Below are 72,089 nucleotides of genomic sequence, written 5' to 3'. Positions count from 1 at the left end.
TTTCAAGTAAATTTTCACTTGAAATAAGTAGAAAAATCTGCCAGTGGGACAAGATTTATCTTCTCATTACAAGCAAAACAATCTTGTTCCATTGGCAGATTTTTTTACTTTTTTTATCTACTTGAAACAGGTGAAAATTGTTGTTTTTGAGTCTTGTCTTAAATGTAATGAGATTTTTTTTAAAAAGAGACTAAAAATTAGACATTTTAACTAGAAATAAGACAAATATTCTTGTTAAGATTTTGAGTTTTTGCAGTGTATAATAACTAGTGAAATCGATCACGTTGTTCTTATTTGCATTTGTAGTTATTCCATAAATGTATTTAAAAAAAAACAAACATTTACATTTAACCCTTGAAGCCAAGGTGTGGCGGCTGCCATACCTTGCCATACCCAATTGACGGCCCTGGAGACTGTAGCCCAGGACAGAGCCGGCTTTCCTCACCACCTTGTCCAGTCTCTTCCTCTCTGCTGCTGTGATGCTGCTGCTCCAGCAGACCGCACCATAGAAGATGGCCGACGCCACAACAACCAATCAAGGTTTTATTGATTGAGATAAATGTGTACTTCTACCTTTTAAAATGTAAAACAGTTCCTACAGGCTGGAGGGAGCCTCCTTTGTTTCATATTGAAGGAGAAGACCTGCCCCTCACTGCAGCAGAACTGAAGGAGACTCTTGACGAAAGAGAAGAGGCTCCTACAGCATCTGAAATAGATGTACTGGGGCCTGTACTACGAAGCGGGATTTGGGGTTAGCGAGGTAACTTCAGGTTTAACCCTGGGTTTTCAGGACTACGACGGTGGTTCACTTCTTATCGCCATGGTAACTTATGCTGAACCGCTAACCTGCTCCGGAGCAGGTTATGTTCGAGATACAGATCGCCGGGTATAAAAGCACCGCCCACTGACCAATCAGCTCTCTTGGAAAATGGCATGCCCTTTCGAAGAGAATCCAGTGGAGCTTGGTGCGCGGATCGTGAGAGGATCCCTCCGAAGAGAACGCGTATTCAGGGACCACCAAAACCCCTTTGCTTTCCCTGATGAGTACCTGTATGAACGATCCAGAAAAAAAGAAAAAAGAGGTGGAGGAGAAAATAAAAAATAAATCAATCAATGAATAAATAAAACAAATCATCACCCAAAATCCGATGTACAGTCAATCCAAAACTAATACCAATTAAATAAATAAATCAAGAAGAAATCAAAAAGAAGATGCATTTGTAAGGGGATAGCAAAAAAGGGATTTTCAATTTCGTCCCTCGAACATTCTGAGAAGTCACTTTAAAATACTAAATACCCCCCTCCTGAAAAAATAAAAAATTAAATAAAATAAATAAATAAACCCAATTCTTTGGTACAGCATCAGCACAAGTTATCGGTCAACAACAATACTTATAGAACCAATATATACAGGACTGTCTCAGAAAATTAGAATATTGTGATTTTCTGTAATGCAAACACAAAAACAAAAAAATGTCATACATTCTTCATTCATTACAAATCAACTGAAATATTGCAAGCCTTTTATTATTTTAATATTGCTGATCGTGGTTTACAGTTTAAGATTAAGATTCCCAGAATATGTTTATATCCTTATGAACTTACGCATTTATACAGTCAGCGATCTTTTGCCAGCTGTCTTCCCTGCATTTTGCAGCTGCAACTGTGTTGCTTTTTGCCTGTATTATATGCCTATACTCATCATATTTCCGTAAAATTATTGTTTGCTCTTCGCTACTGAAATAAGCGGCTCTGACAGCGGACTTCTCCATGCTTGCGATTGGTCATGCGCTGAAAACAACGCCCCTTTTATGTGCACGCGCTCATATCCAGATTGGAGAAACCTGGGTTGATATACCGAGTTGATAACCACCGTCGTGTGACCGTTTAGCGTGATTGCAATTGTCCCGCTTAGTGAATCTGGATAAGGAAAAGATATCCTGGATATGTTGAACTTGCTTCTTAGTACAGGCCCCTGGTCTGATTCCCCCCCTCTATTTCCTTTGTTATTGCTTTGTTTTTTTGGCGAGTAACTTGTCTTTTTCTTTTTTCAACCAGTAAGTCGACCAACCATACAACCATCTGTCCCCAAACGTAAATATGTACCAGCAGACTGAGTGTCATGAATCAGACGTAGTTGAAACCAGCCAATATGAAGAATATACAGTGGTGCCTGTCACGCTGCGTGAGCCTCGACTCTTGGACTTTCTTCATCCATAGTTTGTTGTGATTCCACGTTTGATTCCACGATCAAGGTCTCAGGTTTATTTTTCGATCAGATGGCGATTGTGTGTATGTTACAGCAGCTGCAACAACTGAGCTAGGTCGGTGTTACAACAGCGAGTGTTGTGGTCGGATTCACATATCAGGTGTTCACCCTTGCCCTTCCAGAAACAGAATGCCACGATATTTGTTCCTCCAGGTTAGGGGGGGCAGAACCTAAATGAACCAGCCAATAGTATGAAAACGGTGCCTGACGCGCATCACGAGCCAGGACTCTTCAACTTTCTCTGTCCAGTTTGTTGTAATTTTAATGTTTCATTCCACGCACCAAAGTCTCCCGCTTATTTTGCGGAGTAGATGACGATTGTGTGAATGTTACAATAGCTGAAACGACTTCTTCACACTCCTCATGTGACTGTGGGCAGATAATAAAACAGTTGTCCCTGCCTTTTAAATGACAGTCTGAAAGCAGCTTCTGTCTGGAAATATCGCGGGCAGTGCGATTCCACAATAAAGTCAGATGAAACCTGGAGGAAACATGAACAACTTACAGAATCTCCTTTTCTTTCGCACGCACACGAGTGGTGAGGCGTACGGGGAGCGTGAAGTAATCCAGCCCCAGTTAAACAAGTCCTGAATATAGTCTTACTCTAACACCAGCGTTGTGCAAGTTCATACTTCTCATGAACTAGTTCAAATTTCAGTTCACATGGTTTAAAAATGAACAGTTCACGTTCATAGTTCACCATTTTCATTTTGAACTAGTTCAAATTCAGTTCATTTCAATATTTTTGGGTGAGAAGTACGAATGAAACGCCCGCCCTATCCTAAAACTGTTCACTGTATACCAGTGGTCTTCAACCCTGGTCCTAAGGACCTCCTGTCCTGCATGTTTTAGATGTTTCCCTTCAGAACCCTGATAAAAATCATCAAGTCATTAAGGGTTGGAGACCCTGCTGAATACAATCATGTATTGTCCTAGTGGCTTTTCAACTTTACTCAGGCTGTAAATCTCCAACAATGTAGTCCATTATCAGTGTGTCTACCTGTTGCAGGGAAATCAACCCCCTGAAGGAGCAGCAGTGGGACTGGGGTCGTTTGGGGCTGTTGGGTCTTCTTGGTCTTTCCTGATCACTTTTTTTGATTGTCAAAGACTCGCAGATATTTTCTCACACTGGACGGATGCTTTAACTCCACATGATGTTTCTAAATTGACGAGGCAGATGTTCGGACTTGTTTTCTCAGCGCAGGTGGACATAATTTGCACAGAAAGGTTAGATTTCTACTGTCAGACTCTTTGGGAGACGATGTGTAAAATTCCCGCAGATAATGATAAGCGGATCATCATCTAACGACTCACTGACGCTGCGTCTGCAACGTCTCTCTCTTCACTGGTCATTAGTAAAGACTGCACCGGGTTCGGACCACCGTTGCCATGGAGATGGTGCCCGTTGCTATGCTAGTGTGCACTGCATTGTGGATGATGTAGTGTAAAGTCGCCGGCTCGTCGAGTATTTTAAATGTGCCGCTCACTGGTGAAATGAGGAGGATTATTCCGTAATAATTGGACCTAAACAGTGAAGCTGAAACTCACATAATCTGAACAGTTCAAATTCCAGTTCGTGATCTGCAGAATGAACAAGTTCCCGTTCAAGTTCTTTATTTGCAAATATGTTGCGTTCAGTTCAACATTCTCACAGAAATTAACGTGTTCAATGAACGCGTTCAGTGGAACGCATTCATGCACAACACTGTCTAACACTAACCCTTACTGGAGTGGTGTCGTGCAGCGTGATGTGGAGTTGCAGTGAGGGGATTGAGCCAATGTCCTCATCATTGTACACAAAGCTGTGACACTCCTCTCTCAGCAGCTGTTTTGTAATCCTCCTTTGCTCATTGTTTAGGTGACTAAGGTCGACCGGAGGGTCCCACCAGGCTGGTTTCTGTGTTTTTGAGTTGCCTGGGGCTTATACTGTGTTAATCAGTGGCTTTACTTCCTCTCCTCCGTTCATCTGCTTAACGCTGGCCGTATAAGCAGTCTTGACTGTTTGTACGTGGCCCAGAGCGGTGCGCTGGTTCAGGGTTACACTGTTTGTTTGTATTGGCGATGGGGACTGGCACATAACCTGACCTTTTACTGGGGGCACTGACTACTAGACCTTCCTCTATCACTACATCCTCTGGCAGTGTCGGCCCTTCACAAGGGACTAGAAGCAGGTCTTGGCCATAATACTGAGCCCCAGTGTTGTCGTTAACATAAACTGTGGTGACTGTGGTGGCTAGAGTGAGTGTTCTTTTTCCTGTCTGTACAATTCCTACATCTTAGTCACTAGCAGGTGCATGGATCAGTTGAAGCACTGCTTGTGCTGTCTTAGCTGTTATCTGAAAGGCTTGACACATAGGCTACGTTCACACTGCAGTTCCCAAGTGACCCAAATCCGATTTTTTTGCTCATATGTGACTCAGATCCGATTTGTTTATGACAGTGTGAACAGCACAAGTCACATGGAATCTGATCTTTTCAAATCAGATTCAGGTCGCTTCCATATGTGGTTCTAAATCGGATACAGGTCTGATGTTTTGCAATGCGACCTCAGTGTGAACAGGCAGGTCGGAATTAATGCGACTTTGACGTCACACGCAGAGCCCCGAGCCGCGGGGGAGACACGGGAGACGGCGGGGGTCCCTCCGGGCCGCCTCCTCCTCCTCTCCTCCGCCTCTCCTCCTCCCCTCCCCACCGCTCACCTCTTTTTCGCCTACAACCTCAGATCAGACAAGACAACCGGCTGAATTTAAGCATATTACTAAATAAAGAAGCTAAGGATTCAAATCAGCGAAGCGGTCGTGGTCGCATAACCTGCCCGTTTTACAGCGAGCTGGACCGTGTGGTAGGTGATAAACCCAGCTGAACGCCGGAGAGCAGAGCTGACACTCCGGGGAGCGGAGCTAGAGCCCTGCTATAGCGGGACTGTTTTCTTCATCCCGCCCCCGCCCGCTCCCGCTGCATTTCTGACCATTACCGCCCGCACCCGCAACGTGTGTGTTCCACTCCCGCCCGCGCCCGCAGTGTTTTCATCCGCTCCCGCAAAACTCTGAGAATTCATGCCCGCATAATGGTAGAGATGCAAGAGAAACGTCCTTGACAAATCTATCTGATTTAATGTTAACATGATAATTGTGGAGCTTGATGGATAATTGGCAGTTCACAGGCACCTGTTGGATGCAAATCCATCAGTCATCATCACACGCCTCTGCGCATGCGGGTCAGTTCAGGGTCGCGATGCGTTCACACTCGAGTCGGATATAGGACACATTTTAAAAGATAATGTGAACAGCCACACAAAAAAATCGGATATGGGAAAAAATCGGAATTGAGCATTAAGGACTGCAGTGTGAACGTAGCCTTAGTCTTATTCAGACTGACGAGAGAGAATACTCTCTCAGCGTCTGCATTTGAGTGTGGAAGGACCAAGACCAACTTGGCGATTTGTGACAGCCTCACAAATCTGCCCATACCTTACTCTCAAGTATTTTTGTGTAGTATTGAGTTGATTATGCCAATGGGTATTCCCATGAGTACAGAATAATTCTTACCTTGTTCTTCAGTGTTGCCATGCTCCCCCAAAAGCCCTCACAGTCAAACATGGCTGGGTCTTCGGGCATGGCAATTTCCATGGACTGGTAGCCCAGGAACTCCTCGCAGAGCTGGTCACGCTCCTCAGGGCCACTGTATTGGAGCAGGTCAGGAAACCTAAGAAGAACACAATGTGCACTGACCTGGTAAAGTATTGTAACTGAAACGGGTTGTTTTTCAGATGTGGTCATCCAATAACAAAATGTGACCACAGGCTGGTCTTAACCCTGCTCTACTTGTAAAGCATATTGAGATACTGTAACTTGTGTTAGGATTTGGCAGTATGGATAAAATGTACTTTACATGATACCGCCACTAACCTGTCGACAAAGTAGAAGGCATCTTCCACGACACATTCTGCTCTCTGCTGGACATCCAGAAACATTGCATGTTTCAACAGAGGCTCTTTCATGGGGAGACTTAAGGCTGAAATATGGTTCTGCGTCACACACACGCAGAGCACACGGCGCAGTCGTGACGCCGTCACGAACCGTTCAGAGTTCTCCGTCTCTCCATTTGGTCGCGGTGCAGTACCCCCCGCGGCCACTAGTTAGCGATCTTTTTCTGAATGGTTTATCCGACTTTTTCCGGTCACAGTAAATCAAAGAAATAAGGACAACTATTGTGCAAAAAACAAAAACAAAAAAAATCACACATAAACGAAGAAAAAAGCCCTGGAAGTTCACTACTGCTTCAAACCGGAAACCGGAAATGCTTCGCTTTCAAACGAACCAATCACAGCCCTCTCGGTCTGCGTGTGGTCGGCGTCTCCTCGACGCGTAGTTACGATTTTCGGGAGGTGCACGTCAGTGACGGCGCATGTGACGGCGTGTCCTCTGCGTGTACAAAAACCACACGCCGTAGACACGGCGTCGTTTTGACGCAGAAGCATAATTCAGCCTTTAAAGCGACACTACGTAACTTTTCCACCTTAATATAATATTTCCAGAGTCATTGTGATGGTACATCAACTTCCAACAGGTTTAATGAACCTCTGTCATGGTCTGAGGGGTCTGTATCGCCTTCACTGGCACTATGTAACTTTGAGGAGCATGGTAGGAACCCTTCCACACTACTGGTAAAGCACTACCGCTTTTGTCCAAAGGAGACGCCAAACTCAACAAAAGCTGAAAGTTACGTTGTGCTGCTTTAACTTACTATGATCAGACACACAATATGAACACATTGTAGGCGAAACGTAATCTTTAATATAACCCTGAATGTAATACCAACATTTGTCGGGTTTTATTATAATAAAGGCAGATTTAAGTTCACTTTCAGAAACTACTGTGATATTTTTGAGAACAATGTTTGTGTCATTGCTGTCACACTAGTGAAACGTAACAGATCAAGGCTGTCACATGTGTCATTCTTCCCAAATAAAATGAAGATCACACTGCATTTTCATACAATGGCTCGTAAATGTGTCATTTACCCTACAGATTACATGTAAACATAATTTTACATCTTGTTTATCTGCTTTGTTCAGGCATTTGTTCAGGCTGAAGAGGTCCAGCAGAGTTGCAGTGACAGAAAACAACCAGCAGGTGGCGACATTATTCCACTGTGATGGAGGGAGAGACAAGTCTCCTCCATCAGCACCACAAGGTTCTGGCAGAGTGACTGTTCGTGTCTAATTTAAACTTTTGGGGGTTTTAATAGATAACTGTCTATCTTTAGTATCTCATGTTCAGAATCTGGTTAAAATATTGATACTGTTTTAGCTTTATTTCTCCCTCAATGGGGAACTTGGGGGCAATGGGGCACTTTGTGCGGCAGCAGTACAGTCAAAACACACATGCAGGGAAAAATATATAATTACGAAATATAAGTGTATATACATTGGAATAAAAAATGAAAAGTAGTGCAGTACGGGAAAGAAAAACAGTGCAATAAAAGCAGGTAGGATGTGTATGAGGTGGGCAGATATTGCACATGTTGTTATAGTCCGTTACTACGGTGATCAGGCCTGGTTGTGGAGTCTGATGGCAGCAGGGAGGAAGGACCTGCGATGCCTCTCAGGGTGACGAAGCCGGTCACTGATGGATCTCTCCAGGGCTCTGACAGTCTCATGAAGGGGGTGGGAGACATTGTTCATGATGGACGACAGCTTTGCCACCATCCTCCTCTCCCCCACCACCTCCACAGGATGGAGACTGCAGCCCAGGACAGAGCCGGCTTTCCTCACCACCTTGTCCAGTCTCTTCCTCTCTGCTGCTGTGATGCTGCTGCTCCAGCAGACCACACCATAGAAGATGGCCGACGCCACAACAACCAATCAAGGTTTTATTGATTGATTGAGATAAATGTGTACTTCTACCTTTAAAATGTAAAACAGTTCCTACAGGCTGGAGGGAGCCTCCTTTGTTTCATATTGAAGGAGAAGACCTGCCCCTCACTGCAGCAGAACTGAAGGAGACTCTTGACGAAAGAGAAGAGGCTCCTACAGCATCTGAAATAGATGTACTGGTCGGACCGCCCCCCCCCCCCCCCCCCCTTGTAACTTGTCTTTTTCTTTTTTCAACCAGTAAGTCGACCAACCATACAACCATCTGTCCCCAAACGTAAATATGTACCAGCAGACTGTGAGTGTCATGAATCAGACGTAGTTGAAACCAGCCAATATGAAGAATATTATTATTATTTCGTTTATTTCGGCATGTTTATATAGACACATTTCATCTCCAGAACATTATACATTGCATACTCAGCACATGACGAAAAGGGTACGGGAGAAGCTGACGCTTATCAAAGTCCCGCCCCGTTCTATGTAAGATTCATGATCACATCAACAACAGAATTCAGTAAGATATATAGTTTACCACATAGCAATTTTTCAAATTTCATCCTTCACAGTCCAGATAGCATGTATGTTTGTACACGTGTCCAGTCCACTCATCCTGATCACCGTTCCTGTGATTTACTACTGTGTCCACTGTTCAGTTATTTTTATGTCCAAGCCTCTTTTTGCATGCAATCCACTTTGCAATGGAGGTGCGTGTGTCAATGCAGATTTTGATTAGTCGCTGTCCTCTGGCTCTCTAGCCAAAAAATCTTGTCAATAGCATTTACTGACCAGTTCAGAAATATACAGTGGTGCCTGTCACGCTGCGTGAGCCTCGACTCTTGGACTATCATCATCCATAGTTTTTTGTAATTCCACGATCAAGGTCTCAGGTTTATTTTTTGATTAGATGGTGATTGTGTGTATGTTACAGCAGCTGCAACAACGGAGCTAGGTCGGTGTTACAACAGCGAGTGTTATGGTTGGATCCACATATCAGGTGTTCACCCTTGCCCTTCCAGAAACAGAATGCCACGATATTTGGTTCTCCAGGTTAGGGGGGGCAGAACCTAAATGAACCAGCCAATAGTATGAAAACGGTGCCTGACGCGCATCACGAGCCAGGACTCTTCAACTTTCTCTGTCCAGTTTGTTGTAATTTTAATGTTTCATTCCACGCACCAAAGTCTCCCGCTTATTTTGCGGAGTAGATGACGATTGTGTGAATGTTACAATAGCTGAAACGACTTCTTCACACTCCTCATGTGACTGTGGGCAGATAATAAAACAGTTGTCCCTGCCTTTTAAATGACAGTCTGAAAGCAGCTTCTGTCTGGAAATATCGCGGGCAGTGCGATTCCACAATAAAGTCAGATTAAACCTGGAGGAAACATGAACAACTTACAGAATCTCCTTTTCTTTCGCACGCACACGAGTGGTGAGGCGTACGGGGAGCGTGAAGTAATCCAGCCCCGGTTCAACAAGTCCTGAATATAGTCTTACTCTAACACCAGCGTTGTGCAAGTTCATACTTCTCATGAAATGACAAATTTCAGTTAACATAGTTTAAAAATGAACAGTTCACGTTCATAGTTCACCATTTTCATTTTGAACTATTTCAAATTCAGTAAATTTCGATATTTTTAGGTGAGAAGAACAAATGAAACGCCACCCTATCCTAAAACTGTTCACTGTATACCAGTGGTCTTCAACCCTGGTCCTAAGGACCCCCTGTCCTGCATGTTTTAGATGTTTCCCTTCAGAACCCTGATAAAAATGACTGTCATTAACAGACTTGTGCAGACCTGGATGACAAGCTGATGATGATCATTAATTAGAATCAGGTATGTGATGATGCAAGGAAACATCTAAAACATGCAGGACAGGGGTCCTGAGGACCAGGGTTGGAGACCCTGCTGTAAATTATCATGTATTGTCCTAGTGGCTTTTCAACTTTACTCAGGCTGTAAATCTCCAACATTGTAGTCCATTATCAGTGTGTCTACCTGTTGCAGGGAAATCACCCCCCTGAAGGAGCAGCAGTGTGACTGGGGTCGTTTGGGGCTGTTGGGTCTTCTCGGTCTTTCCTGATTACTTTTTTGATTGTCAAAGACTCGCAGATATTTTCTCACACTGGACGGATGCTTTAACTCCACATGACGTTTCTAAATTAACGAGGCAGATGTTCGGACTTGTTTTCTCAGCGCAGGTGGACATAATTTGCACAGAAAGGTTAGATTTCTACTGTCAGACTCTTTGGGAGACGATGTGTAAAATTCCTGCAGATAATGATAAGCGGATCATCATCTAACGACTCACTGACGCTGCGTCCACAACGTCACTCTCTTGACTGGTCATTAGTAAATACTGCACCGGGTTCGGACCACCGTTGCCATGGAGATGGTGCCCGTTGCTATGCTAGTGTGCACTGCATTGTGGATGATGTAGTGTAAAGTCGCCGGCTCGTTGAGTATTTTAAATGTGCCGCTCACTGGTGAAATGAGGAGGATTATTCCGTAATAATTGGACCTAAACAGTGAAGCTGAAACTCACATAATCTGAACAGTTTAAATTCCAGTTCGTGATCTGCAGAATGAACAAGTTCCCGTTCAAGTTCTTTATTTGCAAATGTGTTGCGTTCAGTTCAACATTCTCACAGAAATTAACGTGTTCAATGAACGCGTTCAGTGGAACGCATTCATGCACAACACTGTCTAACACTAACCCTTACTGGAGTGGTGTCGTGCAGCGTGATGTGGAGTTGCAGTGAGGGGATTGAGCCAATGTCCTCATCATTGTACACAAAGCTGTGACACTCCTCTCTCAGCAGCTGTTTTGTAATCCTCCTTTGCTCATCGTTTAGGTGACTAAGGTCGACCGGAGGGTCCCACCAGGCTGGTTTCTGTGTTTTTGAGTTGCCTGGGGCTTATACTGTGTTAATCAGTGGCTTTACTTCCTCTCCTCCGTTCATCTGCTTAACGCTGGCCGTATAAGCAGTCTTGACTGTTTGTACGTGGCCCAGAACGGTGCGCTGGTTCAGGGTTACACTGTTTGTTTGTATTGGCGATGGGGACTGGCACATAACCTGACCTTTTACTGGGGGCACTGACTACTAGACCTTCCTCTATCACTACATCCTCTGGCAGTGTCGGCCCTTCACAAGGGACTAGAAGCAGGTCTTGGCCATAATACTGAGCCCCAGTGTTGTCGTTAACATAAACTGTGGTGACTGTGGTGGCTAGAGTGAGTGTTCTTTTTCCTGTCTGTACAATTCCTACATCTTAGTCACTAGCAGGTGCATGGATCAGTTGAAGCACTGCTTGTGCTGTCTTAGCTGTTATCTGAAAGGCTTGACACATAGTGTGGATAGTGTTTGTCTTTGCTGTCTGGCTCCTGTTATTTCCTCTATGTATTCTAGCCAATTATGGGCTCTGCTGCTACCTGTGGGTCACTTGACACTAATATAGTGTTGTACCACAAAGGGAGTGCTAGTTCAGTTATTAAAGAGTTATTAATAATCATCTTATGATAGTTATTAATAATAATAAAGATGAATTATCAAAATGAATGATCAAAATGAATCAATCAAAACGGGGCACCAACTGACTTATCAGGAAAATAATAACTAAACCGCAAAATCAGTCTCAAAGTAGCTGTTATTCCCTACGTGTCAGCCTGTTGCCAGGGGTGACGCTACAGAATAACAGTGAAGGAAGGAATCCGAGCACAGACCTTTGCAACCAGCAGCTGTGACAAATATGTATAAAATAAACACACACACTAGTAGTGTAGTTTTTTAGTGTGGCAGGGTTCCTACCATGCTCCTCAAAGTTACATAGTGCCAGTGAAAGCGATACAGACCCCTCAGATGATGACAGAGGTGTCATTAAACCTGTTGGAAGTTGATGTACCATCACAATGACTCTGGAAATATGATATTAAGGTGGAAAAGTTACGTAGTGTCGCTTTAATTGCTTTTACTGTCTGCGTAATTACAGTGACTTCAACAAAGAAAAAAATTCAAACTTGTGATCAACAAAATATGTTGAATGATTTATAGGTCAGTAATTATCAGAAAGACATAATGTTTTTGTATCTTTATTCTCACACTCTGCAGGACTACATCAGATCTGGAAAACTTCAGAATCACATCCTCATGCAGGGAAGGTTCTCCTACACTCCAGCAGTGAATCATCAGGGAAGGTTCTCATACACTCCAGCAGTGAATCAGGGAAGGTTTTCCTACACTCCAGCAGTGAATCGCACGCGGACTCTCCCAGCACGAAACATGGATGGACACAAGATGCTACTGCTACTATAGTCATTATATTTATTCACAGTAACTTCTTACACTGTTTCATAGTTCAGTTTTTATTATCAGTTCATTATTTTTAGTTTATTTTTCTACTACTCTATTTACACTTGTTTACTTTATTCACAGTAATTTATCCTGTCATACAGTTGTTATTCATTACTGCTACTGTGATACAGATTACTTATTGTTTATAATAAGTATGTATGGGATAACTGCTGTCACTATGCAAATGACAAAGTTCAAGAATTTTTCTATTTTCTGAAAGGTGTGTAAATAAAAGTCTGTCTTGTTTTGCACAAATGTCTTTATTTTAAACACACACAAAAACAACTGTACAGGAAAAAATGGAACAAAAAAAAACAATATCAAAATATTTGCAGTAATCCTCATAAAGGTTCCATTCTACAGAAGACGGCGAGCCCTGAAACCAGTCAGTGTACTGTCCCATTGGGTCTGGAAAGGTGTCTCTTATTTTCCAAACATCATGCTGCCAGAGCACAAACTGGCGATATGCTGCGTGTTGGTTCCGTCTTTGTGGGGGTTCAAACTCTGATGAGGTAGAGGTAAAGGTGTTCTCAGGAACAGCAGATTCCTGATAAAACAAGAGACATAATTGTTATGATACAAATGTAAATGTAGAGTTCTATGTTCAATAAGAATCAAAATTAGAATGTTTTCACATATTCGTCTTGGGTTTTGGTAATTCTAAAATTACTGACAATATCAACAACAGACAGAAAAATAATAGTGATCATAAAAATGTGTAATTCGCAATGAGGAAGCTTTATAAAATAATAATACAATTGAATAGAATAACAGCACTAGAGGAAATAATGCAATGCAAAGAAAATGTATAGAACATTTCTAGTATTTTTCCTGAGAACTGTATAATTGTGCAGGGCTGATCTGCAAAATATAAGGAATGGGCATTCAGTTATTCACAGGTTATAAAGTATTTTTTCATTTTGTCAGTAAGTATGTTGGACTACTAATTTATGACGAAATCCTTCTAAAAAACGTGACAGGAAAAAGGTGCAGAGCGTATGAGTTTGTAGGGCGCATTATCTCGCTGAAAACCAAGTTGAACTTAGTGTTTTTCAACATCGTCATATTATATTGTTTAACCAAAAATAGATACATTACCTCTTCGCTATCCATCCTGCAAACGACCGCTGAAAACAAAAGTAGTTTTGAAAGTCTGTCCCGCCTTCTCTCATCAAAAGAAATGCAGCGACCAGATCCATGGCAGCGACGGGGAAGGGGGTTTTCCGGCAGTACGCGCTGGTGCTCATGGGAAATGGAGTGTTCTTTCTGGTAAAGCACTACCGATTTTTGTCCAAAGGAGGCGCCAAACTCAACAAAGCTGAAAGTTCCGTTGTGCTGCTTTAACGTTTGAATTTCAGAAATCTAACTTTATGACAAAAGGTCAATTTCCTTTTCTGCTTCAGGTACTGTGTTGCAGAGACTGTAAAAATGTATTCCATAATTTCACCTAATAGGAGCAATAGGAGTGGCTGATTTGACCATGCAAGTACGAATGACGGCTGTCTGGACAATATATATATATATATATATATATATATATATATATATATATATATATATATATATATATATATATATATATATATATACAGTTGACATAAAAAGTAAAAGTGTGTATATATATATATACTTCTAGCTCACATTCTTGTTACAGATGAGTGTGCATTAAAAAAAAAAGGCCAGGGCAAGACGAGGTTGGACTACTGCAGACGGCTGGTTTGTCCCAGAGTTGTCAAGACATTTTCCCCACTAGATGGCGCTATCCATCCAGATCTAATCAGAAGAAGTGGCCAGAAATAAGCTCAAATCACAGCATGGTATGTTAGAAGTAAAAATCTTACTTATCAACACTAAAATAACACTGCAAGACTGTCAAAACATTTTTAAACTACCAGAAAGACTTTTTTTTTTTAATCTACTGAATGTGTTTTTATTGTTCACAAGGTGATGAAAAGTCCCTGCAACAAAAATGAGTATGACATGAATATACTGATATAACTTACAATCTGGTTACCTCAAGAAGCTACCTAAGTGTAATTCCTTTGTGGCTTAACGAAAAGAACACTTATTCTGCTTTAATTTTCCATTATTATTCAAAATGTTTAATGACATACACACCATATTTCTAATGTTACAAAATTAAAAGACAGCTTACTAATTAAAGTGAATGTGTGTTGATCGACACGCATGGGGCTGACACGAGCAGCTCTGCAGCTTGGAAACAGAAGGTGCAAGTGAATAGATGCACATGAACGGACAAAAGACAGAGAGAGACAGCTGTAAATATAAAAGAAAGAAAGACCATTCCTGAATGTAGTTTTTAATAAAAAATGGTTTGAATGCAGCTTCGTTGATGCGTGAACGACTTTTACACACAAACAAGCTCAGCGCTGCATTAGCAGGAACCCACGCTGCCAGGAGCTTTATCTTATTTTAAGCGGGACAGCACTGACAAGACTCCTCTTTCCACCCTTTTCACCGCATGTTCAACACACACACACACACACACACATGCACATGCACATGCAGGCAGACCTCTCCACCTGTCCGACGCACATGTCTTGAGCTTTTCCTGGCATTGTAACCATCTCAAAGCGAGTCCACAAAAAGATGGACTCACTTTGAGGCGATTGTTCCTCCTTTCACGCTGATAAGATGTCTCAAACAGCTGAACAAGATATTTCTGCCAGTCTCTGAACGTGTAATCACAGAATGTCACACTTATTCAATGTTCATTGACAAAATGCTCGTCTCCGTCTGTGCAGATATTGCTTGTGATGGGTGACAGTCTGCACAATGTTCCGCTTTCCTCTTCATTATGCATAGTGCACGCTTCGAATGTGATACAGATCTGTGTAAATGTGTCTTTTATTTACAAAGAACTGTCTTATCTTGTCTGGGACGGTTTGATCCGAGGAAACAGTGATGCTTTCCCCCTCGTTTAACAGTTTTAACCCCTTAAAGAAGAGGAAAAAGGATAAATAAGCAACAACTGAAAGTGACATGGAGACTACAGGGCTGTTGCAAAACCATATTACAGTATTAACTGTTTCCAGCTGGTTCCGGCTGCTCCAAAGAGGATGGAAGTAGGGCTCCTGGCTCCTGCCAGCCCTTTGGAACCTCAAGGCGGTGTGTGGTTTGACCCGGTCCATCAACTACTTCCAGGTCCCAACTCGCCTCCCTTCTCCTCCCCCTTCCAGTGGACTACTCAATGCTCTATTTTAAAAGTTTAGAAATGATTAGACTATTAGCCATCATGTTATTATAAGAAAACGTTGCGTGCAAATTACAAAAATACATCATATGTTATTAATTCCAAACATCATGAAAGGTTTCGAGGACAAGTTTCTCTGTATAGCCACATTTGGATGTTTATGATTTGTTATTTCTGCCTTACAGTCTCACAGAGCTGCTAGCACAGTTGTGGGTCCTCATAAACATTGCATTTATTTATCTATTAACCAAAAATAGATAAATATTAAGAGTGCATACACTGCAAAAACTCAAAATCTTACCAGGAATATTTGTCTTATTCCTAGTTAAAATGTCTAATTTGTAGTAAAAAAAAATCTCATTACACTTAAAAAAAGAGTCATTACCAGAAAAATAACTTGTTATTTGACAATTTTCACTTGTTTCAAGTAAATTTTCACTTGAAATAAGTAGAAAAAATTTGCCAGTTCTCATTACAAGCAAAATAATCTTGTTCCACTGGCAGATTTTTCTACTTATTTTAAGTGAAAATCTACTTGAAACAGGTGAAAATTGTTGTTTTTTCCAGTGATGAGTCTTGTTTTAAGTGTAATGAGATTTTTTTTGACTAGAAATGAGACATTTTAACTAGAAATAAGACAAATATTCTTGTTAAGATTTTGAGTTTTTACAGTGTAGTGGTTTTACAAGAGAAAACTAAATTCTTTCTTTATGACCAAAAACAACAAAATGACTCTTGGAGACGCAGCAGATGGTGCTCCAAAAAAGTGAACGTTCTTTGAGTATTTAAACTCAATAATTTGAGAGACAGGACTTTTTATTTTTAACGATTTAGTAAGTAATGTTTCCCGTGTTGCACTGCCTTTCCATTTACTGCAACTGAACATTAAAAAGACCCTATAATTCAGAGCATCGCTATAATAGGCTTATTTTTTTTTTTTTGTTCTTGAAGTACGGCACCCACCCCGAAACAGGTCAAGCAGAACTCACAGAACATACTGACATGGCAGGGACAGTAAGTTGAGAGTGAGCGCCGGCCACAAAACGAGCCACCCAGCAACAGCACACGCACAAACACATCATCATCGCACTTGACCTGGATACAGACAGCACGGCTAATTCCCCCCATTCACTGGATCCATTAGGGTCATAAGTGCAGCAAAGACACACGTCATACAGCCCCCCCCAAAAAAGAGAGGCACACAATAGAAGAGTGGAGGGCGTTGGCAGGGGCAGGAGGGAACCAGGGCAGGCTGGAAGCACCCGGAGAAAAACAGGGATGGAGGGCAGGAATGATAGGGAGAAAAGAAAGATTTAACCTATTTCCCAAGGGCTTCTGTTTGTTATTACAACATGTTAAAAATGGGCTATTTTGTTTACAGATTAACAGCAACAGCAGATGTAATCTACATTCGATTTCTAAGGCTTATCTGTTCATTTGACAAGTGGAGGATACTTTTGTGCGTGGGTTTATTGGAGTCAAGGTCAGATGGGTTTAATGTTTGTGTGAGGGAGAGCAGGAAGGGACGATGAGAAAGATTCTAAGATGGGATGGAAAACTCCCTTTATGGGACGTGGTGTAGACGACTCGCTATTTTTAGAAACGGAACAAGAAACACACACAGGCAATCCTCTCTCTTTAAGTCATTCCCTGATCCCAGTTCTCCCTCTCCCTTTCCTTTTCCTCGCGTCTGATCTATTTTTCCGCGTCCATCCGTCTCGGTCAGTTCGTCATTTATTTCAGTAATGGAAAGCTGAGGCTCCTGATGTGAGCCTCCATCTGAAATGAACATCATGAATTAATGATTAGTGCTGTCCATAAGTGCTGCTGGGGCTGTGTGTGTGTGTGTGTGTGTGTGTGTGTGTGTGTGTGTGTGTGTGTGTGTGTGTGTGTGTGTGTGTGTGTGTGTGTGTGTGTGTGTGTGTGTGTGTGTGTGTGTGTGTGTGTTTTCCAGGTTTGAACAGGCTCCGCCCCCCCGCACGCAAGAGTTCAGCATTCCCTGACAAATATCGTCAGACACATTGTCTGGTCACATTATCGAGCTAAAACACAGAAGAGTCACTCGTGATGCGAATCACAAAATAACGACATTTCTTCAAACAGACCTGGACAGTTTGAGGAGAACTGTTATAATAAAGACATGTATTCACCTTATTTGAATGTTTTGGAGCCTATGAACCAGCAGACTTTCACTAATGGAGCATGATTAATCTGCTGAAAGATGTCTAATCCCAACACACACACACACACACACACACACACACACACACACACACACACACACACACACACACACACACACACACACACACACACACACACGCAGAAAAGCAGCCCCAGTGCAGTGCAGCATGCACATTTACACAAAGAGCTGTCATCTCATCTAATCTAATCTAATCTAATCCAGACCCTCTTTACTGGCTGTGAACATCCATCAAATATGTCATGAATGATAAAGGATTAATGGGAATGGGTCGAAGAGTGACGCCTTCCTGAATTAGAAACCGTTCCTCAAAAGCAGTTTCATATATATGAAACATAAGACGGTTAACCTTCATGAGTACTGTATCTGTTTTGTACTGTGTACTGTACATTCATTTGCATGTCTATTCAGTGCAAAGACCAGAGAAAACGTCAATGGTAAAAATCCTTCAGCCAAAGACTGCTCCACCCGCGCTGCAAGAAGGAACGCTACCGCAGGTCCTTCATCCCCACAGCCATCAGACTCTATAATAACCAACTGTAGCCACCCATGTGCAATAAACCTATCTCTTTATAAGTGCAATAACCAGTAAATACCTCAAATACCTCAAGTATTTTTGAAAATATTTGTAAATATTATCAATTTTTTTGGTGTTTACTATTTTTTTCTCTCTTGTACATACTCTTTTTCTACTTTTTATATTGCTCTTTTTATTATTTAACTACTTATTGGTTATTTCTATTTTACATTTTTTGTATAAAGTGTGTGTGTGTTTTGGCTGCTGCACGACTGAATTTCTCCTCTGGGAGATCAATAAAGTCTTCTATTCTATTCTATTCTATTCTATTATATTCTATAGGATGTGAAAGGTTTGAATCCTGTTATTCAACTCGGGTTATTTCCGAAAATGGGAAGAATTTGTTTCCATAAAACCGTACGGGGGGAAGTTCTTCAGGCACGCCCTCTGCTGCTCTGACCGGTCGTACCTCCGTCAAATAGTTTTCAACTTCTTAGACCCTGTGGAGCAGTCGTTTTTTTGGACACGCACGAGGATTTTTGGTCTGCTAAAAATGAAAAATGGTGAAGGGGCCGGGTTTATTTGGCCTCGCTCTCTGCTCAAAGCGCTTTGGCGCTCTGCTACATTCACCCACCCACACACCCATACAGCACTCTTTTAATCTGTACAAATACATGTTTCTGTTACGTCTACACAACTTTCTTTTCTTTCTTTTTTTTTTTTTTAAATCATACACATATTTGCATCATAGGCAATGTGGGGCTCAGTGTGAAGAACACTTTGACATGTGGACCTCAGGGGCGCGGGAACTGAACCCCCAACCCTCCGCCTGCCGGCCAGCTGCTGTACCTCCTGAACCCCAGCGCTCTCCATCATCTCACATTCCTCTACAATAGTTGTTGACGTGAGTTATTGGAACGATGAAACGGTGAAGCCGGTAACAAATGTAATGTAATCTACTATCCTCCCTCACTCTCGTGCACGTACAGCACTTACTGGAGCAGTCGGACTTTTGCATTTCTTCTGCTCTCGGGAGTTCAAAAGGAAAAATAGAAAACTCTTTAAGGTTTTTCTAGGACTGTGAAACATCCAATTTCCCGGTCGTTTCACACCTTACGTGTATGTAATTGACCCTTTCTGCTGCCAGCATGCACTCTGGCTCCAGCAGCACCTCGGAGCAGGAGCAGGAAATGATGTATTGTCCAATCTGAGAGGAGTTTTATTTCCGAGCAGACTCTGACACGAAGTGGCCTGAGTCTATCTGACCATGTTCTTTTTTTTTTAGAGGGGGGTCAAGATCCCTACCCAATGTTGGAGGAGAGCCAGAGTATCATACTGAACAGTTTCGTCTTCACCATCAGCTACGTGGTGCTTTCCAAGCACTCTTAGGCCCAGTCCCAATCCCCCCCTTGTTCTACTTTTCCGCCCTACTCCTAATTTTTGCGCGTTCCCGTGAGGTGTCCCAATTCCTCTTTTCATCTAGGGGTAGTGGACTTTTCGAGGGCTAGTGTGTATGAATCTACCCCTTCACAGCGAGGGATTTCAGATGCTGACTTCGCGACTGATGGCTTGAGAAAATTTCCCAGAATGCTTTACGTCATCATTTTCAGACTGAATCAAACAAAAAAACATGGCGGACATTTCTTATTTTTTAGTGAATAAAATCAATATTTTGAGTTAGTTTCTGCATAAAAATGCGTTTTGATTACATTTCTAGCGAGAAATATATATTTTACTTTCATAATATTCACTCAGTGAATGTACATCACTCGCTTGCCCGTTGTTGCGAAGTCTTTTCAGACCTCGCCAGAATAAAGGCTGATTTATGGTTCCGCGTTAAACCAACGCAGAGCCTACGGTGTAGGTTACGCGGCGACGTGCACCGTACGGTGAGTGTCGCCGCGTAACCTTCCCGAGCCGGCGGCTCTTCTCATCCCCGAAAACATCGAAGCAAATTTCTTAACAGGCGTTATTTGGATTTGGACGTAACTACGCAGTCGCTTACGTACCCGAACGTAAACCACGCAGTGACGTAGCAAGTGGTGTCCCCATTAGGGTTGCCACCCGTCCCGTAAAATACGGAATTGTCCTTTATTTGAGAAAAAAATGTGGCGTCCCTTATTGAACTAATACGGGACGCGATTTGTCCTGTATTTTCATTAACGCCCCATACACACGTCTGTCACACACACATCAACACTAAATTTAACAATAATGAACAAAATAAAACACAGGAAAGATTAAGCAATCCAGCAAAATCTTTGTGGCGGGACAACAGGACCTGCTGCGTCTGTGCCCAGATCTTTCTATGTGCCAGACAGCGGGGAGGACTCGGGCTTCACCTCCAGGTAGGGCTTGGGAATTGGGAATTAAAAGTTGCGTTCCGTATTGAACCAATACGGACATATATTATGCTCTTATTTATTGATGTCATACAGGTGAAGGTTGGAAAATTTGAATATATTGCAAAACGTCATTCGTAGTAAATTTAACTAGAGGTGAAACAAATATATTATTTCCCACTACATTCAAAGTGAGATATTTCAAGCCTTTATTTGTTATCATTTTGATTATTATGGCTCACAGTTTATGAAAACCCCAAATAAAAAATAAATTAGAGAATATTTTATGAAATCAATAAACAATTCCATCATTGAAATTATAACATATCTTGCTTTGCATGTAATAAAACTAGGTAATATATTAGTTTCACCTTTTAAGTTGAATTATTGAAATAAATTAACTTTTAGACCATATTCTAGTTGAATTATTGAAATAAATTAACTTTTACACCATATTCTAGTTGAATTATTGAAATAAATTAACTTTTACACCATATTCTAGTTGAATTATTGAAATAAATTAAATTTTACACCATATTCTAGTTGAATTATTGAAATAAATTAACTTTTACACCATATTCTAGTTGAATTATTGAAATAAATTAACTTTTACACCATATTCTTCACCTGTAGGCTATATTATACATCTGGGCTGATGTGGACATACATAGCATAGGAGGATATTTCAGTTGCTAGTATGGTTGGCTGTCTCTACAGTCATGCAAGTTCAATGCTATTAAAGCACTTTAAACTTTAAATCAAAGCATTTTGTTTTTTCATATAAAATAAACACATTTTTATTCAGTTTAGAAGTTTTGGGGCTTTTTTTTGGCTCCTCAGCTGCTGAAATCAGGGCGTCCCTTATTTCTATTTCTGAAAGGTGGCAACCCTAGACCCCTGGGAGCCAGGAAGTTTTGCTGTGTTGTATTACAGTAATCCCTCATTTTTCGCAGGGGTTACGTTGCAAAAATGACCCGTGATAGGTGAAATCTGTGAAGTAGTAACCTTTATTTTTTTTTTTACAATTATTATACAAGGCTTCAAATTACAGAGATCAGCATCATCCCACCACGACCCGAGTGACTGGATCTTAATGGGAGAATCGGTGCAGAACGTTTTGTCAACATTATGGGTTTTGGATAAAAAATGTGCAAACTTAAATTTGGCAAGCTGTTCTACGTACATGTACATGTACAGTACATATTAAATCTTAACATTATTGACACACAGGAAGTAAAGAAGCTGGAAGACTGTTTAGCCAATCAGAATGCAGAACTGGATGCACAATGCAAATCCGTGAAACAGCGAGACGTGAAAGGTGAAGCGCGTTATAGCGAGGGATTACTGTATACGTGTCAACTGAATTAAATTCTGTATATTTGCGGCAGTTCTCAACAAAGGAGCTGAGATGACAGCGAAGGAACCTCCACCAGAGCCCAGGGCAGGAAGGCCGGCCTTTTGTTTCTATGAAACTTGTGACCCATCTGCATGTCAGTGCACGTTTTCCCTTGTAAACCGAGTGGTGCAGTTGTGTGCACCTTATTTCAAACCCCATCGTCACAGCTGTGCAGCTGCCCTGCTTGGTAAGCCTTTCTGAGGGCCAAAGATGCCCACAGGCGAGTGATTGGCCATACATTGCTGGAAAGGTTAGGTGTCTTCCACATGTGACCAGACCTCTTCCTATTTTAGTCTGGGTCTAATTTTGCCACCTTTTGGGACCTTGAAACAAAAGCAATTGTTCATTCCAATTAATTAGTCACTTTGTGTGACTGCACTGCACCAATGCCAAATAGTGAACCTTTACAGGCAGACGAAGGGGAAAGTGACGCCCGAGGTGTGTCAGCGCATCCTCGGATGCTGGGCTTCCAGCTGTTCACCCTCCCCACAGCCATTCGTCTTCTTACATTATAATGCTTTTTGCAGCAAGGAGTTCAAGGGGTACGTGACCGTTGAGAGGTTTGGCAAAAATCATATGGCAACAGTTTATAAGGCCTAAAAACTCACATTTACAGGTCCTGCGACCATGTTTTTCTAACCTGGTAAGAGCTATGTACGCTCAATGAGCCTCTTCATTAACACTCACATCTAACATGCACATCTAAATCAAGCTAATGGCAACAATCTAGCTAAGGATTAAACTGGTGGTTCAGAGAAATTCAAGGTTCTACTACAGCCCGGCTAAGGTGTAACATGGCTTTTAAAAATGAGATATCCTTATTAGATAATGGCCACAATTCGACTTACTGTCTGTTTTTCAGTCGAAATAAAGGTGCACCTCCACATTCCTACGCTTAAAACTCCAAGTTTAATTTTTTTTACAATTGCTTGTATTCAAAGTAGAAAACTTTTTGCACACCGGATTTGCAGAAAGGTGCGTGGGAGGAGGAAAACTGCAGCCAAATATAAAAAGAAAACTCCCACACACCTTCTTCTCACCGTACAATCGTTTATTAGGCCAACGTTTCGGTCATAGACCTTTTTCAAGGCATCCTTTTTCATGGAGGCCTTGAAAAAGGTCTATGACCGAAACGTTGGCCTAATAAACGAGTGCACGGGGAAAAGGTGTGCAGGAGTTTTCTTTTTATATTTGACAATTGCTTGTATTAAAAATACTAATAAGGTTTTTATAGCTTTATGTACTAGTAATGTAAGTCACATCACTGCATTATCTCTCAACTACTGCGCTCAACTACATTATCTCTTTCATGTATTCTTAGCTTAAAACATACCAAATACTTCTGGAAAGAACTTCGTCCTTCTTCATTTACCATGTGCATCCATTTTATCCATTTCACGGCCTTGTCCCTCAGTCTGCTGAGGGAATGGTGTCTGTACACATCCAAGATGCTCCTCTCACGCTGCCCTGGCCGCTGCTGCAGCACCTGCTGCAGCACCTGCACGTCCTCTCATACGGACGCAGTCTCAGTAGGTTTCTCTCATGAAATCACAACAACTCAGCATGGTCACTGGCTTCAGGTTCAAATGCTTTTGAAACCTCTCTGTGATCTCTTTGAGAGTGTTTCCTGCCACTTTTACCTGCATCACGAGACCGTGGAGCAGGTTAGAGGTTTTGGCACAAGTGTTTTTGTTCATCCTCAGCTTTTTTTGCCAGGCGGTCCTTCTCTCTCCTCTTTACATATTGTGTTGAGTCTTTGGACATTCTCTCACAACTGGCCTTTAATCCAGTGCTTCCCAATCTTCTATTTTTATGTTAGGTTAAATCTGTTCTAAAGATGCTCGGACATTCCCTCCTCCAACTGCTTGCGAGTCAGATTTATCCATTAAAATAAGTATTTCCCCTCTTCTACCGTCTTTTGCACATTTAGTGTTTGGTTAAAGTTGCTGCCATTTACTTGTGGAGTTTCTGAACACACAGATTAAGGTCGTCCGCATCATTATGTGGGTTCTGAAGCCATCCGTGGCAGAAAACACCAGAAATAACAAGGTGGTTCTTTTTTTTCGTCTCAGAGCGAATAATTCTGGACTAACCTCGTTGAGTTTGCCGGCTTCTCACCGTCGACCCATCATGGCAGATGGCCGTCCTTCCTACGCCTGTTTCTGCTGCAGCTCTCTTCCTTTTAAAGTTTTCCCTCTCCACTGTGGCTCACTGTTGGATCCTACATGGAATATAACGGCTTGGGATTTTGATTTGTAATAATAAAATAATGAATTGTATTTGATTGAACTTGCATTGCATTTATTTACTTTCTCAGTAAAGAGCCTTGAAGGGATTTTTGTTGTGAATAAGTGTGTGACTGTGTCGTATTTATTCCACATTTGTTTCCTTATTTTATCTGTAAGAACAAAAAAAAAAAAAGAAAATGTCAATCTTAAGAGTTTGATTGCAGCTGGTTTTGTAACCGGCAGCCTCTGAATAGCCACCATCATCCAGGCCAGTCATCTAACTCTGTGTCAACTTACAAGATACAGACATATAGTTTCCAACACACATCTGCTGACTTGGCACGACTGGCAGGCCAGTTCAGCCGCAACACTGGAGTGAAAGTAATTTACTATACTGTGATCATGGCAGGAACAGACTCGTGTACTGGACTCATTTCCAATGATAGCTTGGATGGATAACTACATTGACTTTGTATGAAGAAGCTCTGCTCCGATTACAGAATTGGAAAAAGGCTACCCGAGAGCACGGCTGATTCACTTGTGGTGTGTTCTCCTGTTAGGGACAGATCATGTGCACAGATTATGTTGGCACAAATATTGCTGTAGGGTGTTTACAGCGACACTGATTGTAATGTTTTCACTTTACTTTCTTAAAGGAGCATGAGGCAGGATTGAGGCAGGATTTATGAAAAAAATTCGTATAAGTTTTAAGTTTTCTAGTAATAATGTCAGATGAAGCGTTCCAAACCAAAAAGGATGAGCCCTCTAGTTTATCTCTCCGTTGCCTTGAACAGACTGTGTGCTGCAAAATGTGCTGCCGGAATTTCCCGCGCTGTCCTGCGGATGTGACGTCACATGACGCTGCATGTGCGTTCTCCCCGTTCTCCCATGCCGGCTTCACTGTTGTCTGCAGTACCCCCGACGGCCGTCGAGGCGGTAATGAGTCTCATTTCTTATTCTTGCCTCAAGTTCCTTTAAGGTGATGCAGCGTCAACTCAGTTCGTTGACGTTCGAGCACATTCAGGACAAGAGGCCAGGGCATCACATTTCTTCAAACCACCACTGATTTAATTGATTATTACTTCACTTTTACACCTGCTCTCACTCACATTCAATTGCGATTTCACATTATTCAAACGTTCCGGTTTCACATTATTCTGGTGAGACCTGAAACAACTTTGCAACAATGAGCAAGCGAGTGATTATGTACATTCACTGAGTGAATATTATGAAAGTAAAATATATATTTCTCGCTAGAAATGTAATCAAAACACATTTTTATGCAGAAACTAACTCAAAATATTGATTTGTTTCACTAAAAAATGAGAAATGTCTGCCATGTTTTTTGGTGTCACGGCCAGAATCTTGAAAGTCACGTGACTTGGACGCAAAACGATTAGTCAGAAAAATGTAACAGTTATACAATTCAAGGGCTATTATTGTAACCCCTCTATGTTTTTGCACTTTGGACCAACGTAGGCAGGGTACGTTTTTATGTGAGACTGGGTTGCTTGAACATACACCCGAGCGTCACTTTGCGCTCAACCGCCACTTTAACGTCTTTCAAAATGTCCATCTGAACCACTCTGATGGTCTTCTGGAAACTTCAACTCCTACCCTATCCTACCCTAACCCTTAACTTTTAAAACGTTTCAGCACTGAACACAGAGCTTTGATTCTGTATGGCATCTCCATTATTTAATTATTTATTTAATGTCTTGTCCATTTTTATTCTGCTTGGACATTTCTCTCTCAAGGTGACACCTTGAACAGATGAGAACGGATGACTTGTGTGCTGCTCGACTGAATCGTTAATGTGCACTTATCTTCATTTGCACCACATATAGCTGGGAGGGAAATGTCAAAAATCATAAAGATTTTGCACTTGGTGACAAGTTTTTCATATTTGGCATGGTGTTAGGTATGGACATAAGGTTTTCAAAAACCACAGCAAACAAATTGTGACGCCCCCTAGTGGCCATTCAAAATTCAAAATGACTCCTGCAAAAAAAACCCACCAAAGGTCATATCTCAGCTTCTCTTAGTCCTAGATTGTTGTATATTGTCACTTTCTCTACTTTTTTGGTGCTAGGAATTAAATTCTGAGCTAAATTTCCTATTTCAAGGTCATGTTGAAGGTCAAATTTAATTCAAGGTAATTTTTTTGCACAAAAAACTCGATATCTCGATAATTAAGTCACATAGAAAAATGATATAGGGCTCTAGACCCCTATTTTCACCCCCAAGGAATGCAATTTTCTGTTTATTGGACAGGTCACTATCACTATAGTATCAATAATCTAATTGGGTGAGCATTATGGCCATCGTAAGATGAACTCAACTTCAGAACAAAGTCAACTTTAAAACTATGATCTAATATATTTGTAGAGGAATTCATGTAAATTTTACTTTTTAAAGGTTTCATGATACCGAAGAAATTTAAAGCTGTTTTAGTGACTTGACCAAGTAACAAACAGACATCGGTGTGCAGCTTTGTTCCACTGAATGTAAGATAGAGTAAAAATAATATGTTTATTAAGATCTCTACTGGGATTTCTATTGGAGAGAATATTTATGTATTTATTTCAAGGGAAATTATAAAACACATGATAATACATGTTCTGTGATATCTTGTACCGCTTGTTCCCTTTCAGGGAGCAGTTCATCTTAAAAGGTTTATTTCTCAGCACTGCCATGGTGACTCCGCTGGGACGGTAATCAAAAGGGACCCCATCCAAATCTCAGCGGTGGAGGTGATTTTAACGCTGCAGACAGAGACAGGTGGTCACTAATTAAACTTCAGGTCTCTTACACCGGTTCTAGGATTTCACCAGAAATGGAGTCAAGAAACCAGCATTCAATTCAATTTTATTTATATAGCGTCTATTCCAACAGAAGTTGTCTCTAGGCGCTTTCCAGGGACCCAGAACATTAACCCCCAAGGAATTATTACATACAGTAAACAATGGAACCTTAAGCCAAAGCCAGGTTGAGAGAACGATTACAGGAGGACTTTACAATGTAAAAGAAAAAGTGTGAGCCCCACATGGGGACAATTTTCTCACTTGATTTATTAAAAAGAAGATGGGCACATTGTGTGTTCTGACTATTGTGTGAATAGTCAGAATGAGTTGAAGCAGGTGGTGACAGCTGGAAACCACCGGGAGCAGGATTACGATAACAGTCCCCCATAAAGCTCAACGGCAGAACTGAACACTAAACATGTGACTAAACATCTTAAGTAACAGCTCATCAGTGCTGCAGAGCAGCTATGAGGATTTGTTTGTGCATTTCTTCATGCAAAACTTCAGCTCTTGGATGCTGAATTTCCTAACATGAAGCATTTGTGAAAGTATTTTTACATTCTGTGAATCTCAAACACACTTTGTTCTTCAGTAATTAATATTTTGTAGACTCGTGACCCACTTTTCCCAGATTCAGATTTAACTCAAGAGACAGATGCCCTGACATTTTTTCTTGGGACTTCACTCGTATCATTCAGAGGATTTAGTCAATGACGGCCTGACAGGCCGGTCCATCTTGATCCACATCAATCCCAAACAGTGACATTGCAACCACTGAGTTTCACAGATGGTAAATGGTCCTGTTGAGCTCATTTCTATTTATTCTTGTTGTAACATTTTAATCTATGCACACGTTTAAGTGAGGGCATGCAGAGCACACAAATGTTCAAGGCTTAGCTGATGAAGGACTCATGAGCGTTAGCATTGACGGATATGAGAGCAGCTTTCAGTTAGAAGTTACTTTGGGGGCCTTAGATAACTGTTGGAAGTACTTTTCTTGTTTTGATTTTGGTTGATTGTCAATGGTCTTGAATTTTCTGTACTGATACATTTGATCCGTCTGTGGACTGGTGGAGTAAAATTCTTAAGAGATTTTTTGTAAAATTGTATTATTATTTTATTATTTGTATTTTTATTATTATTATTATTATTATTATTATTATTATTATTATTATTATTATTATTATTATTATTATTATTTATTATCATTTTTTCAGCTCATAAGCATCAACATAAGAAACCACCAGTGAGCTGGTCAAGCCTTTGATGTCAGAATTAGATTATATTATTATATTTTTGTCAGCTGAGGTGGCTTGGGCATCTGTACCGGATGCCTCCTGGACGCCTCCCTAGGGAGGTGTTCCAGGCATGTCCCACCGGGAGGAGACCCCGGGGAAGACCCAGGACACGCTGGAGAGACTATGTCTCTCGGCTGGCCTGGGAACGCCTCGGACTCCCCCCGGAAGAGCTGGAGGAAGTGTCTGGGGTGAGGGAAGTCTGGGCATCCCTGCTGAGGCTGCTGCCCCCGCGACCCGGTAACGGATAAAGCGGGAGAAGATGAGTGAGTGAGTGATGAGTATTATATTTTTGATAATAATTTTAAAAAGGGTGCTAAGTCATGACTGATTTTCATCTCACTGACAGGTAAAAACTCTTTCACTCTCAAATTAACTTTTTGCGTCAGGAGGCTTATCAACTTTTGTACCATATGGGCCCGATTTACTAAAGGTTTGCGTGTGTAAAAACGTGTGCAAACTTGACAGCACCCGCAAACCAAAGTGCCAGCTGATCTACTAACAGCGTGCAAAGAGGACTGTGTCTCTCAAATGCGCAAAATAGCACACGCAATCCATTTAGTACTTTTGCCCTGATGAATAATCAATATGGGGCGTACCCGCCAGAAATCGCTAAATACTGGGAGGGGAAGATGCAAATTGGTCCATTTACCACGCGCAATGAGATTTACCAAGCCTGAAAGTTTTTGCGTGGATTGGGATTGCGTCTGTATTTAATACGTTCGAAAGGAAGGTGCCAATCTCCACATGCAAAAGGAGAAATATTTTATTTGAATGTTAAATCGAGTATTATTCAGCAAAAGGTTGCCACAGGAGGCACATTCATTTTTTTATTTGTGATAATAAATAAATCACATGTTTTCATTGAGAAAAAAGTGTTTCTCATTGTGCGCCTATACTTGTTCTGCAGTCATACCCCGGTGTTGTGCCGTATTCAGCACCCCTGCCGTGAAAAGCACCCCCTCGTCTGACAAAAATGATATTCTCATTACGTGTTCTGTCCATGTTCTGTTTAGCGTCCAGTTTTGTGTTAATGATTCATGTTTAAATGCCCTCATGGATTCGGGTAAAAAAAAAAAAATCGAGTAAATGGTTATTGATGTCATTAATTAATAGCCTGCTTACTGTGTTGTCTTCCATAATATTTGTAAATATATATAATATAAACTCCTAAGTATGTGTTTGTGTGAGTGTGTATATATAAATATATTGAAGTGTCAGTGTGTTGTTTTTTTTCTTGGTCTACTTATCATTGAATATACGAGGGGGTGCTTTTCACGGCAGGGGTGCTGAATACAACAATTTGCCTCTTCCACTAATATCTCTATAACTCCAATCGTCAAATTTCATTTTGCACTTGCAACTATATCCTGCTTTCCATCCACTCTCCATGGCGCAAAGTTTGCGCTCGCAAACCGTAAGACGCGCAACATCTCATTTAAATACTGCAGTTTGCACCTGTTATCAATTGCGCACGCAATCTTAGTTGATCACCCGCAAAACACACAACAACAGCACGCGCAAACTTTTTCAGTGCACACGCAATTTAGTACTCTTTATTTAGGATCTTAGTAAATCGGGCCCTATGTGCACTAGTGGCTCAATCTCGTCAGTAAATAGCTGTGTTTGTGTTTGTGTTCGCTCTTTCCGGGATTGGGACTTGTATTGAAAATGGACGATGTCATATTTGTTCAAAAATACAGAAATATTATGCTTTGTACGGACATCTAAGCGAGATGTTGCATCTATGCAGTGTTCCCAACCAGAAGCTGGAGGGTTTACACAGAAACACAACGCATAAGCGTTTTGACCGAAATCTCGAAATCTGCAGCTTTACGTGGTGGTGCATCATTTCAGGGTTTCTTTCAGTGTATGTGAGATGACACGCATCATATATCCCTTGCGTGCGCCCTCTGAGCAGTGGCACCACCAGGGGGTGGCCAGGGGTGGCCACTGCCCCCCCTACAAATTTTCTGGCCACCCCACTTGCCTCAATAAAAAAACACTTCGTCAGTTAGGCATTTCATCCTAAATCATTTGGGCCAAATGCAAAGCCAGCCAGTCACTCACAGTAGTACTATTAGGCCCCGTTTACATGTACCAAAAAACGGTGACGTTTTCATGCGTTTTGGTCGTTTACACGAAAACGAAGCTCAAAGTCACCAAAAACGGTCATTTCTGAAAACTCCGGCCAAAGTGGAGATTTGTAAAAACTCAGTTTTCACGTTTGCTTGTAAACGGAGGGAAACGGACATTTAGGCTTCAGAACGCCACATTATCCCACAGAAACGTCACCAGCGTCATGTGTGCGACTTGTGTTTACAATTGTTTGGCCACCGTCGATATTTTCTTGTATTTTACCTGTTTTATATTCTAAAGTTACACTTAAAAGTAACTCCACTTCTCTGTCACTCCAAACGAAAGACTCTCGTTCATCTTGGAAGTAACTGGAAGTTACTCGTGTCATTTGTTGATGTTTTTTTCCAGGATTCTGATTGGCTAGTATGACTTTATTCGTCTCGTTACACTGCCCCCTGTAGGTTTGGCTGCTCATAGCACCTTAACAGCGTATTTATGCGGGTTTGTGTAAAATGATGGTATTTTTCAAAACGTAGAGGGGGAAATATCAGTTTTTGTAAATACCCGGCTATGTGTAAATGTGGCCTTAGTCTATGCACATTAGACCATTAATATCATTTAATGAAACACAATAAACCTAAGTATATCAGTAGGCATTTCTTTCAGTATTTTTGAGCCTGTAGGCCTATACTACAACAGTATAATAAAATCCTGTAATGATGGCTTTTACACTGCAAAAACTCAAAATCTTAACAAGAATATTTGTCTTATTTCTAGTTAAAATGTCTCATTTTTAGTCAAAAAATCTCATTACACTTAAAACCAGAGTCATTACCAGAAAAATAACTTGTTATTTGGCAATTTTCACCTGTTTCAAGTAAAAGAAACGAAAAGAAAAGAAAAAGAAAAAAGATTTATCTTTTCATTACAAGCAAAAAAATCTTGTTCCACTGGCAGATTTTTCTACTTATTTTAAGTGAAAATCTACTTCTACTCTACAGCCGGATGTAGGTGTTTCTTCAGCTTTAGCGACTTCCCTAGGCTCTGACTTGTCTCTAGACTGTTTTGATCCTATAGACCTCCCTGAGCTGACTTCACTCGTTAATAGAGCTAAGTCAACCACATGTATGTTAGACCCCATCCCGACTCGACTATTCAAACATATTTTTTCTCTTATTGGTGTGACAATACTGGACCAAATTAACCTATCCCTAAGTTTAGGATTTGTACCACAGGTTTTCAAAGTCGCAGTAATTAAACCTTTACTTAAAAAACCTTCTCTTGACCCAGACACCTTAGCTAATTATAGACCAATTTCCAACCTTCCATTTGTATCTAAAATTCTGGAAAAGGCAGTTTCAAGCCAGTTATGTGACTATTTGTATAGAAATGATCTGTTTGAAGTCTTTCAGTCAGGGTTCAGAATGCATCATAGCACAGAGACAGCACTGGTTCGAGTCACGAATGACCTCCTTATGGCCTCAGATAAGGGATTAGTGTCCATACTGGTTCTACTGGACCTCAGTGCTGCTTTTGACACTATAGATCATGGCATTTTACTGTACAGGTTAGAGCATGTTGTTGGGATTAAAGGGACAGCTCTATGTTGGTTTAAATCATACCTATCTGACAGGTTCCAGTTTGTTCATGTACATGAGGTTTCTTCAGAACAGTCAAGGGTCTGTTGTGGTGTTCCGCAGGGTTCAGTGCTAGGGCCAATCTTGTTCAGTTTATACATGCAGCCATTGGGAAGTATAATCCAGAATCACGGCATACACTTTCATTGTTATGCTGATGATACGCAGCTCTACTTGTCTATGAAGCCGGATGAAACAGAACCGTTAGTTAAACTTCAGGCATGTCTTAGGGACATCAAGGACTGGATGTCCAGAAATGTCTTGCTTCTAAATTCAGATAAAACAGAGGTTATCATTCTTGGTCCAGAGCATCTTAGGAAAGGATTAGATGGTGTTGCGATGGCTTCCAGTGCAACTGTGAGAAACCTTGGTGTTATTTTCGATCAGGATTTGTCGTTTAAACCATATGTCAATCAGGTTTGTAAAATAGCCTTTTTCCATCTCCGTAATATTGCAAAGATTAGGAAAATCCTCTCGCAGAGTGATGCAGAAAAACTAGTTCATGCGTTTGTATCTTCTAGACTAGATTACTGTAATGTGTTGTTAGCAGGATGTCCAAGTAATTTGCTGAATAGGCTCCAGCTGATCCAGAATGCAGCAGCACGAGTGCTGACAGGAATCAGCAGGAGAGACCACGTCTCTCCAGTGTTAGCGTCGCTCCATTGGTTACCCGTAAAATTCAGAATCCAATTTAAAATTTTATTACTTGCGTATAAAGCCCAAAACGGCTTAGCTCCGCATTATTTGCAAGACCTGATAGTGCCTTATGTTCCTGTCAGAGCTCTCCGTTCTCAGAGTGCAGGTTTACTCGTAGTTCCTAGAGTATCTAAATGTAGATTTGGAGGGCGGGCGTTCTGCTATCAGGCACCACTACTATGGAACCAACTTCCAATCTGGGTTAAGGGGGCTGACACCACCTCCACCTTTAAAACTAAACTTAAAACATTTCTGTTTAGTAAAGCCTATAGTTAGTGTTTAGTAAACCTCTAGCTGGTGTTGGTAAATCTCTAGGTAGTGTAAACTTTAGTGTGTCAGAGTGGCTCCTGTAGTTTCTTGTGCTGGCCCCCCCTTCTCCTCCCTTTTCTCTCTTTTGTCCATGTTGCAGCATCCTTTGCCGGACACCGGAACCTGCAGGTGGTCGTGGGTGGCTTGTAGCTTGCATTACGGAGCACAAGTCTTTCCCCGACCCTGCACCCCAACCTGGGACTTGCTGATTGGGCCGGAGCTTCGGGAGCTGCGTGCTGGCCTGCGGTCCCCACCCCTGGTCATCCCGTTGCTGGCCCCCCTTCTCCTCCCTTTTCTCTCTTTTGTCCTGCAGGTGGTCGTGGGTGGCTGTAGCTTGCATTACGGAGCACAAGTCTTTTCCTGACCCTGCACCCCAACCTGGGACTTGCTGATTGGGCCGGAGCTTCGGGAGCTGCGTGCTGGCCTGCGGTCCCCACCCCTGGTCATCCCGTTGCTGCTTCCACCTGCCTGCTGTGTTGTTGCCGTCCCTGACCCACCAGTCTGGCCCTCGGCAGGAGGGTCCCCCCTGATGAGCCTGGTCCTGCTCAAGGTTTCTTCCCTCCTAAAGGGGAGTTTTTCCTTGCCACTGTTTGGCTTAAGGTTTTTCTCCCACCAGGGGAGTTTTTACCTGCCATTGTTTATGTAATAACTGCTCGGGGGTCATGTTCTGGGTATGGGTCTCTGTAAAGCGTCTAGAGACAACTCTGTTGTATTAGAGGCTATATAAATAAAATTGAATTGAATTGAATTGAATACTTGAAACAGGTGAAAATTGTCAAAAACAAGTAATTTTTCTGGTAATGACTCTTGTTTTAAGTGTAATGAGATTTTTGACTAGAAATTAGACATTTTAACTAGAAATAAGACAAATATTCTTGGTAAGATTTTTAGTTTTTGCAGTGTAGTTTTGGTGTCCACCCCAAGAATTTAAGTGGCCCCATCTGCCCCCCCAAGGAGGCGCCCCTGCCTCTGGGGCGAAATGTAACCTAACTTTTGAGGGATGGAGCTGTGGCTGTCTGTCCTTATTTGGGCAGAAACGGAGGGTCTGGCATGGGGGGGATCAAAAGTGGTCACGCATCCGCGACTGCAGACAGTTGGAGGTTGTTTCCATCACTGTGGTACCTGTTTCCCCCCCTCCTCCTCTAGTAAACTCTTCCCAAGCATCCCCAGGGACCCCCCCCTTCTCTCTTTCTCTCTCTCTCCACAGCGCGCAGGGACGCGTATATAAACGCGTATAAAGCGGATCCCAGCAGGAGCGTGCGCGCAGCGGAGCATCCTCAGATCAGTCCTGCAACTTCCCCCCTGTGCACGCAGCAAGAGCGAGAACAAGAATAACAGCGCTGCTAAAAAAGAAAAGGGAGAAGAAACCGCACCGACGGCTGCTGTGTAATTGCCGACTCCTCCAGACAGACTCAGACTGCTCGACGCTCCGGATACTGCGGATTTTATCCTTCCTTTTTTCTCTCTTCCCCCCACCAGCGCGTTGAGGGATCGCGCACTCGCCTCGTCGGGGTAAAACGGAGCCGAGTTGTTCATAGAGGAAATAAAAACCTTGCATCTGGGCCCGGTGGTCTTCTGCTGTCTGCACTGTCCCCCCCTCCTCGACTGTCACTGCAACCTCGACTTGGAAAAAGAGCAACAGCATCAGTGAGGTAAGAAAGAGAGGCGAGCACATCTGGCACATCTGGCGAGCGCGTTGTGCAGAGTCCGCGGTTCATCCTGCGAGGAGAGCGCACACCGGGTCCGACATCACTGTCGGCCACTTTTAAAGCCGGCATGGACATCCACCTCAACATGTAGTCGCATAAGTTATGTATGTGTAGTTGGGGGGGCATCGGTTGAGGCTCTGCTGAGTGCAGCTGGACGGCTGGACGGCTGGACGGCTGGACACCGCTGGCCGCCTCCAGCTCCATCACCTCTGCATGGGCCAGGCCACCCTTGACAAGGAGGTTTTAGACCTCACTAGGTCCTTTTCCCCAGTTAGATAAAAAGGACAGCTTACTAAGAAGAGGTGGCACCCAGGACAGTTACATAAAATGTGTATTTCTTCTCTGCCCTTCTTGGTTTCCCTCCTTCCTCTTTTGGTCTCATTGGATCCCGTTTTAGGAATAGATGATGCTTGCAAAATGTGTCCTCTTTGTGATACATATCATATTTGCATATTAAAAAAAAAACAAAAAAAAAAAACACAGCCCCGGACAGATGATGTACACAAATCCCTAACAAAGGACACTAAATCAAAGATATAGATATAATGTGCCACATTGTAGTGGTTTTGAATTTTGTTCTAGTTCTTGTCTTCCTCTCTATAGGCCATTTCTTGTTGCCTTTTTAAATTATTGGGTAATTCTGCATTTCTTTCATTGTTTTGTGTCTCTGTGTTTTGAGCGTGTATCATATTTTGTGTCTTTTTCTGTTTATCTCGTATTTCTTTGAAGGTGTTTCACGTCAAGCTGTTGCTCAGCATCTCTGTCTTTTCGTGGCCGTTCAGCATCTGTTGTATAGCTGTTCAGGGGATTTCTCCTTCCTTTCTCGTCGATTCTGTTGTGATCCTTTGCAGTCGTTTCCCTGCTTGTTTTTGCCTCGTTAGAGCCGTTTTGAGGGTCGTGGTTAATCTCCGAGGTCATCGTTTAACACCGCCTCAAGGTTCTTTTCGCTGTAATTATGGCCGATCTGTGTTTTCCTCCAGGTTTTTCTTTGATCAGCTCTTTTTGTCGTCCTTGTGGATGTCTGGCATTTGTGCTAATTTTACCTTCCAATGAGTGATGTTGGGAATAAGGTGTCGCGTGGCCCCCACTCTCAGCCCTTATCTGCTCTTCATGTTGCAGGGACACACATGCACTCAGAGACGTGCACAAAAACATTCATCCCATCCTCCCCAGTTCTCTATTGATCAAATTCCATTGATGCCCCCCCCCAAATGTTCAATGCCTTTCCCCCAGTCTAGCTGATATCACTAGTGACAAAGTTCATCAAAGTGATGTATTGATCCATTGGTGGAAAAGTTCAAACATTATTTGTTATAATAGCAGCTTTATTCCTCAGCATTACCTCTTTGTCAGTTTAATGAAGAGGCCTTTTTTTCTTTCTTTTCTTCCACTCTCAGCTGGTCGGAGGAGCTCTGCCCGTTCCTTTCTATTTTTAGCATCTATTTACAATGCGGTAGCTATAGAGGCAAGAAGAGTAGCTCCCTCTATTTCCATTTCTGTCTTTCTGCCCATTATTTATCCCTCACATATTCTAGCTTTCGTTCTCCCCTCATTCACTCACACTAACTTTTGCATTCATGTTGGTTTTACCAAGAAAATGGTCACAAAGAAACACAGAGAGCTGTTCAACATGTTGAGTGCTTGCAGCAGTCAGCAGCCCCCCCGGCTCGCACACATGTACGTACTGTACAGCCTGAGCAAAGGCTGGCTACATGCTGGGGGAGAATGGGGTAAAGGTTAATCTCTGGATTCTTTCGACCCAAATCACTTTGTGCCCTACATACCCTCCCTTAAAACATCCACCCCACTCCCCTTCCCACGCCCACCCCAACACATCTTCTGAAAAGCCCTGGACATGCCGGTCAGAGACACATGTCTGCCGTCCAGTGAGCGACCAACAACTTGGAACAAAGTACACACCGGCGATATCAGCGGCTCATTTGAGTAAATATACATTGCACCACACACTGTTAACCACTACAGTAGATAAAGAACATTAAACATTGATGCACTCTAGCAGTGTTTGGCTTTAGGCACAGCAACATCTATGATAATTAAATTATTCACCTCTTTGCTCCAGATAGAAATGTCTCTATAACTATTTAATGGAATGGCACTAAATTTTATATAAACGGAGTAACGGTCCCGGTTGCCAGCCGAGGCGCTTGGTGTTGTGTTCATTGACTTTCCTGTCACACTATCTTAGATGGGCGGATCAATACATTTCTTACACTGTGTAAGGCATTAGAGCAGTGTTACCTGCTTAGCACCAGTATGATTGTCATATCATAGCGCCGGCTGCAAGATGATACAAACAAATGGGTAAAATCGAAACTCATCAACATCGAGTCGTACTAGTAATCTTGACCAAAAACAGTGCATCATTTATTGGGTAACTATAACTAATATAATCGTTTGAGAACACACGTTTTTATTGTTCAGATAGGAGGTTTTGCGTTTTGGTCCATTGTGCTGTCATTCAGATGGTTCTGAGCACCTACACGGGGCAACGCTAGCATTTAGCCCCAAGCAATGCTTTGCATGGTTTAGATTAGGATTGGTTGCGTGGTGAGGCCCCGTGGTTGCAGGGCGCAACGCTACACCACCAGCATGTGCATGGACCGCAAAGTCTGACCGACATCATGTGACAAACTGCACATAAAACAAGATGATCCATCTTTTGGGTGTGGACACCATCAGACTCTTTCCTGATGCAAATGGCAGTTCACAAAAACACACTGCAAAAACTCAAAATCTTAACAAGAATATTTGTCTTATTTCTAGTTAAAATGTCTCATTTTTAGTCAAAAACTCATTACACTTAAAACAAGTCATTACCAGAAAAATAACTTGTTATTTGACAATTTTCCCCTGTTTCAACTAAATTTTCACTTAAAATAAGTAGAAAAATCTGCCAATGGAACAAGAATTTTTTGCTTGTAATGAGAAGATAAATCTTGTCCCACTGGCAGATTTTTCTCCTTTATTTCAAGTGAAAATTTACTTGAAACAGGTGAAAATGGTAAAAATGGTAATGAATCCTGTTTTAAGTATAATGAGAGTTTTTGACTAAAAATGAGACATTTTAACTAGAAATAAGACAAATATTCTTGTTAAGATTTTGAGTTGTTGCAGTGCAAAAGTAATTAAACAGTTCTCTGATCAGCATGTAATCATTTCCTTTTGCATCTGTATCCACCGTTACAGTCACAATTTTTAACAGCTAAAACTGATTGATACCTTACAAATATTACAAAGTATGCTTGCTGCAGATACCTGCAGATAAAAGTGGACACATTATAATGGATACAAATGGCTTGAGATGTGCTTTCAGAAATTGTAAGTTTAGAAACCGCCCCACGACCTGCAAGGTTTGATCAAAGCCTCCGGCGGTTAGGGGTCAGGCCGGGTTTGAAAGTTCGGTTTACAAGAAACCACAAATAAAAAGAGGCTTTGCAATCCTCTAAGCCTGAGAAAACTGTCAAATATACCGTGTGTGTTTAAACATATGTAATGTTAAGCTTCCCATATGTGTGGGGGGGGTGCCCTAATCTAGCTGGTATCGCTAACATGTTGATTTAAGACAGGAGGGATCAATGAAATGGAGCCAAACTGACAACAAATTATACACCAGCTTCTTATTCTGGTGTCATGTGCCTACACTTGTGTTGGTGCCAAGGGGCCTTATTTCCTTATCATTCCTCCAAACCTTACCATCAAATCCTTTTTTTTTTCATGAAGAAATGCATGTCTGTTCTCGCATGACGTGCTTTATCCTCATAAATTCGTACCGCTCATCTGTGTCCACTTTGTGACGACCTGAAAGTATTTCCAGGAAACATTTCCCCGGCCTCCGAAACAACCATACAATTACATTTTTGCCTTGAGACGCCCATAAACACCCCATGCAACATCTGTGGAAATGATCCGTGAATAGTCTGCGCTGGGCTCCGGCTTGCAGCTCACCACGCTGCGCGGATGTGCTTGGAACAGAGCAGAAGCACTACGTTTAAAGGCTGTCCAGGTGAATCTGTCCGGGTTACATCAGTGTGTGACTGACATCACCTCTCCTCTCTCAGCACGGACGTTAGTTCAGGCTGAATGTGGACGTCGCATCCAGGTCAAGCTGCAACAAGAGAAAAGGGAGACAGTCACTTGACATTTGTATCGTAATGTCTCACCGGGGAGAGTTTGGTGCATGGGAGATGTCTGGAGACGGACGTGGCTCAGAGTAGACAGAAAGCAGATAAGAAAGAGCTGTCGAAGGAATAAAGTGAGAATGCAGTGGAGGGGAAACGGCCCCAACTAATCTTTTTGAATCAAATCTCGCTGCAGTGCAACAGCATCATTGACACGACATTGACATGTATACAGCAGCTTCAAAGGATTAGTATAGGCTTGTTTACATGATTGGTATTCAGTCAATTAGAGAGTCATTTGAGAAGGACGGGGATGCAGGAAAAGGTAAATGATGGGAAGAAAATAAGAGTAAAAAGGGGGAGCCAAAGTTATTTTGGTCAACATGGCTCAACGCTTTGAGCAGAATTAACACTATTATTAATTTCTTGATTAAAAGTACCCTTCTCATGTTCTAATTTAAAAGTAAAATTTAAATACAAGAATAAATAAACATTTTTTTCCCAAATTGATCAGCTCTGGTGCCTCTATTTTTATTTTCTGTTTGTTATGGATGTTGATATAAGAGTGTTGTCGACCATTGATGCATGGGACGCTTTTTTGTCTCCCACAAATCCCTTTATTTCCCAGCATATTTTTTTGCTTATTCCCAACAACAACAACAACAGCACATGGATATATCAATCAACCTTCACAGTGCTTGAGAATTAAAAAGAACAAAGGCAGCAACATTTTTGAGTTTTTCAAAAAAACAGAAAACCTAACCCAGAAATGTTTGGTTCAGTTTTTTTCTTTTTTTTTGAAAGACTTGCAGTTGCAGAACTCTCGCTCAGTGAAAGGTTGAAATGAAATTCCTGGGAGTTTATTTTTTCCCAGGGAGCAATGGGTACGAACATAATGACAAAGGAGAAAGAAAAAAGGAATCGTGGGGGAAAAGATATAGATGGCAGACAAATAGAGCAGCAGGAACTGGACGGACAGGAGTGGGTAGACAGATTTGCTTAGAAATAGGTGGAGACAGAGGACAAATGCTGCTGAAATCTGATCTCAGACAGGAACTGGCCATCACTCTTTCTCTCTGTCTGCCTAATATTGGTAAGATGCAGGCACGTATCATTGTATAATATTCCACCTGGGGTTTCCCTCGCAGTCAAAACAGGACACGCCGCAAGCTCACTTATCAGGTAATTCTCTGTGTCTTCCGTGTTGGAGTCGATCTCAGCCCAGCGTTCAATATAAAACAATATATTTAAAAAAAAACTAACTATGCACATTGTGGTTGAGGATGAATGTATGAGTCCAGTGTGCTAACAGCAGGTTATCCAAATGAGACGGTGCTACTCTGCAGCCCATCTGAGGCGCTATGTTGAGAAGAATATTGATGATGTTGCAGGTGAAAAATGTTAAATACACCTGAAGGTGGGGGTTAGTATTATGTGATATTAATGTGATACTTGCTGTGTGACGTGCTTCATATTAACTGTCCGGGTTTTCATTTTATGATGTGAAACTTTTGTCAAAGGTACACCTGGCATCCACAGAAAAGATGCTGCGATGCACGGTTTTACTTCACCATTTGCTCTTCCGGGCCATTATGTATACTTTTCTGATTCACCAAGCCCAGGGGTCGCAACCCAAAATGTTGAAAGAGCCATATTGGACCAAAAACACAAAAAACAAATATGTCTGGAGCTGCAAAAAATGAAAAGTCTTGTATAAACCTTAGAATGAAGGCAACACATGCTGCATGTTTCTATAGTAGTTATAACCAGTGTTGGGGTAGTTACTCAAAAAAAGTAATCCATTACATATTACTAGTTACTTTAAAAAAAGTAATCCCTTACACTACTTAGTTACTGGTTGCTGAAAGTAACTAGTTACATTACTAGTTACATTACTTTTGGATTACTCCGCAATATCACCTGAGCTGCACCATAACTCGATTGCCAATGAACAACATATACAGGACTGTCTCAGAAAATTAGAATATTGTGATTATAAAATAAAGACAAATAAAGAACTTTATCACAATATTCTAATTTTCTGAGACAGTCCTTTAGTTGGAACTTTATTACTGCAGTGCCCAGATCAGCACCAGAAGTCCCGTAAAATCCCGTAAGATCACGTTAAAGGCTGATTTATGGTTCTGAGTTACACCAACACAGAACCTACGGCGTAGGGTACGCGGCGACGCGCACCGTACGGTGTGTGTCGCCGCGTACCCTACGCCGTAGGCTCTGCGTCGATTTAACGCGGAACCATAAATCAGCCTCAAGTCAGACAAGTGTTGCAGCGCAACGCGTGAAGACGCATGAAAGGCAAGTTTGATTTTCTTTTCTGTTCTCCCGTTCTACATGTAGCTGAAAAGCTTAAAGTAACTAATGTAACGTATTTTTTCTTGTCTTAGAGTAACTATAACGGGATTACCCAAATTACAACTGTAACGCGTTACATTACTGCGTTACTGGCGAATGTAATCTCGTTACAATAACGCGTTACACCCAACACTGGTTATAACTGGGGGAAGATTTTTTTTCATTATGCACTTCGAGAAAAAAGTCGAAATGTAGAGAAAAAAGTGAGAATGTCGAGATTAATGTTGAAGTACAATCTCGAGAAAAAAGTCGAAATGTAGAGAAAAAAGTCAGAATGTCGAGATTAATGTTGAAGTACAATCTCTAGAAAAAAGTCGAAATGCCGAAAAAAAAAGTCGAAATGTTGAGAAAACGTCAAAATTTCGAGCAAAAAGTCGAAATGTCGAGATTAAAAAGGAAAAAAAAAGAAAAAGAGAAAAAAGAAAAAAAACAAGAAAAAAAGAGGAAAAAAAGGAAAAATAAGGAAAAAAAAGAAAAAAAAAAGAAAAAGAGGAAAAAAAGAAAAAAAAGAAAAAAAAAAGGTCAAACATTTTTGAAAAAGCTCCAGGAGCCACTAGGGCGGCGTTAAAGAGCCGCATGCGGTTCTAGAGCCGCGGGTTGCCGACCCCCGACCAAGCCAATACGATGTGATTGCTACTGGAAGGTGCCGTGTGTCATGACACAGCTTGGATACAGAACAGCAGGCAGTGCTGACTGTTTCTTTTGGCTGTGTTAGACCCTGGCCTAGGGGAGCCAAGGGTACAACAAAAAGCAGGGGAGACGCAGTACTCAAAATACCATAAATTTATTAAATAAGCAAAGGTAAATAATCAAACGAACAAATGAGTGAGCGAGCAAACAAACAGATGAGGTGTGGAAGTCAGCAATCAGTAGTGTAGTGTGTGTATGCATGAGTGGAATGTATGTGGGTGCATGTTGGATGTATTAACAGAAATGATGAAAAAAGGTGCATAGTGGGAGAGGGGTAGAGGAGAACTGAATACAACAGAACTCTCCAGGGACTGGAGAGACAGGCTTTTATACTGGGTGTCGGCCACCCGGGCCCAGGTGCCGACACTTGGCTGATTAATGCTGGCCATGATTGCTCTGCTCCCCAGTCCACTGAAAAACAAGGAAAAAAGGATTAGGACTGAAAAGCAAAGAGAATCTAAATAACCAATATATAATATATAAAATGCTACACCAGACCAATCAAATAACACTACCACCATATACTATGACACAATAATATAACCCCATATCATATACCAGGGAACCGTCACACCCCCCCCCATAAAGACGGGGTCCCAACGGGATCACCGGAAACCTATTTACAAAAAAAAACAAAAAACAATCCTATCTGGTGTACTGAACCTCTACTCCAAAGGCCACCAACCACCTGTCACAGACCTCCACCCCAGCAACCGGATCCAATGAAGCATTTTTAAGGGGTGAAAGACAGAAGCAAATGGAGGACCACTGGAGATGAATAAGACTAGGACTTCAGTCATGAGGAGCCCGTGATAACGCATCGGCCACCACGTTCTCCGTCCCTTTAACATGACGAATGTCCAAGGCATAGGACTGCAGGAATAGTGACCATCGAATCAACCTCTGGTTCGGACACTGTAGAGAGTTGAGAAAAGTCAATGGATTATGATCCGTATAAATGACAACAGGGGCACTACCGCCAACATAAACGTCAAAGTGTTGTAAAGCTAAAATCAAAGCCAATGCTTCTTTCTCAATGACTGAGTAGTTTAGCTGGTAAGAGTTGAATTTCTTGGAATAAAAGCTAACAGGCTTGTCTATTCCTAGATTGTCCTCCTGCATAAGTACGGCCCCCGCCCCCACATGACTGGCATCCGTGTAGATCTTAAACGGCCTGTCCAAACGTGGAGCCGACAAAACAGGAGCGGTACACAAAAGTGATTTAGCCTGCTCAAATGCTTCCTGGCAAACTGGTGTCCAGTCAAACTGTACCTTAGACCTAAGTAGGTTAGTGAGAGGTGCCACAACCGTTGCAAAATTCCTACAAAAACTCCGATAATAACCTATCAGACCAAGGAAACGCATAAGCTCTTTCTTTGTGGTTGGAACCGGATACCGCTCAACAGCTTGAACCTTAGCCTCAACTGGACAGACTTGGCCCTGCCCAACCACCCGACCCAGGTACGTCACAGTCGCCCTCGCAAACTCACACTTTGCAAGATTGACTGTGAGCCTTGCCTCCTTCAGGCGTCTGAACAGCTCCCGAATGCGTGCCAAATGAACTTCCCAGGTATCTGAATAGATTACCACGTCATCGAGGTACACTGCACACCCTGGCATGTCCCAAATTACTTGAGTCATCAGGCGCTGAAATGTAACAGGCGCATTGCGCAGTCCGAATGGCATGACCTTGTAAGAATAAAGACCATTGGGTGTTATAAACGCAGCTATCTCCCGCGCTCGTGCTGACAGAGGCACCTGCCAGTACCCCTTCAGTAGATCAAATTTACTCACAAACTTAGCGGAGCCCACTTGATCAATGCAGTCTTCCATTCTAGGAAGTGGAAAAGAGTCAGGCTTAGTGACATTATTCACCTTACGAAAATCTGAACAAAAACGAAATGTACCATCCGACTTAGGAACCAATATACAAGGTGAAGACCAACTAGATGCACAAGGCTCCGCAATACCGTTTGTTAACATGTAATCAACCTCGGCTTCCAAATATTGACGCTTATCAGCATTTACCCTGTAAAACCTCTGTTTTATTGGTTTCGCGTCACCAACGTCAATGTCGTGTTCAATTAAATGAGTACAACTCGGTGTATCACCAAATACGCACGGAAACTCACGGATTAACCCCGCAAGCTCCTTCCGGCCGGACGCAGGCAAATGAGCCAAGAGCGTATCAAGGCACGCAAGCGCTTCTGAATTTTTCACCCGACCGTGCACCAACGCTGGATCAGGTGTACTCAGACCATCCTCCTCCATTTCCCGAATAGGAGGAACCACCGGAGCTGCCATGCAAACGGCATGAGCCAAGCCAACCTCTGGCTGCACACACAACACAGGTGTTTCAGAATTGTGAGCAAAATATGGCTTCAGCAAGTTCACATGGCAGAGCTGGGTTGCTTTCTTACGTGTAGGCGTTGAAATAATATAATTTAGCTCCGAGACCTTTTTAACCACCGTGTGTGGACCGGAAAATTTGGCCTGAAAAGGAGAAGTGACAATGGGGAGTAGGGCTAACACCTGGTCTCCCGGACTAAACTCACGGCGCTCGGTTTTAGTATCATACCACTGTTTCATCTTACCCTGAACTGCCGCTAAATTTTCTTTAGCCATCAACCCGGCTGTGTACAACCGATGACGAAACCCATTAACGTAGTCAATCAAATTTTTGGGAGGCTGTGCCTCTACCCAATCACCAGACAATGCTGCCAAAGGGCCTCTCACTGTATGAGCAAATACAAGCTCATTTGGACTAAAACCTGTGCTCTCCTGTGTTACCTCTCTAGTAGAAAGCATCAGCCACGGCAGACCCTCTTCCCAGTCTTTACCCATCTCCGTACAGTAGGCACGCAAGATCGCCTTTAACGTTTGGTGAAAACGCTCCAAGGCCCCCTGACTCTGTGCATGATATGCCGAGCTCAGATTGTGGCGCACCCGTAACTGTTTCAGGACCTGAGAAAACATATGTGAACAGAAATTAGAACCCCTGTCCGACTGAATGACCTGCGGAACACCAAAAACAGAGATAAATTGAGAAAGAGCCCGCACCACTGACCGCGTTGTTATAGTACGGAGAGGATAGGCAGCAGGGTAGCGAGTTGCCTGGCACATTACTGTTAACAAATACACTGCTCCAGACTTTGAGCGTGGTAGAGGACCAACACAGTCTATGATTAGATGTTCAAAAGGTTGGCTTATGGCCGGAATGGGATACAATGGAGCTGGTTTCAACTTCTGGTTAGGCTTGTCAGTTAACTGGCATGTATGACATGTTTTAACGTATGCTGCCACATCTCTCTTCATACGAGGCCAAAAGAACTGCCTAAGTAGTCTGTCATAAGTCTTTTTCACACCTGCATGTCCAGATTCATTATGCGCTACTTTTAACACTGCCTGTCGAAGTTTAGCTGGCAAGACAATTTGAAACACTGGTTCACCCACAAACCTTCCATCATGTGGCAGCCATTTTCTCACCAACACCGAGTTCTGATGAAAATACCCACAAGCACTGTCAACGATCTCATCCTCTGGTCGTATCAGCGGCACCAGCTCCTTCAGAGAGGGGTCCGTCTGCTGTTCTGCCACCAGATCTGAACGCGTTATGGATAGGGGAAAATCAGCAAGAGGTATAGAAAACTTCTCTGATATGTTAGGCTTAAGTGATTCTTTTGACTCAGATTTCCCCTTTAACTTGGCCATTGCCCGTGTCACTGCACACGCTGAGAAAACCTCTGGAAAGTCCCGTTCACTTTTATCCATACCACCAGTTATCAAAGGCACAGATGTCACCACTGCCGGTGGAGGAACCTCCGCCCACACCCGAGCACCAACCAAGTCGTTCCCCAGGATCACAGTCACCCCTGGGATTGGCAGCGCTGGGCGCACAGCAAGCCTTGCTTCCCCCTGGAATAATTCACATTTGAGCAACACTTTATGCAAGGGAACCCACAGAATGTTCATATCTATGCCACGGATAGGCACCTTGTCACCCGTGTCAGAATCCTGAGTTAAAGGCAGAATACCAGCCTGAATAAACGAGTCAAAAGCACCCGTGTCCCTCAGAATCGTTACTGGTACTTCTTCCCCATTTTGCAGCAAAGCCACAGAGCCTTTCATGATAAAAGGTCGGTAAGAATCCAGAGCTGCCACTGCTGTGTCCTTATTAGGGCCGCAATTAGGTGTAGCACAAGTGGACACCGGACGTGGAGCGGCTGCGCCAGCCCCTTTTTGCTGCGAATGACCAGCCAATTGAGTCCTGGGGTTTCCATTTAACTTAAAACACTCAGATTTCCAATGGCCCCGTTTATGACAGTAATTGCAAACCTTGTCTGGCTCACGCAACTTACTACCGCCATTAACATCACTTTTAGCTTGTTCAACATGAAGAGGTCTATCTGATCGGCCACGAGATTCATTATTAGCAGTGTTGCCACTGCCCGCCTTAAACTCTCCCCGGTGCGTCAAAACATAGTCATCAGCCAGTGCTGCCGCGTCTGCTGCGTTGCGTGCCTTCTGCTCGTTTAGGTACATTGCCACTCGAGGTGGAATAGAGTTTTTGAACTGTTCCAAAATCATCAGATCACACAACTCTTCAAAGGTTTCTACACCCGAGGAATTACGCCAGCGTGTAAAACTGGTAGTCAGATCACGTGCGAATTCTAAATGACTTTGCCTGTCATGTTTCTTCCAGAACCTAAAACGCTGGCGATACGCCTCGGGGACGAGCTCGAAAGACTTGAGCACTGCTGCTTTGACCCGAGAATAATCTTGGCTGTCAGCCACACTCATAGCCGAAAACACCTCTTGCGCCCTGCCAGTCAACACGCACTGCAACAACAAAGTGCGCGCAGAGTCAGGCCAATTACGAACGTCTGCCACACGTTCAAACATGGCAAAAAATGCCTCCGGATCACGCTCATTAAATTTGGGGACCAAACGTAAGTTACCGTTAATATCAAAACCCACTGCGGACTCTGCCGGTTCTTTAATGGACATTTGTGCAGCACCTGGAATTTTACCATCCCTTATCAGGTCCAGCCTGTTTTGCTCTACTTCCCATTTCATTTTTTCAATTGCATACTGCACGTCTAACCTACTTTTCTCCTGGTCAGCCTGCACTCGAGCTTGTAACAAAATTAACTCTTTTTGCTGTTCAAAAGTCAGACCTGTCTGCGGCATGATGAATGTAGGCACTGCCGATGCAACCTTTAATGGAGGAGGAGACACCTTCTCTGGCTCTGCCAAACCCTTCTCAAATAAATGGTGTCTCAAAATTGCTACTATGGATTCCTTAGTTTTCTTATCATTTGTATCAAGTTTAATCCTATAATGGTCTGCTATTTTAATTAATTGGTCTTTAGTGCATTGTATTAATAGGTCCTCAGATGGACAGGCAATAAATTCCTCTAAAGTTACCATCCTGGCTGCGTGCGCTTACAACTTCCTCAGCTGGTAATAATATAAAAAAAAAATACAAGTGCCCCTCTAGCCTATATAATCCCCAAGTTAAACTCCACCCGTCTTCATGCACGGTTTGCGGTAGGTACTTATGCACTGAATACCGAGAGGCAGGTAGGGCAACCAGAAACTGGCGACCCGCGTACACCCCTCAGCTGTGCCCCCGAGACAGACTATGTACAGACCAAAAAGGCCTACACACAACCGCTACAGCCGCTCTGTGCACCTAAACCACCCCTTGGCCTAGACCCAGCGAGCTATTTAACCCAGAAAACTAACCGCGCCTACTAGGGACACTCATATTAAACAAAAAAACAAAACCAGTTACGCAAACTGTACAATATATATCCATATATAGGCTATATTATGATAACACTTTATATTTATATATATATATATATATATATATATATATATATATATATATATATATATATATATATATATACACACAGTATATGTATTTAATTAAGCAGCACCGCAACCAGAAAACCTCTCCACTAGCACAACTTAATCAAACTTAATGCAAAGTAACCAAACTTCTCAATAAATCAAATTCAAATGATCAAACAAATGACTGCATCTCCCAAAGTCCGAGTACATGCACCAGCGTGTACGCTGAAGTAAACATCGCTTAGTTTGTACTCACCGGACTGATGAATGGACAAAAGGAACCCCCGGAATGATTCCCAAATGACGTCACCGCACGTTCATTCACAAAACCACGGTGTTGATGAGCCATTAATTAAGGCAAACGAGCCATCAATCAACCGCAGCAGAGAACAATAAGTAGAACAAAAGGCAGAAGGGCGAGTCACTTGACTCTCCAAACTTACAGCCAAACTACTTTAAATTCAAAGGACTGAGCCCCCATTTGTTAGACCCTGGCCTAGGGGAGCCAAGGGTACAACAAAAAGCAGGGGAGACGCAGTACTCAAAATACCATAAATTTATTAAATAAGCAAAGGTAAATAATCAAACGAACAAATGAGTGAGCGAGCAAACAAACAGATGAGGTGTGGAAGTCAGCAATCAGTAGTGTAGTGTGTGTATGCATGAGTGGAATGTATGTGGGTGCATGTTGGATGTATTAACAGAAATGATGAAAAAAGGTGCATAGTGGGAGAGGGGTAGAGGAGAACTGAATACAACAGAACTCTCCAGGGACTGGAGAGACAGGCTTTTATACTGGGTGTCGGCCACCCGGGCCCAGGTGCCGACACTTGGCTGATTAATGCTGGCCATGATTGCTCTGCTCCCCAGTCCACTGAAAAACAAGGAAAAAAGGATTAGGACTGAAAAGCAAAGAGAATCTAAATAACCAATATATAATATATAAAATGCTACACCAGACCAATCAAATAACACTACCACCATATACTATGACACAATAATATAACCCCATATCATATACCAGGGAACCGTCACAGCTGTTACACCCAAGTCTATATCCAATACTCCTGAAACTGCTTACATATGCAGCAGGAAAGCCACTACAATCAGTGACAAAGATTATCTTCACTCAGGCATGCACGTCCAGTGATCATGTGACAGACTTTTATGGTGGTGTGACGTGGGCAGGGACCTTTTCAAATACCGAATTGAAATGCTATGTGGACGCAGGCCCCTTTTACTTTTAAAAATTGTGTTTTTAAAGTTATCACTGCCTAAGATTACCTCCAAATTTGCCACTGTTTGTTCCAACTTGCAGCTTCAAAGCCCATACCGAGTTTAGTTGTCCGACATACGACGGCAATCTGCCGATACCGAAGACAGCGGAGTCTGCAGCATTTCCTGTTTAGTCTCCATTTTGTTGTTTACACCATTATTGTGTCTTATCCTCCTGTATCGTGACTCTGGAGAGGAGAATTAGTGACCCAGAAGAGCAATCAGGGAGCAAATCTGTGTAAGAACATCATTTCCAGATGTTAACGCCCATCCCCATCAGGCCACAACAGGGTCTGCAGTGGATGAAAATATTCCCATTTCTGGGGGTTGAATTTGCCTGACAAGCGTTGAAGTCAGGTGGAACTTAGCAGAAGTTTTATGCTGTGAAATGAAAACGTGTTTGCATGGGTGGAGCCTTATATGGGGGCGGGGCCAAAGAGACAATTTTACAACCGAGAACCTGGCAGAGACTGAATGGGAAAGTGCTTCCTTTGGGGTGGATACTAAACAATTGAAGGTCACCGGCTGGCCGAGGGAAGGACGCAGCTTCAGCGTATTGTAACTGGAATGTTTCAGAAAATCTAGCATGGGTCACATTTTTGTCTGCTCTTTCTCTGCACGCCTCAGGTGCATGCGGTACCTACAGTACCGTACAGCACACGAGCTGCACACAATCGCTATAACTGTCCACGTCTTGTTGCCATGGAAGTTGGTTTCAGCCAAATATGTGCACAGAGAAACTCAAATAAAGTTCTGAGGACACTGTTATTTATTTAAAGATGTGCTCACTCAGACATGCATCGGGCACGAAGCAACCTGCACATTTGCACCCAGATTAATTTACTGGTATTAAATTGTAACATGTTTTTATTTCTTATTGATTTTATCTAGCTTAGTCCTGTTCTTAAATGTTGTCTTTCGTCGCTTTATCTTGTCTTCCTTGTTTCCTGGTGTCTGATGTTATGTTTTATGTTTGGCTTTGATTTGCCACAGGGACGAATGGTGGAAATGAGCCTATGGCTATAACCATACATGTTTACACTCGTGTTCATTAACATGTACAGTCCCTGTCATCAAATACATTAAAATTGAAATTGAAATGGAAAGAAGTCCACAGTTGTCTCACAGAGCACTGCAGGTATCTTCACCCGAGATCAAGGTGCAACAAGTAGGGATAAGCAGGATGTGGTTGTTGAATGAGTTGAGCATTTGACTCCCACTCAGAGGATGGGGTTTGAGTCCCACTGGTGACAGGCTATTTTTAGCCCGTGCATATGCCTGAGGTTGCCTGCGCTGTGGGAGTAGCTTAGAGAGAGGCAGGGAGGGCAACAGGATGAGGGCTTTAGTGCAAAGTCTGGCTCTTTTTGTTCCCTTAGTTGCAGCTAGTTACAACTTGTTGTGTAGCATGCTATCGAATTTTTCTAAGGAGACGAAAATAGCAACGAGTGCTTCAGAGGAATGTAGATATCACCAGTTCATGAAGGTTGGATGGATCATAAAGTTTGCCGTGTGCTGAAGTATAACTGAATTCAGAACTGCTATTTCCTGCCTGAGACCCCCCCCCCCTCACACACACACACACACTCACTAAACCGGCATAAAGGACAATTGCATAATAGCAGGCATTACAAATACCGTTTCTCTTTCAAAGCACCTCTCAGCGAGCTGGACCAGCACATCTGAATCCTCGAATGACTAACACGGGGATACAAATAAGAATATACAAGGAGAAGCAACGCACGCACACATGCACGACGGGTGCAGCGTTACTGAGGGAGAACAGTGGACACAGAACGTGGGTGTGAGACAAGAGGAGAAAGGAATAGAAAGTAAAAAAAGATGAAAAGCACGAGGACCACATTGCTGGGGAGAGCAAACCACCGGCTTTCTGGCCCTCAGGAGGTTGTAATCACTTCTGAGCCACGAGATTGGTTACTTCTGAATCTGATGAAGATCATTAATTTAAAGAAGCAACTATAACTCTATACAATGCCTGAACCGCATGTCTTCATTCAAGGTGCCAACCTGCAAACCCCTGCAGGTCAGGTTTTATCTCCCCGTGCACAGGTCTGGGCCCCAGGGATGAAGTCATAATTTCACATTATCGTCCATCATAGCTTTAGTTACAATGGTTATAATAATAAAGATAAAAGTCACTGAAATATGTCTTTGAAGCTTTTAAGATACATTTTCAACTAGACTGTTTTCCCCTGGACGGCTCAATTCTGCGGATCACCAACAAGCTGCATCCGTACGGTGGCAAGAATGAAATATGTGATCTGGTTTTCATATAAGACACAAAACCAATGTACTAAAGATTAGCACAGACAGATAGCTGTGATTTCTGGTGTATTTATTTAAGATACCAATTAAGCATTAAATAAAAAGGTCCTTTGGAGTTTACACTTCCTCTGACAGAAAAGAAAGCACGCGGTCTCGATAGCTTTGCATGAGTCGTGCACACTTTTGAGAACCGGTTCCTTTCAGACTGATTTGAAGGATGTCTGGTCTGAACTGCTCCTTCAAGGTCACGCCAGTGTCGGGACAGACTTTCTTACCCTGCACCGCCCAGTTTCTGCTAAGGTGCAGCTGCAGAGAGCCCCTTTGACATCACCCGGTAGAGTATTTTAGGATACCTGGGAATGAATTGTTCCCCTCCGTTATGGCGAGTGGTCCAAGCAGCAAAGCCATGATGCCCCTCCACCTCACCCCAACACTGGGGGGTGTTTTAAAGTGGTTAAGGGGTGCACAGGTATCATTTCCCTCCAGAATGTTGAATGTTTGATGGATGTGTTCAGTGACTTGAGAACTAATAATTGCTTGTCTGTTCTTAGGAAAGGTCTCAGGAAGCTAATCACGCAATCAAAGCGTGGCGCTATGATAAAAAGACAGAAACAGACATAACGTATAAACCAGTCATTTTTTCCCCTTGTGTCCATCAAGAGCTTTGATAAATTGTGTCCAGGTCCTTATGAGCACCACCAGTCAAGTGATTAGCAGATTAAAAACAGGGTGTTATGTTTTACGTTGCTTCCTTTAATCGTGGACTGAAAGCACAAACGCTCGGATTGGCAGAAGCTGGGTGTTTATCTGTTAATTTACTTTTTGAATCATTTGATTTTTCAGTTCGATCTAACCATTTTAGCAGTTTTCAACTGTAGCTTAGACTTCCCTCGTCTCATGGCCATCATCTCAAACTACACCCTCCTTTTGGTTGTAGTTTATACTTTTAATGAAAGTACAGTCCTCCGACTCACTAATTATTGTCATAATTTTGTCTACAATGAAATTTGAGAGATGTAGACGAAGTAGAATAGAATAGAATAGAATACTTTATTGTCATTATACATGGGTACAGTGAGATTAAAAGCAGCATCACCTCTCCAGTGCAAGACAGTGCAAACAATAAGAAATATAAGAATATAAGAAATATAAATAATATAAAAATATAAAAAAAGGTTGAGGTGCATTTGAATATTGAAATCAAGACCTGAGATCTACAGATAATAACATATAGTTTCACATGTGGTGGAATATTGCACAGATAGTCTGGGAAAAAGTATTTCACGGTAAAAACAGTAATTGCACATGAAGGCATTCACATTTACATTTTTCACATTTTGTAGTAGAAAGTAGAAAGGACACAAAAAAATATAACTGCACAAGAGAGTTAAGAGAGCCTGCCAGTTGTGGAAGTGTTTTTTTTAACTCTATGATCTGAACACAAAGCTATAGATCAGATGTTGCTTCAGGGCACCGATGAGTGTTTTTGCTGCTATGTAACGCTGTACGGTATAAATATAACTCTACTCTCCTCCCTCTGTGCACAGGAAGTACCGCCCTATATCCAGCTGCAGCCATGGATGAGATGGACCTGCCCCAGATGAAGAAGGAGGTGGAGAGCCTCAAATACCAGCTGGCCTTCAAGCGAGAGAAATCTTCAAAAACAGTCACTGAGTGAGTCGTAACACCGCCGTGTTGCTGCAGTTTTTTAAAGTCATCGTGCACAAAAACAACAGCATTTGTTGCTGGAGTAATAGAGCGGGAGGTTTCTCAAATAACAAAGCTGCCGCTCACAAAGCTGCCGCTCACAGAGCTGCAGCTCATGTCCCCTTCATGTTTAGGTGTAAGGTGTTCTTTACGGCTGCCTTCATGTTCATGATCTGCAGTATATACCTGGATAGAATTTAGATCACCCTTTAACGCCTGACAAATAACGCCTGAAAAAAAAATCTTTTTTTTAAATATTCAAAGAAAACTCAAATATCCTATCTCAAAAAAATAGAATATTCTGGGAATCTTAATCTTAAACTGTAAGCCATAATCAGCAATATTAAAATAATAAAAGGCTTGCAATATTTCAGTTGATTTGTAATGAATCCAGAATGTATGACATTTTTGTTTTTTTAATTGCATTACAGAAAAAGAACTTTATCACAATATTCGAATTTTCTGAGACAGTCCTGTATATTGAAATGAAAACACTTTCAATTTCGTGTGTAAAAATGTCTAAAAGTATATTTTTCCTATCATTATGAATACATTAGGTAACGTTATATTTTTATTTATTTTTTTATATTTTTTTTTACATTTTTTGGTGTGTATGAAAATATTTGTTTGTGCTTTTTTGATTATGGAGGTGCTACAGAGGTCTCAGAAAGTCATGTATATGACACGTTCAGCATTATAGGATCAACTAGCTTTTGAATCTATAGAATATAACCTTTACTACATCTTCCGTCCTGCTAGTGTGCGCTGGATCATCTTTGCACAGCGTGCACACGGGGGTTTGTTTGGCCCGGCAGACCCTGGCCTTGTTCTCAAGGCCCATTCTTGTGCTAAACGACTTGACTTTAAACTAAACATCACTTTATTCATGTTTTTTTTTTTCAGATATATTTATTGAGGGCAATAACAAAATAAGATTTACAATAACAATAGAAATATCAATATTTTCCCCCTTTTTTAACTTTTCATAACAGTAATTAAACAAAAATAAATAAATAATAATAATAGGAGAAAAAATAAAAAATAAAAATAATAAAATAAATATAAATAAATAAATACAACAACACACCCCTCTCCCCTTCCTTCCCTCATATGGTCAATAGATTACATCATTCAAAATCATTTAGCTTCTTTTCACATATGCATATCAATACTGGCGCAAATGAATAATAAAGTAAATAATCAAGTCCTGAAAAAACACATTTTATTTATTCATGTTTAATGGGTAAATAAAATAAAATAAAATGGGTAAATATTCATGTTTAATGGGCCCCTCCTTGAACCGCCACCTTACCGTGGTGGAGGGGTTTGAGCACCCGAATGATCCTAGGAGCTATGTTGTCCGGGGCTTAATGCCCCTGGTAGGGTCTCCCAAGGCAAACAGGTCCTAGGTGACGGGTCAGACAAAGAGCGGTTCAAAGCCCCTTATGAAGCAAGAAACAGCAAGGAAGAGTATGTCGCCCAGACTGGCGTTACCGGGGCCCCACCCTGGAGCCAGGCCTGGGGTCGGGGCTCGCAGGCGAGCGTCTGGTGGCCGGGTCGCTGGGGGGGAAAGAGCCTGAGCTTGTGCGGGAGGCTGAGAGGTATCGACTAGAGATAGTCGGGCTCACCACCACGCACAGCCTGGGCTCTGGAACCCAACTCCTTGAGAGAGGTTGGACTCTCTTCCACTCTGGAGTTGCCCATGGTGAGAGGCGGCGAGCTGGTGTGGGCTTGCTCATAGCTCCCCAGCTCAGCCGCCATGTGTTGGAGTTCTCCCCACTTAACGAGAGGGTCGCTTCCCTGCGCCTTCGGGTCGGGGATAGGTCTCTCACTGTCGTTTCGGCCTACGGGCCGAACGGCAGTGCAGAGTACCCGGCCTTCCTGGAGGCCCTGGGAGGGGTGCTGGAAAGTGCCCCAACTGGGGACTCCATCGTTCTGTTGGGGGACTTCAACGCTCACGTGGGCAGCGACAGTGTTACCTGGAGAGGTGTGATTGGGAGGAACGGCCTCCCCGATCTGAACCCGAGCGGTGTTTTGTTGTTGGACTTCTGTGCTAGCCACAGTTTGTCCATCACGAACACCATGTTCGAGCATAAGGGTGTCCATCAGTGCACGTGGCACCAGGACACCCTAGGCCGGAGGTCAATGATCGACTTTGTAGTCGTGTCATCTGACCTCCGGCCGTATGTCTTGGACACTCGGGTGAAGAGAGGGGCTGAGCTGTCAACTGATCACCACCTGGTGGTGAGTTGGATCCGCTGGCAGGGGAGGAAGCTGGTCAGACCGGGAAGACCCAAGCGTATCGTGAGGGTCTGCTGGGAACGTCTGGCAGATTCCCCTGTCAGGGAGGTCTTCAACTCCCACCTCCGGGAGAGCGGATTCTGAGGGAGGCCGGAGACATTGAGTCCGAATGGACCATGTTCTCCACTTCCATTGTTGACGCGGCCGTCCGGAGCTGCGGCCGTAAGGTCTCCGGCGCCTGTCGCGGCGGCAATCCCCGAACCCGGTGGTGGACACCGGAAGTAAGGGATGCCGTCAAGCTGAAGAAGGAGTCCTACCGAGCCTGGCTAGCTCGGCGGACTCCCGAGGCAGCTGACGGGTACCGGCAGGCCAAGCGGACTGCAGCCCGGGCGGTCGCGGAAGCAAAAACTCGGGTCTGGGAAAAGTTCGGGGAGGCCATGGAGGAGGACTACCGGTCGACCTCGAGGAAATTCTGGCAAACCATCCGGCGCCTCAGGAGGGGAAGCAGTGCTCCGCCAACACTGTTTACAGTGGAGGAGGGGAGCTGTTGACCTCGACTGGGGACATCGTCGGGCGGTGGAAGGAATACTTCGAGGATCTCCTCAATCCCGCTGACCCGCCTTCCGTCGAGGAAGCAGAGGCTGAGGATTCAGAGGTTGATTCATTCATTACCCAAGCTGAAGTCACTGAGGTAGTTCGAAAGCTCCTCAGTGGCAAGGCACCGGGGGTGGATGAGATCCGCCCTGAGTACCTCAAGTCTCTGGATGTTGCGGGGCTGTCGTGGCTGACACGCCTCTGCAGCATCGCGTGGCAGTCGGGGACAGTGCCTCTGGACTGGCAGACTGGGGTGGTGGTCCCTCTCTTCAAAAAGGGGGACCGGAGGGTGTGTTCCAACTACCGGGGAATCACACTCCTCAGCCTCCCGGGGAAAGTCTATTCCAGGGTGCTGGAGAGGAGAATTCGGCCGATAGTCGAACCTCGGATTCAAGAGGAACAATGCGGTTTTCGCCCTGGCCGTGGAACGCTGGACCAGCTCTACACCCTCCGCAGGGTGCTCGAGGGCGCATGGGAGTTTGCCCAACCAGTCCACATGTGTTTTGTGGACTTGGAGAAGGCTTTCGACCGTGTCCCACGTGGCATCCTGTGGGGGGTGCTCCGAGAGTATGGGGTCGGAGGCCCTCTGCTGAGGGCTGTACGGTCCCTGTATGACCGGAGCAGGAGCTTGGTTCGCATTGCCGGCAGTAAGTCAGACCTGTTCCCGGTGCGTGTTGGACTCCGGCAGGGCTGCCCTTTGTCACCGGTTCTGTTCATTATTTTTATGGACAGAATTTCTAGGCGCAGCCAAGTGCCGGAGGGGGTACGGTTCGGGGGCCACTTGATTTCATCTCTGCTTTTTGCAGATGATGTGGTCTTGCTGGCTCCCTCGAGCCAGGACCTTCAGCATGCACTGGGGCGGTTTGCAGCCGAGTGTGAAGCAGCTGGGATGAGAATCAGCACCTCTAAGTCTGAGGCCACGGTTCTCGACCGGAAAAAGGTGGCTTGCACCCTCCAGGTCGGGGGAGAGTTCCTGCCTCAGGTGGAGGAGTTTAAGTATCTTGGGGTCTTGTTCGCGAGTGAGGGGAGAACGGAGCGCGAGATCGACAGGCGGATCGGTGCGGCGGCTGCAGTAATGCGGTCATTGTATCGTTCCGTCGTGGTGAAGAAGGAGTTGAGCCGAAAGGCAAAGCTCTCGATTTACCGGTCGATCTACGTTCCCACCCTCACCTATGGTCATGAACTCTGGGTCATGACCGAAAGAACGGGATCCCGGATACAAGCGGCCGAAATGAGTTTCCTCCGCAGGGTGGCGGGGCGCTCCCTTAGAGATAGGGTGAGGAGCTCTGTCACCCGGGAGGGGCTCGGAGTAGAGCTGCTGCTCCTCCACATCGAGAGGAGCCAGCTGAGGTGGCTCGGGCACCTGTATAGGATGCCCCCTGGACGCCTCCCTCGTGAGGTGTTCCGGGCATGTCCCACCGGGAGGAGGCCCAGAGGAAGACCCAGGACACGCTGGAGTGACTACGTCACTCGGCTGGCCTGGGAACGCCTTGGAGTCCCCCCGGAAGAGCTGGAGGAAGTGTCCGGGGAGAGGGAAGTCTGGGGATCCCTGCTCCGACTGCTGCCCCCGCGACCCGGACTCGGATAATGCGGTGGACAATGGATGGATGGATGGATGGATGGATGGATGGATGGATGGATGGATGGATGTATGTTTAATGGGAAATTACATTGTTGCTGTAATAAATTAAATGAAATTCTATTGGAAAGCTGCAATGGCGTGGGTGAAATCATCATCTGTGTCTTGTCGCTTTAATTTTAGTGGAATTTGAAAAAAAAAAATGCTTCCTTTTTCTTTTTCTCTCCAAAAGTTTGGTAAAGTGGATAGAGGACGGCGTTCCAGAGGATCCCTTCCTGAACCCGGAGCTGATGAAGAACAACCCCTGGGTGGAGAAAGGAAAATGCATCCTCCTCTAGGACATTCTGTCCATCCTCCCAGCCCTGAGCAACAACGTCAACACACACTATAAACGACCCTGAGGCCGACTCCACCCAGCTTGTGACGGCGCTGGGAGGACGGCGCCTACTAACCTCTCACCATGAATGTACTACAGCTGATGTCCCCGACGTTTCCCAGACACACACCGTAACAAGGGCACGGAAACACACACCGACTGACACACACACACGTACGCTTATCATTCGACACCTTGACTATCGCACACTCACTGCAAGTTTATTTCTGCCACAGCAGTTCACCCTTACTATAATATGACAACAACAATCACTTCTCTGTGTAAATATATAACTTATTTATGGAGCTGCAAGCTTTTTCTTTGTAGACATTTCCTCCCGTACTGATGAGGTATAACATGTACGTGACATAATCACTGCCAGACTGACTGTAGGTGTGCTGGGAAATACAAAACTCTAATATTTCAAAGGTCTGTGACAAAAAAAAGAACAAATCTAATTAAACTATGCATAAAAGCCCAGGAAGCTTTACAGACCATTCTATTTAGGCTATTGTTTCAGTGTTTCATGACCCCTGCAAGACACCTTCTTTATGGTGTAAGACATCTTATCCACATGGCTAAAATGTCTTCGTATTCTTTTATCGTGTACTATTTATGGCATATATCTCCATTTGCAAATTTGCCGTAAGTCTCAGTCGTCCTGAGATTTTAACAGCCAAGGGGGACATGGGACAGGAAGAATCTGCGACGGCGAAGCTAAGCGCTGCACATAATCGAACACAAAACGGCTGACGGTTAGATTTCAGCCCGTCCCCAAATCCCTCCTTGGCTAAAGTGAATTTAGCGTGGCATGTCAAAAAAAATGAGTCCACCCAAGATGCCAGTGACTTACCGCACACAGGGGGGGTTACGTCATCAGGGTTTTTGCATTGCTTTTGGTGCTCAATGCTCTTCCTGGGTTTAGGTTGTGCATTTGCTGGCATCAAGGTGCCAATATTTTGTACATATACATCAGATAAAGGAATGCAAACAGGAATAGCCAAATAAGTCATCTTATCATCCTATCAGTTTGATGAGACGGAGTCAGCACTTCCCAACAGTCAGTATTGGCAGTTAGAAGTCCTTATTGCTCTTAAGATGTCAACAAACTCATTGACTTCTCATATGTTAAATTATTAAAGACAGAGTCAACTGAACGCGTCAATACAATTGGCATGAAGTCGTTTTTTAGTGTTGGTTGGCACCGTTGAAGGTGAGGTGAAACATCTGGCGTTGTTAAGAGAGAATAAAGTCAAATCTGGATAATCACACACTTTATGACACTTCATGGCAGCGTCGGACCATCACAGCTTAAGCGTTGTCCCATCTGATGTGCAGCCAATCGCTGCCGTTCATCACATTCAGCCAGAATGTCTTTACGTTTAAGAAATAACGCGCCTACGCCCGAGAAGCTTCCGGAGCCAATCTACCCGTCGTCACTCCTGCAGGCACCAAATGTAGTTTTGTATCAAATGTAGTTTCCAAGTGCTTGTAAAGCATGACAGTTACACTAAGATTGTGTTTTTTCGTAGCTTTAAGTTCGTGTCATAGTGGTTTTATTTGTGTTGCTTAAGCAAAATGAAAGTCTGAAGTCTCTGGAGCTGCAGCCCTGAGAGACAAAACACCGACACACGTAACCCCCCCCGCCCCCCCCCACACACACACACACACACACACACACACGCATCGCCTCTCCTGATGTACATTATACCCTTTTAACTTATTAACTTATTTATTTATTTATTTATTTATTAGCACTTTCCTTCACCTCTAGTTCTGTTTCCTATGTTTGCATCTCTACCACGTACCCCAACTCGGGAAAAACAAACAAAAAAAAAAGAAAAGACTTGGCTCACCTTGCCAGATCATCATTTACTATTGCCTTGTACACAGTTTCCTTAACGTGAGCGTGCGACGGCGTGAACATCAACACTGACCTCGGTGTCGGCCCGTGAGTGCACGTGCATGGGAGCACAATCCTATCTTTATGCATGTGTATTTAGAAATAAATGTGGACATTCACGTTTGAACTTCCCAACAAAGCTTACAGTGTGCCCTCTGTTGCGACGCGCACGTGCGGCCCCGTCTCTCGCGCGTGCGCCGGAGGCCCAACACGGTTTGCTCAGTAAGAACCTGTACGAGGCGAGGTGTGGCGAGTGCGTGGGATTCCTCTGAAGGACTTGGGGGCCTCACATCATCTCTGTACTGTAAAAGAAATCTGTTTTTTTCTCTCTTTTTGTTCCTGGTATTTGAACAAAGTGATATTCAAAGTCAGAGTAAGTCAGACATAAACAGACATCTGGGTGTTTGGGGTGAGGTTGTTTGATAAAATGGGGTGAAAAGCCACTTGAAAAGGAGCGGTGGTCCCTGGTTTGAAGCTGTGTTTGCGGAGGACGCCGGCTGACCGCGGCGTATCGGACCGGCTTAAGCAGTACTCGAGTTGAGGGGGGAAATAAAAACGGTCCAAATCATCCCCCCTGTAAAACTGCCATCCCCCCTTTCCATCCCTTATGTCATTTCATCAATGAATGTGGTTTTACTGCTATTTCAACATTTAGAGTCATCACCAGAAAAATAACACCAGAAAAATAACTTATTTGACAATTTTCACCTGTTTCAAGTAAATTTTCACTTGAAATAAGTAGAAAAATCTGCCAGTGGGACAAGCAAAAAAATCTTGTTCCACTGGCAGATTTTTTTTTACTTATTTCAAGTGAAAATGTACTTGAAACAGGTGAAAATTGTTGTTTTTTCCAGTGATGAGTCTTGTTTTAAGTGTAATAAGATTTTTTTTTACTAAAATGAGACATTTTAACTAGAAATAAGACAAATATTCTTGTTAAGATTTTGAGTTTTTGCAGTGATCCATTTTACTTATCCTGTGAAGGACAGAGTCATATTGATAAGTTCAGAAAAGTGTTTTTTATTGTTGTGTTTTGATGTATTTGATGTAATCCCAGTGGATATTTAAAGCTTACAGAAGGCTGCATTTAACTGCTGCTATGTCATTCCTGCAGTATTTCTGCAGGTGTTTTGGTCACTGCTATTATTTGTAATATATTATATTATTTATAATCAGCACAAATTATCTGTCCCCATATGATAAAATCCACCATCCCCCCCTGATTTTTGTTTTTACAACTCGAGTACTGGGCTTAAGTAAACCAGCGGAGCCGTGGGGACAGTGAGGAACTCTTTCCTGGGGAAGGAAAGCGTTAATATGACTGTTATTAGCCGCAGCAGCCGCGTGTCCAGTGATGCCAGCTGTCTCCGGTGAAATATGTAAACCAAGGGGTCCGAAGAGAGGAGGATGTTGGCGCCGACACTCAGAATAAATCACAAGTCCTACCCTGCTTTACTCTGACTTTAATGGTCCCTTCTAAATCCGAGCATTACCGTTTTATTGTCCATAAAGAGTCGTTGAGTGAAAACGTCTTGGGCATGTTTTACATCCAAACTGAATCCCACTCATATATGCAACATGACTGTTCAGACACTCGGGCCTTTTCAGACGTCCCGTCATCCATTCAGAGCTAGCAATATTACTTAACCCCCCCACTTAGTAGAGCTCTTTACAAATATTAATTATAAATTGAATGAACAGTCAAGGTAGTTCGATGATTGATGTAATATATGTAATAATCTCTGAAAAAAAGTGGTCGACAAGAATGTAATGACAAACTAAAACTGACTATTTAGTACATGAGAGGACCCCCAAGTCTCCCTGTCCCTCGTCTGTTTTGCGTCCAGCTACTGTAACTTTAATTGGTTGTTTTTATATAATCTGAACATGGGTATGTACTGTAAGTCTCTTATTACTACAATAGTGACTGCATAAGACCTTGTCTAGATATTTAGTCATGTATTCCATGTAAGAATGCTTTGGGGGGGAAAAGTATGCATTAGATCAACAGTCCTAGTATAAAGATGGCAATGAGCAATAAATTATAGATTTTTTTTTAATGGAATGTTTTGCTAAAACATTTACCTTACTGAATAAAGTAGATTTCTTGACGACTTGGTTTTTCTTGGCTTTTTGTTCAATGTAACTAGAAAAACAACAACAAAGAATCTCAGAGGACACACAGAGACCCTGAGGGGACATGGGGAGATTTTTTTTCTTTCGCATCTTCTTGCAATCTTGATGTGGGGTATTTATTTGTCAGTTCATGCGGCACTGTGGACACAACAATGGCGCGCCTACACTGTTGGGAGAGGTTTACAGAGTTTTATTTTGAAAGGTATTGGGCACAGGTTTCATGTCCCTTTGGGAAAAGAGTCCTGAAATGAAGTGGAAGCAATCACCGTGAGGACTACTCCGACCCTGTGGAATGACGGTGCTGCATGACCTATGACCTGCATACCTTTTTGTGAGGTAAAGTGAAAGAAAGAAATCTCTGCATGTTCCCTAAGGGGCTCTGCATGTGGCACACAAACTCAGCGAGGGTAAAAAGCAATGCTTTTTTCAATGCTGCTGCAGTGCAAACTTTGAGTCTCAAAACGCAAAAGAAACCCTACCGGCTCTGTCGTTGGCCGCACGTACAGTAGGACATATGTGGCTGTGGTGGAGAGAGGGGGAGAGGAGGGTGTTGAACTGACTGGTATCCATCACAGACCACCCTCTCTGCCAAACCCTGGACAGACAGCAGAACGGCCTCTGAAAGACTGAATATTATTATTATTATTATTATTATTATTATTATTATTATTATTATTATTATTATTATTATTATTATTATTATTATTATTATTATATATATTATATTTCATTTATAATTGCAGTTTTCACACAGCTGGTATGTGATTGTGTACAGTTTAGTATACAGGTCTTCCTTGTACCTGGTATTGTTTATATTCTTTACTGTGTAAAATGTTATGTAGTCAGTCCATCCATCCATCCATCCATCCATCCATCCATCCATCCATCCATCCATCCATCCATCCATCCATCCATCCATCCATCCATCCATCCATCCATCCATCCATCCATTGAAAGAAAAAAACTAGTTGCACATGCAGGGCAGGTAAAGGTAAAAACAGAGAGGAATGGACCAGGTGGAAGGAAGACTAGAACAAGGAGGTGTATAAGCAGATGGAGGTCATGACTGACACCAAACAGCTGAGAGGTCCTGGGGAAAGCTGGCGTGAAGAACATCATGAAACAACTTCTGCAACATGACACAGGAACTCAATTTGCAGCAGAAAAGAAAAACACTAAATTGCACTGAATGACAGAACTTTTAAATACACTAAACATTGAACAGAAGTTTTGCAAAAGCAATGAATGAACAAATGAAAAAAACAGGACTTTTTTTCTGGTGAAATCAAGTATTTATTTATTTAAAAAAGAAAAGGAAACATCACATCAGAACCCACAAACCACAAAGATTCTTGAATTATGATTATGATTATGAAGTGGAAATAATTTTAACTCCATGACACAATTGCACCTTAATATAAATGCCCTTATTTATGGCTATTTCTGTATTACAGTTTGTAAAAGAAACAAAAAAAAACATATATGGATAGATAATGATAATAACTACTAATAATAACCACTCATAAAGGCTGAATTATACTTCTGCGTCAAAACGACGCCGTGTCTACGGCGTGTGGTTTTTGGACACGCAGAGGACACGCCGTCACATGCGCCGTCAGTGACGTGCACCTCCCGAAAATTGTAACTACGCGTCGAGGAGACGCCGTCCACACGCAGACCGAGAGGGCTGTGATTGGTTCGTTTGAAAGCGAAGCATTTCCGGTTTCCGGTTTGAATCAGTAGTGAACTTCCAGGGCTCTTTTCTTCGTTTATATGTGATTTTTTTTGTTTTTGTTTTTTGCACAATAGTTGTCCTTATCTCTTTGATTTACTGTGACCGGAAAAAGTCGGATAAACCATTCAGAAAAAGATCGCTAACTAGTGGCCGCGGGGGGTACTGCACCGCGACCAAATGGAGAGACGGAGAAGTCCGAAGGATTCGTGACGACGTCACGGGTGCGCCGTGTGCTCTGCGTGTGTGTGACGCAGAAGTATACCCGCACCTTAAGGCAGCGCAGGGTTTGGTTGTTAGCGCTGTTGCCTCACAGCCAGAATGTTCCTGGTTCAAATCCCAGCTGGGCTTTTCTACGTGGAGTTTGGATGTTCTGCCGTGTCTGCGTGGGTTTCCTCTGAAGGCTCCAGCTTTCTCCCACAGTCCAAAAACACTGAATCACTAATCCGAATGTAGGAGTGAGAGTGTGGTTTTGTCTGTGTGCTAGTGGACTGGAGACCTGTCCAGGCTCCAGACCCCCTGTGACCATTAATAGGATTGACGCACGTATGGAAAACACATGAATGATTAATACAGCTATGATTGCAGCTATTGATTTCAGTTTCTATCACATCCATGCAAACGTCAACTGATAAAATAAATGAAGCTCTACGGCGGACCCAGTAAGAGCCAGTTGTTTCTAACATCCGTAGTGTGGCATGCACTGCCGCTGAATTCAGATAGATAGATTCATTCTGATGAACAAGATGGATTTTAATAAACCGCAAAATAAACCTCACAGAAAGCACCATGCAACAACTGCCCCTCCCCACCCCCCTGCATTCTCAGCTCTCATATTTATTCATTTACATATATTTTGAATAAGAGAAAAAGGACAGCCGACTTTAACGGCGTCTGTCTGCTTTTTATGGGTCAGATCCTCTCAATCCTCTCAACACATACTGACACACATGCACTCACTAATGCACTCAATCCCACTTACCCTCGCTGCCAAATCCTTACTCACATTGTCCCTTTACCCCCCCAAAATCCTCAAACCTTGGTATTTCCAGCACGCCCCCGCCCACTAACGCACCTCCTCCCTCCTCGGCCCTTCTCCCATCTGTCTGCAGTCAGTGCTAATGCACCAGTTAGTGACGCTCTAACCCCCATTCACTCTCAGATTACACCCTTGCATACAAAAACGTGCATACTAGTGCATCTGCACATGCATGCGTGCGCCGCAGACATTGAATGCATGCAGAGTGACACGCGCAGATGCACTCGCGAGTAAAACAGGCCCTAATGGCCCGGCAGTCTTTAGTAACAGCCAGGGCTGGATTAGGATTAACAATCCACCTGCAACACCACACATGCACCCACGGGGCATTTACAAGACGAAAAAAGAACAAAAACCAATCTCTAATGCACATTCTGCTGGCGCTGATAATCTCTCTTTCTCGTGCACCCCCCCTCCACACACACACACACACACACACACACACACACACATACACATACACAAACAAGTATTCCAAGGCGACTGGTGTCCGTGCTGCATATGTCACCACTTGATATCTAATCTAGAAGCTTTAGTGCAGTATTTCAGGAGGACCTCACTCTCCTGCCACTCTTTCCATCTCCCTTCTTCTTATCTGTACATGCACTGCCTTCTGTTTGTTTTAAACTGACTGTGTTATGCATAAAAATCAATGGTCTTATTGCACTGCTTTGAGGCATCGCTGTATGAGAACTGCCACCCCTGCTCACATGCACACGTATCTATTTACATAAGTAACACACATTGTACAGTATGATATAGACTGTTGTGTTACGGTACCATTGATGCAGATGGGCGTTACATAAAATGCATGCGGGATTGCAGAATGAATTGTTGCCTAAAACAAAGAAGTAACACGCAATGGTGGAGATGTGAGGGAGGCTTGTAGAGTTTGGTTAAATCAGAGTGTCGGCCGTTCTGAGGGAGGATTGTGAAGTCTGATAGCCAGAGGCAGGAGTGAGTTCCTGTGGTGCTCTGTGGTGCATCATGGGGGATGAGACTATTGCTAAAAGTACTCCTGTCATGAAGTGGGTGGGAGACATCTAGCGAGATGTGCTGTACCTTGGCCGGCCTCCTCCTCTGTGACACCACTGTGAGAGTGTGACACCACGCTGCTACCCTCAGCCTGCTGCCCCAGCACACAACAGCAAACGTGAAAGCACTGGTGGCTGCAGACTCATAGGCACGCCCGCCGATAGGGGGGGACAAACGGGTCTGTTGTCCCGGGCCCAGGGTAGAGGGGGGGGGCCCCAGAACTGGAGCCCTAATAATTTTTTTTTTCTCTCATTAAATTATGGAATCATTTTTCAAAATGTTTCAAAATATGCCTATTTGTGGAAAAAATATGTAGTATTTGAGTTACATAAAAGCTTGTTACTTGTTTTCTTCCTAATTGTCCTTGAAATAGTGGTCAAGAACCCCCAACACAAAAATGGTTTGGCCGCTGATCAAAATTTGATGTTATCATTTAATTTGAAGTTCAGTGCTCTCAAAATGTCCGGTCAGCACAAGTCTGGTGCTCAGAAAAGAAGAGAAAAGAGAAGAAGAGAAGAAGAAAATAGAGGCCTCAGAGATTCTCTACACAAATATTTTAAAAAGGTGGTGACGGTGAAGCTGGAATTAATAAAGTCGGCGTAGAGCAAGGTAAGAAACAGCACAGCCAACGTTTACCAACCTTGTAACTTAACCTAACTGGCTAGCTCTAATGTTAACGTCCATTAGCTTGTATAAAAACCTGAAGAGCAGAGGGAGAGGAGAGGAAGAGGGAGAAGGAGAGATCCGGGCGCAGGGGGGCCCATCTTAGATTATTTTGTCCGGGGCCCCGGCAAGACTGTCAGCTGGCCTGGGACATCCTGAGCAATGCCAGGCAGCTGGTGAAGGACCTCACCCTCTTCAGAAAGCAGAGGGGGCTCTGACGGCGTCAGTCTTTCCAATCCAGTCCAGTTTATTGTCTATGTGCATTCTGAGATATTTATAGGCTACCCCTCCAAAGTGTCCACATCAGTTTGGAACCATGCTATCAAGGCAAACGGTCACCACTTCGAAAAACTAAAAGCATGACACATTTTTTAGCTGAACAACCAAAAGAAATACAAGAAAACAAACAAACCGAATCCTCGGTTGCAGCCCTTATTCATCGATATCATGTGACGTCACACAGTACTCGCAGCGCCATCTTGAGGACCGACTTCCAACATGCCGTCTATCTGTTGTGCCGTGGGATGCGACAATAATAAGTCTAAAAAAACGGGATTGACCTTTTACCAGTGCTTTAAGTGGGCCGTGGGATATTGTGATATTTAAATGTTCTTCTATTTTCTTCCTGTCACTCGTGTTGAAAGCCGGTTGAAAGCGCTGTAGGAAACAGTCATGATGAGGAACGGCTGATCCAGTTAGTTGACATGAGAAGTTATCTCTATGATACTTCCTCATTTCACCACAAAAACCCCAATAAAGTGGCAGAAAGAAATAATATCCTATTATTATATAGGTCCCGGAACATCGGACGGGAGGGAGAGAAAAGGTCCTGTAAGTGGGGAAAAAAACAACATTAATGCCGCGTTCCATTTGTCCTCGGAAGTCGGAATTTCCCAGTTCCCAGTGGGGATTTTCAACTGGAACGCCCCTCGAAGTGGGATTTCCTACTGGGAAAGTGGGAGAAGCTTCACCACCCCCGAGTTACCATTCCAAGATGGCTGCCTTTCCCAGTTCCCAGTTCCGATTTCCGAGGTAAATGGAACGCGGCATTAATAACTACGTGTGGTGACGCAATCAAACAGCAAACAGCGTGGAATGAGTGGCGTGTGGTGTTAAATGCAGCAAACATGTCAGCATGTCAGATCATTACTGAGATGTGGGGAAAAAGCAGAGGACACGAGAAATGATCCAGGCTGAGTTGGATTTGGGAAACGGCTTGGAGCTTCGCCGGTGTATGGAGAAGGATTGTGGACCAGGTAGATATGTCCGCAAACGACAAATCTGGCAGGTTTTTGGCAGACTGGAGTGGAGTCAGTAATTGATTAGCTATTATATACGGATCGAAACCTAAAGTGTCAATTTTCTGTAGATACCGTTGCTGTTCTTCGGGAGTTAAGTGAGTTATTAGGTGAGACGTCATATTGGCTGCGCGACGTGAAGGTCCTCGGTCGGTCCCCAAGATGGCGCTGACAACAAAAAATGTCACGTGACTGAAACCCATGAATAACGCATGTCACAGTTTTGTTATTTAGTTCCTGCTTTATTTTGAAACCCGTGCCTTTGTTTCAGTTGTGTTTTGAATTTGAATTTGAAAATCTTTAATGTCCCCGAAGGGCAATTTGGTTTGCAACAACAGGACAACATACATATCCCACTTCAAACACACAATACAATAAATAAAATAAATATAGTAAATACAGTCATCACAGTAAACAGGTGCATTGTTCCCCCTATAGGCTGATTAAAAACTTAACCGCAGATGGGATAAATGATTTGAGGTATCTGTTTGATTTGGCCCTACAGGGAGTGTACATTCTCTTAGACGGGAGAAGTTGAAACTCAGCATGAAGAGGATGGTGAGGGTTCGCCAAAATGGCCTTTGTCAGTGGCTCTGGCTTGATAGATATGATCCAGATCATTCAAGCTAATGCCAATTGTTTTCTGGCAGAGTTTGACCACATTGCTCAGCTTGTTTTTATTTAAAATGCTGAGGTTACCCAACCAGACTCAATAAAAGGTGAATAAAACATTTTAAGAAGCTTCTTATCAACGTTAAAACATCTCAATTTTCTCAGATAAAACCATCTCTGATTTGCCTTCCTACAGATAGCATCTGAGTTGATTCCAAAAGACAGTTTGTTGTCCACGATGGTGCCCAGATACTTATGCTGGCTGACTACTTCCACTGCTGTGCCTTTAAGAAAGGTTTGAGTTGTGACAGGCGGATTCTTCCGAAAATCAAGAATCATGTCCTTTGTTTTTGACACATTGAGTTGCAGGTAAGGGTTATCACACCATCTAACAAAATAATCAAGGACAGGTCCATGGGTCACCTCCTGGTCCTGCAAGAGGCTGACAATCACGGAGTCGTCAGCAAATTTTATTATAAACCTTGACTCGAACATGCTCTTACAGTCATTGGTGTAAAGCATGAACAGTAGAGGTGACAGGACACACCCCTGGGGCGAGCCTGTGGAACACAGCAGGGAATCAGACAGGGTTTCATTGACACGAGTTCTCTGTGGCCTCATTGTCAGAAAGTCGACTAACCAACATATGGTTCCTAAATCAATGCTGGGTATTTTTGACAGCCTCTGAGCAAGAATATGAGGCTGCATGCAGTTAAAGGCTGATGAAAAATCAGCAAAGCATAGGCGTGCATGTGTTATCCTACCCTCCAGGTGCCTGACAACAAAATTCAACAGTTTGACTTCCCTTGTTCGCATCTGCCCTGATTGTCTGCACCTGTGTCTCGTCAAGCCTTCTGTGTATATCTTTGTCTTGTCTTCTTTCCTCCATGTGCCATTTTAAGTGTTTGTAGTTTTGATCATGTTTAAGCTCTGGTTTGTTTTGCATCCTGCTAAGTAGCGTTTTTGGTTTTGCTTAAGTTAAAAATCTTTTTTTTTTAACTCCTGCCTCTATCCTGCATCTGGGTCCTATCTTCCACACTCTTTACAACACGTCTTAAGTTTTGATGATAAAGGTCTCTCTTTCATTGTAGATTGACAAAAATGTATAGACTATTTACACTATTAAACATTATTTTTGTTATATTGTACAACCTCATCATTTGTACATCTAAATTCATTTAAATAACGCCTTACGTTGCTGTGTGATGCACTTACTGCAGCTCTCATACAGTACATCAACATTGTAGCAAAACTGCTAATCATGTATCAGTACATAAAACTCTTAGTTCTCAAGCTAACGGATAAAGAATACTAATTTATTTCGTCTTTTGCACCATTTACAACATATGTGTCTCTCCTCTCTCTGTTCCTCATCCTTTTCTTCCTCTTCCTGCTCTACCTGGCTGGTCTCCAGCAGGAGGTCCCCCCTTATGATCCAGGTCCTGCTCGCAGTTTCTTCCCTCCTTTTCCTCCTTTTACCTGCTTTTGTTCATTTGATAATGGCTCGGGGGTCATGCTCCTGGTCTCTGAGACCATTTGTATGGTAATAGATGCTATATAAATAAAAATTGAATTGAATTAAATTAAATCATACATATTTTAACACTCAAATTCCAGATATCAGTTTAAAAACAATTCTAAAGTGTGATAATACAGTTTGTAATGTCCTTCTGTCTCCTCAAATAGATACGACTAACAGCGTGTCTCTGTCTGCCGTCCTGATCATAGAGATTACTGAGGTGATCTGCTGCAGCAGTGGATTTCCCAGTCGATTACAACCCAACCCTCATTATGGCAGAAAGAGTTAATCCAGCAGAGCTGCAGCTCGCACTCTCATGTAAAACGCTGCTGCGTCCAGATGGAGCTTTCAAGGCACCTAATTGTTTTATGGGTCTCAGCCAGTGCTTAGTGGTTTACTATGCAAACACCTGAAAGTTTCTGCCAAACATTAGGTGGATGTGGAAAGTCTTCAAAGTCCCATATCATGCTTTTACCAACTTTCAAAGATTCAAAATTGACATATCCCCCATTCGTGATTTGTAATAATCACACAGGATGTCAGTGATTTTAATACCGCACCATGTCTGTGATTTGTAAAGTACTACTACTACTACTACTACTACCATTTAGCAGACGCTTTTAGCCAAAGCAAATAACATCTGAGAGAACAAACACACCATTTCGCCCAGGGACCAATTATGGTTAAATGTCTTGCTCAGGGGCCCAAGGTGGTTCATCTTGCCATTCCGGGGCTTGAACCTCGGCCCTCCAGACCCAAGCCCTACCCGTAGCCACTAGACTACCACTCCCCTAAAGTAAAAATTCCACCTTTAATTACTTGCCCTATTTCAGGGAACACCGAGGTCACGAGATGAGTTTAAACCCGTCCAAATGTAAACGTCAGTAATTCGATGAGGTGGAATCTGGAATCTTTTGAAAATAAATTTCTACTCGTCGTCTTTTCTGCCTCTTTCCCAGCGTAATTGTGGCAGTTGCGGCCTATAGTGTATTATATCAGAACTTGAGCGTTTATCTACCCTATAGAGCAGTGGTCTTCAACCCTGGTCCTCGAGATCTACTGTCCTGCATGTTTTAGATGGTACTCTGTTTCCACACACCGTGATACAAGGAGCTGTGTCAACAACAGAGCTGTCCAGTCTACCTCATACTGCTGCACTTTTCACTTTTTTTAAATTGTATATATGTTAATAAGAGCCATTTGTCTTTTACTGTTTGCAACTATTTAAATCTGGGTTCAGTGAGCGAAACAACCGAAGACAAATTCCCTGTCATGGCATGTTCATACTTGGCCAATAAAGCTTATTCTATTCTATTCTATTCTAAACTTCCTACATTAATCAACTCATCCCATGCATCCATCCCCATCCCCTCCTGGGGTCTGCTTTGCCCAGACAGGATTCAGTTATAAAACAAACACCCATCAATTGTCTCATAACTAGGAGTAACATGTCTGATTGATTAAGGAAAGTAATCAATAACAGCAGAGGGAGTGAGAGTGGGAGGGAGGAGGAGGCCAACAGGGTGCTCAGCAGGGCACACAGAGAAATAGAAGAGTAAAGGCCCATTTATTTCACCTTAACACATACATAAATAGGCACATCCATTTCAAGTGTTGTCATACATCGCCGCCCTCATACTTGCATGCGTCTTTCACCTTTCCTTGGTTGTTAAGTCATCCATCCACTAGTGGGCAGCACTGAGTTCAGAAATCACTTCCACGTTTTCACGTCAGTTTCAGACACCAGTTGATGGAGGAAATGCACCCCTACAATGTTGTTTGCAACTGCCCAAAAACAATCGAAGAATATGAAAAGGACAAAGAAGAAGTAGGGTCAGCAAACATGGGGATGGTGGAGTAGATTATGATTACGCACGCTCTTAGAAAGACATAAAAAGAGGCAGCGCAATAGATGACGTTGGTCTGTTCCACCATTAAATACGTTGCAGCATTTGGATGCCCAATTCCTTCTCCTCTTCTGTGGTTTGTTGTCAGTTGCATGTTACTGCTCAACAGTGCCCCCGTGGTTTCCGGGGGTATAGGGCTTGGTCGTCTTGACGTCATCACCTGGCGGAGCCACCATGTTGGAGGCTCCTTAGCTGC

The 72,089-nt window shown here is 43.0% G+C and overlaps 1 protein-coding gene across 1 annotated transcript; it reads left to right on the top strand.

Annotated features, from left to right (window-relative positions):
- The first annotated feature begins 34,377 nt into the window (after window positions 1–34,377).
- On the top strand, window positions 34,378–62,066 carry gng13b (guanine nucleotide binding protein (G protein), gamma 13b). The gene is made up of 3 exons (XM_061712168.1): window positions 34,378–34,873; window positions 53,100–53,226; window positions 57,906–62,066. Exons 2-3 carry the CDS (start codon window positions 53,129–53,131, stop codon window positions 58,009–58,011), a joined length of 204 nt encoding a protein of 67 aa, XP_061568152.1. The 5' UTR covers window positions 34,378–34,873; window positions 53,100–53,128; the 3' UTR covers window positions 58,012–62,066.
- The last annotated feature ends 10,023 nt before the right edge of the window (window positions 62,067–72,089 follow it).

The sequence above is a fragment of the Cololabis saira genome, chromosome 21, assembly GCF_033807715.1.
Source record: "Cololabis saira isolate AMF1-May2022 chromosome 21, fColSai1.1, whole genome shotgun sequence".
NCBI lineage: Eukaryota > Metazoa > Chordata > Actinopteri > Beloniformes > Belonidae > Cololabis > Cololabis saira.
The sequence above is the reverse complement of the archived record's forward strand: the minus strand, read 5'-3'. Positions and strand labels throughout refer to the sequence as shown.

Excerpts from the sequence above, each read along its gene's own strand:
- gng13b (XM_061712168.1), top strand. The coding sequence starts at position 53,129 with ATGGATGAGATGGACCTGCCCCAGATGAAGAAGGAGGTGGAGAGCCTC. Across the intron at positions 53,227-57,905 it reads TCTTCAAAAACAGTCACTGA|TTTGGTAAAGTGGATAGAGG; the intron begins GTGAGTCGTAAC and ends TCTCTCCAAAAG.